The sequence below is a fragment of the Malus domestica genome, chromosome 16, assembly GCF_042453785.1.
Source record: "Malus domestica chromosome 16, GDT2T_hap1".
NCBI classification, from domain to species: Eukaryota; Viridiplantae; Streptophyta; class Magnoliopsida; order Rosales; family Rosaceae; genus Malus; species Malus domestica.
This window is the reverse complement of record NC_091676.1, coordinates 37,396,765-37,468,243: the sequence shown is the minus strand read 5'-3', so window position 1 is coordinate 37,468,243 and position 71,479 is coordinate 37,396,765. Positions and strand designations below refer to the sequence as shown.

Below are 71,479 nucleotides of genomic sequence, written 5' to 3'. Positions count from 1 at the left end.
CCTTGCTATGGAGGGTGAAGGTGGACAATTATAGGAAGTTCTTTAATACCTGTAGAGGTATTATTCTTTCACTCGTGTCGACAACCATTGCGTGATTGATCAGTATGGCTTCACGTGCTTTGTTCTTTATCAGAAATCTTCGACAAATTGTCCGTAATTTCCGCCAAGCTGAGTGTGCATGTGACAGGTGTTGACGAGGCTGAAAAAGACTTGCGCCTCTTCGATATCTGGGATCGGCGCTTCGATAAATTGCCCGTGATTTTCGCAAAGCTGAGTTTGCGTGTGACGAATGCTGACGCGTCTAGAAAAGCAAGATGCCTCTTCGATTTCTGAGCTTGCCTCTTCTATTTTTGAATTGGCCTCTTCGATTTCTGAGCTCCGTCGAGTGCAGAGGTTGCATGTGACAAGTGCGGATAAATCTGGAAAATAAGATTAGCCCGTGGTTTCTTAGCAAGCCCAGCTTTTGAGAAAGCTAGTGCCTCTTCCATTTTCTGAGTTCGCCTTTTCGATCTCTGAAATCCCGTCGAGTGCTGATTTTTATAGAGGTACGCAGGACGTTTCAAAGCACACTTGAATTTCTGCCTGTAAAAACTCCCTTTTTGCACTTCTACGATCTTGACTTGTCCGACCTCTTCTTTCTTTCAACACCTTTGAAAATGTCTGGCCCCTCCGACCGTCGTTTTGACTTGAACCTTGGTGAAGAGGCAGTCCCGCCTTCTCCAGACAACATATGGCGCCCATCCTTCATATCCCCTACTGGTCCTTTTACCGTTGGGGATTCGGTGATGAAGAATGATATGATCGCTGCGGTGGTGGCCAGGAACCTTGTCACTCCTAAAGATAACAGACTACTTTCCAAACGGTCTGATGAGTTGGCTGTTAAGGATTATCTGGCTCTCAGTGTGTAGTGTGCAAGTTCTGTGTCTAATATGGCCCAACGTCTATTTGCTCGAACCCGTCAAGTTGAATCATTGGCGGCTAAAGTGATGAGTCTCAAATAGGAGATTAGAAGGCTCAAGCATGAGAATAAACAGTTGCACAGGCTCGCACATAACTATGCTACAAACATGAAGAGGAAGATTGACCAGTTGCAGGAATCTGATGGTCAGATTTTACTTTATCATCAGAGGTTTGTGGGTTTGTTCCAACAGCATTTGCCTTCGTCTTCTGGGGTTGTACTGCGTAATGAAGCTCCAAATGATCAACCTCCAACTCCTCTTCTTCCCAGAGTTCCACCGAGTGATGAAGCGCTATCTGATCAATGAAGGCTCCTTATATTTGCTGCTTGCACATTTGTAAAAAAAAATTTGTTTGCATGTAGAATGCAATTTTATGTAATCTTTCCAGAGAAATAAAAAAATTTACTTCTCTCAAAGCTTTTTTTTTTTTTTTTTTTTTTTTTTTTTAACCATCTTCTGCTTTTGTGTTAGACATCCCTATTTCCATTATTGTTGTGTGTTGCCTTCACCAACAGGCAAATCTTTGACAACTTGCACATACACACCACATCAAAAATTTATACTTTCTTATTTGCTTTCGGTGCCACTACCTTTCTTTACAATTTTTTTTTTAATCATGCCCATTATTTTTTTTTATATATTATTATTATTTTTTATTGTTTCTTTTGTATGGTGCCTGATGCACCGAAACCTTTATAACTTTTTTTTTTTTTTGCATGGTGCTGTCCACCAAGATTCCACCATTATATATATATATATATGGTGCTCTGCAAGGCTGGGTTTGTGGGTGAAAAACCCAGGCCGAGTCCGAGAGAAGACGAAGGAGAAGGGGCTACACGTGCTGCTGAAACTGATGGGCAGAAGGAATGCAAGGGGACAAAGGGAGAAGCTCCACCATTACCACCACTAAGCGTAACCACCTAGCGTAGAGCCACTGCACACCCGTTGCACTGTCACTGAGCACCACCACTAAGCACAACCATTGTACACCCGTTGCACTGCTTGCCGTCGCCGGAGAGAACTGTTGAGACTGTTGTCACTGTTTTCTACAAGGGACACCGCTTGCTGCTGCTTGTGATTATCTGAATAGCTTCTCAAATCTTTGTAGCTCTTGGAGGCTGCCGTTTGTGCATGGCTATAAGGAGGAGGCTATAGAGAGAGTCTGGCGGTTCTTCAAAAAGAGATCCAGGCCGCCTTCATCATATTCCTTCGGCGCCAAATTCAAGTTCTGACCTCTCCGATGCTGCGACCCCATTGGAAAATTCCTTCCTCTGGCCAGTTTCGCAGCAACCATTGCAGTCATCCCATCCATGGACCACAGTATCGCGATGTGGGTTGAATTCAATGACATCTCAGCGATGAAGGAGATGGTGGCTTGGTCTACTTCAAAAGCAAGGAGAAGATGCGGGAGAGCTGGGAATTTGAGGTGGCAACGTCGAGCGAGGAATGATCGGCCCCACCCAATGCAAGCAGGTCGAAGTAACTTTTACTACCATTTCTCTCTGCTTTTCAGATCAGAGAAGATGGTGAAGAATTTTGATAATTTTGCAGAAAGCTTTGTTTTTATAAAGCTTCAATCTGCAAAAAGTCTCTGTCTTCCTTGCTTCCAACTCACTCTTCAACTTGCTCAATTTTTCGACAAACTTCGGTGAATTTTTCGATCAAGGTTGAGGCTGAGCTCGACGATCAGGTGGTCGAGAAGCGTTAAGTTGAAGTCGCCAGGAACGAAAAAGACGGCATGGACTCCGATTTCAACGAGTAGTCGAGCCAGGTAACTGCCCAGCGTTTCGCTGCAGACGGCGTGTAGGACCGGCAGTGGAGATGGATCTTCTTGGGCAAGGATGTTGATGACGAGGGAGTGGTTGAAGATGGGCTCATTCTGTTTGAGAAGTAACTCACGGTTTTGGGCTTTAAGCCATTGAGTGCTTGCTGCTTCTTTGACGACCACTGTTGGCTGGGATGACGGCTATCCACTACTTGCTGGGATGATGGTTGCTCCCCGCTCGTTGCGACAATGGCTCTCTCCCATGCCAATGGGATCCTAATCTTGTGGAAACAACTTCGCTCAAAATTTGGCATAGGAATGAAATGTGGGCGGTGATGTAGGCGCGGGTGGAAGGAGAGGCAGTTACGCTTCCATATCCAGAACTTCAACATCATTTGTGGTGGTTGCAACTATGTGCTTTATGTCTATAGGAGATGGCGGGGAGCAACCACGGGTGCAGAGACAGGCGCTGGGTCAACTCGGGTGCTGAGAACTCGACCATGATGAATCTGTTCTTCTCCACCGCATCGCCGAAGTTTGCCGCATTCAAAACGATGTCGTTCTTCCTGTCCAGCTCCGGTTTTTTTTTGTTCGAGTTCTTATGATCACCAGCCTCATCGAAGTGGAAATAGAGATTGTCCTTGTCGTAGTGATCCAAATATGGACAGCGCGGCATATTGTCGTCGTGGTCAGTGGGCTCCTCTAAGAAGCTGAAATCCTCGTTTTCATCGTTGGTCAAGTGTGGGCCCTTGCAGGTAACCAAGTCGACTCGCCATTCTTTATGTACGAGAGAGACAATGGGGTCTCGAAGGGAAAGGAAAGCTGTGAAGTCGAATGAGTCGTTAGGCCTGGACGTTGCAGGAAATGAAGGATGTAGGTCCAAGAACTGGGCCTGGGCTTTTGGGAGTTTGTGGGCTGAAGAGGAAGCGAGCTGCTAGGGATGACGGATTGGGCTTGGAGGGAGAGGGACGTCAAGCTGGAGCTTGGGCCTGGATGGCCTCCTTTTGAGAGGCTTGCTGCTGATGGACATACATACATACATATATATATATATATGTGTGTGTATGTATATGTATGTGAAAGAAATCCTTTTTTTATTTTTTTATTTTTTTATTTTTTATTTTTTATTTTTGTAAACAAGGAATAACGTATGTATTCCCCTTTTTTTTTCTTTTTTTTTTAAATACATAAAACATATGTATTTTTTTTTAATAAAACATTTTTATTATTATTTTTTTTATTTGATGTGACTGAACTTGAAATTGAATATTCAAGCTGCCTACGTACCCTTCCAAAGAGATCAAGTCAAAACGTAGTTCAAATACATTTTTTTTTATGCCGTACGCAGTTTATGCTCTTGCGGGCCAAGAGCTTTTGGTGCCGTTTGCAGTTTCAACTCGTTCAGGCAAGGAGCGTTGTTTGTTCGTCAAGCAATCCAAGAGAGTCGTTCCTCGCAATCTTCATAGCAAGGAGCCTTGACTGAGTAGTTGAAGAAGTCTTCTGGGAAGATGTCACACATCGTGATGGGGATGGATGATCTTCGTGTCAAAGTTTCATTATCTCCAACACGTTCATATTGTTCTAGAGGTTGATAGGAGCTACTTTGCCCCCTTTCCCATTGGTGAACTTGTGGAATAGATGGTTGCTGTTTGGAGAGGCGTTCCTCGCAATCTTTATAGCAAGGAGCCTTGACCGAGTAGCTGAATAATTTTCTGATGAAGAAGAGATCGCTCATGGTCGATCTTTGTGTCGAAATTTCCTCATCTTCAACACTTTCACATCGCTTTGGAGGTTGGCGAAAGCTGCTTTGCCCCCTTTTTGATTGGTGCACTTGTGGAGAAGACATATGCTTCTTGTGCAGTTTCTTCAGAGTGACACGAGTCCATCCTTCAACTTCATTCGGCTTGACTGCCATGGTTTTGGAGCATGCCCCCAGCGATTGAGGTGAAGATTTTGAGTTGACAGAGCAGGAAGTGACGTCTTCTTCTGGGATTTTATCTTCTTTGTCTTCTTGGGCCTCCTCTTCAGTGCGGTCTTCTTGGGTTTGTTGGCGTGAAGATTGGCCGGTGTAGATGATGGTGCGCCTCCTTACCTTCAGTGGTCCTTTTGTGTCGACCTCCAAAGTTGCTTGGCGCTTCATCCTTGAAGGAATCAAGCTTTGAACATCGTCTTTTCCTGCTAGACTGTCGAGCTTTTCTTCCTTTGGCGTTGTCTTCCTGTTTCTAGAAGGCTTCTTAGTTTCTTCAAGTCTGTCCGAAGTCGATAGTTGTGGAGGAGATGTAGCTGTGTCGTTTTGTTTCTTGGGTTTTGATAACCTTTCAAAGACAAATCTTTGCGGTGTTGGCGTCCTAAGCCTTTTGAAGACAGAAGTTCGGTCTCAACCACTGATGCGATCAAGCACCGAAATTCTAGGTTTTGAATGATTCAGCCTGTCGAAGACTGAAGTTCGAGGGGCGGGTTTAGGCTCCTTTTTTGGCCTTATGGCTAGTGGTTTTGGCTTCCTCGTTTTTTTGTAGGTCGCCGATGTCCACCCTTTCTTATCACCAGTAGATGCATCTTGGTTACTTGCCCCCGGTGATGGTTGTGTAGAAGGTGCCGTGTGACTTGAACATTGATGGGAATGGTCATGCATGCTTCGGAGATGCACAGGATCGAGTGATCCAAACATGATAGTAGTAGTGTGTGCCGCAACTGCGTCTTCGAGGTCAAGCTCGATTTTCCCTTGTTGTGCTAGCTTCAGGATGAGATCTTTCAGTACGAAGTACTTTTCCGTTGGATGACTAATGAAACAGTGGAATTTACAGTACCTTGGACTATCAGTACGATTCATCTCTTCCGGCCGTCTACACTCAGGCAAACTGATCACCTTCTTTTCCAACAAGTCTTCTAACATGGCAGCCACATCAGAGTCGGGGAATGGATAAGTCTTCTCTTCAAGCTCCTTCAAAATGCGTCTACACATCTCTTGATCACGAAAAGCTTCAGTTTGAATCGCCTTGCCTCGTGTAGAGACTTTGACGGGAGCTGTGTTAACCGTTATTGTTTCCTTGGTGGATTTCCACGTAGCCTTCTCCACCTTTGTCCCAAGAACTTTGTCGTTTTTGTAGTCGACGATCGGTTCTTTCTTCCCATGATGGGCGATGCTCAACTCTATGTCATGGGCCCAGGTGGCTAACTCTTCAAAAGTCCGTGGTTTGATACCTTGAATGATGTATTGCAAACCCTATTGCATACCCTGGATGCACATCTCGATTGAAGAAATCTCGAAGAGCCTGTCCTTACATTCGAGGCTTAGATTACGCCATCGGTTGATGTAGTCCATGACTGGTTCTTCCTTCCATTGTTTCGTGCTTGTCAGCTCTAGCATGCTTACAGTACGGCGGGAACTGTAGAAGCGGTTGAGGAATTCCCTTTCCAACTGTTCCCAGCTGTTGATGGACTCGGGCTCCAGGTCCGTGTACCACTCAAAGGTGTTTCCTTTTAACGAGCACACAAACTGCTTGGCGAGGTAATCTCCCTCCGTCCCTGCATTGTTGCAGGTTTCGATGAAATGTGTGATATGTTGCTTCGGGTTTCCCTTTCCGTCAAATTGCATAAACTTCGGCGGTTGATAGCCCATCAGGATCCTTAAAGCGTTGATCTTCCTGGAGTAAAGCTTCGAGTACAACGTGGAGGCATGAGAGCTCCCTTCGTACTGTGCCTTGATGGTGTTGGTGATCATCACTTGCAGCTGCTGGATAGAAAGAGATCCTATGAGTGCCGTTACTTGGTCTGGCTCCGGCTTCACATCAATTTTCTTCACCGGAGGCTCCTCTTCTCCGCTAGCTCATCCCTTTAGTGGATCATCATCTGGGTCGGGTTTCTCGCCGTCCTGCGCCTCTAGTCGGTTGACTAGTGCTGCAATTTGCAAGTCTTTTTCTTCCACAGTTCGGGTTAGCCTTGCTACTGCTTCATTCATTTGAGCCAGCTGCTCATCGATTGAAGTTGCTCTAGTGGTCATGACTTGCATGGCTGAACTGCTGCTTGAATCGGCATTGGAGAGCATGGATTTGGAGTATTTCCTTGGGCTTTCCCCCGTTGGTGCCCTTAGTGAGGCTAAGGTGATCACAGGCTCGTGCCTTGGGTGCTCTTGTTCCCTTGGCAGAGTTGATGCAGAGGTGAAAGAGGCGACAGAAGTAGCTCTTGCCTTGCTTCGAGTCGTGATGCCCAAAGTGACACCACTTGCGACGATGACGCTCTTGTTCTTTGCGCCGGCTGCGGGAACAGTTCGAGCCTTCCTTGATGCCATTGATTTTGGAAGTGTGCTTGAATTCCTTGAACGGAGAAATAGATGAGAGGTAGAGATGGTCCCATTGGGCTTGCCAAATTTGTGAACACGAAAATTTCCTGAAAGGAAAGAGACAAGAACAACGTGCAGAAAATAATATTTGTATTTGATGATTTTGGGTTATAATCTCTCTCAAATTTGATCATCTGATTCGATCTTCATAAGGTGTTGATTTGTGGATGTGCGATTGATCCAAAGGGCCGTTGGGCTTGATCTAAGGATGAACGTTCTTCAAGGGCCGTAGGCTTGATCTTGAAGGTGGATTTGAGCGGATCTTCAAGGAGCCGTTGGGGCTTGATCTTGAGGATGAGCGTTTCTTCAAGGGCCGTTGAGGCTTGATCTTGAATAACGGTGATGAACGGATCTTCAAGGGGCTTTTGGGTTTGATCTTGAAGAATAGTGATGAACGGATCTTCAAGGGCTTTTGGGCTTGATCTTGAATAACGGTGATGAATGGACCTTCAAGGGCTTTTGGGCTTTGATCTTGAAGGACGATTGGATGTGTGGATTTGTCGACGTTGTTGATCCAAAGGGCCGTTGGGGCTTGATCTTAGGATGAATGGATGATGAACGATGAACAATTTCTTCAAGGGCTGTCGGGACTTGATCTTGAATTGGTGGAAGTTCTTCAAAGGGGCCGTCGGGGCATGATCTTGAAGGTGGATGATTGTTGATCCAAGGGCCGTAGGGGCTTGATCTTGGAAGAACGATGAACGAAGAACGAAGAAGGCTTTCTTGATTCTTCAGGATGAACGGATGATGAACGATGAACACTTTCTTCAAGGGCCGTCGGGGCTTGATCTTGAATTGGTGGAAGTTCTTAAAGGGTCTTTGGGGCTTGATCTTGAATTGGTGGAAGTTCTTCAAAAGGGTCGTCGAGGCTTGATCTTGAAGGTGGATGATTGTTGATCCAAGGGCCGTCGGGGCTTGATCTTGGAAGAACGATGAACGAAGAACGAAGAAGGCTTTCTTGATTCTTCGGGATGAACGGATGATGAACGATGAACACTTTCTTCAAGGGCCGTCGGGGCTTGATCTTGAATTGGTGGAAGTTCTTCAAGGGCCTTTGGGGCTTGATCTTGAATTGGTGGAAGTTCTTCAAAGGGGCCGTCGGGGCTTGATCTTGAAGGTGGATGATTGTTGATCCAAGGGCCGTCGGGGCTTGATCTTGGAAGAACGATGAACGAAGAACGAAGAAGGCTTTCTTGATTCTTCGGGAACCTTGATGCTTGAGAGCTTCGGAGTTTCAGAGCTTCAGAGCTTCAAGGTGTAATATGAATTCCTCCTCCTAAATGAATGAAATTGGTTTCTATTTATAGAATTTTCCAATGCCTAATTTTGAATATAATATTTCAGATGAAACAAGTCATTTCTGCCAGGTGTTGACACGTGTCCTGTTTGATGACTTTTCCGACTCATTTCAATTTTTTGTCGAGTCACACGCTACGTGTAAAATTTATGTAATACATGAGCGTTGAAACTTTGATTTATCGGTCAATATTTGTTTACCAAAATTTTGATGTCTACAGTATTAAAGAAGGGATTTGGGTAATTAATCCTTATCTTTAATGCTTTGACTTTTCATTGCCAAGGGCATGTGAGCTGTGGGCAATTGTATTCAGCTGCTGAGACCTTAGGGTGTGAGTTGCGCGTGGGAGTATCTGAGGAGCCTGCTCATTTATTAAGGGTAATCTTGTCTTTCTTGAACAAAAGTCCAAGTGTTGCCTCTAGAATTTTGGAATTATTTTAGGCTTCACAATCATTATACCATAATACTAAGTGGCTAATGAGACAATATGTTAGTTTAATAATATGGTCAAAGAATGGTACGGCAATAAAGTTCTCGACATTTACCTTGTTGACCTTCTTTTTAATTTATTTCTTATGCACAGGAGGATTATTCTATACGCAGCAAAGGGAAAGGGTCAGGTCCCAGCCAGCCAAACCAATCAACATAAAATAAAAAGGGAAAAATAAGACAAACACGTCGGTCATGTATTTTACATTTATTTGTTATAAGAAAAGAAAAATAGAATAAGCAGTTTAAAGTTTGAAACGCTTAGCACAATTAAAACCAACTAAAATAAAAAATGGAAAGACGAAATGGTGGTTAGGATTTTCTTTTTCGGCCCACTACATTTAGGTTTAAATTTTTTCTCTTCTTATAACATATATTAATTGTAGGAATATTTCTTGTACTAAAAATAAAATCAAAGACAAGTAATTCTAGTAAATGAGGAAAGTTTGCCTATTTGAGGATATGTCTTCACTACTTTTTCTATGTTTGGTGTTCTTGTTTTTAGCTGTGAGAAGAAAATTAAATAAAGGAAACGTAATCTACATTCTACATTTACAAATTACAGCTAATTAAACTCTCCGTATTGCTTTCCAAATCTTGAATTGCTTTCCAGCTGGAAGGTGGCATGTTGTACAATCAAACTTGAAATTTTTAATGTTTTGTAATTTACAATTATTTTTTGTTAGTTTTGTCTATGCAAATACATAAAAGTATTAATCATACAATATGCAGGGTAATTTTGGACTCGTGAGTATTTACATGCAAATTCTTATCCAGACTAGAATTACATATACACAGTGACACATAAATAATCGGAGCAATGATTTTTCAACTTTAGTTTAATTGGACATTTGGTATCTAAAATAAAATTTTGTGAGTAGTAGTCCTTGAACATGGTATACAATATGTGGTAATAATTTTTTTGGATAACTCTGTTAGAACTTACATTCCTTTTTTACCTCTTGAAACCCTTTATTTTCGATGGAAATTTTAACGACGCTTACTATTACTCTATATTGCATCAAGTTTATAAACCAATACACATGAATTTTTGGTTACCGGACTAAAGCTCAAGAACTCTCCAATTTTCTCATATATATAATAGGCGAAGCCAAGATTTTCAAATAATTGGGTTGATTTCGACCAAAAAAACTTCATTTGACCATTTGTCGAGCACTTGATAAGAACATATCAATTTTTGCCAACATCTGCCGACGGCTTACGCCAACAACTACTATGATATGCAAAGACTTGTCAAGAGTGGCTATAGAAAACTGTAGAGTAATTTTGAAGCCTGTCAAGGCTTGTCAACAAAAGCATTTCATTGAGCATTTGGTGCACACAATATAGTCGCACACAAGAAGAGAGAAAAGAAAGACATGGATAGTAAAAAGAAGTAGAAATAAGAGGATGAAGAGGTTGAAATTTGTTTTTAATGTCTGTTCATAGGGTCAAAAACAAACGTACAAATATACATGGAGTTATTTTAAGTTGTTGAAGTCATAGACAATTAATGAGTCAATATTGGCTCTGCCACTGAAAATGGGTTTGGATTAGTTTGATTAAAAAAACTTAATGTTAACTGAAATCTTATAGACCGTAGTTGTTCATCAATTAAAAGAAATCCTACCGCTAGATTAAGATTTTGTTTTATGAGGAACTTTGAGGAACTTTTCATTAAAACTTCCTAATAATAACAACCAGTAAAAAACTTTTTCGGTCAAGGGGAAATTTATTACACAACGAAATCGGGACATACATAGATATTCGCATGACCGAGTAGGGCTGCCTCAAAAAATCTTAACCACAGAATCACTTGAGACCAAATCTACTAACCATGGAGGACCAACATTTGTCCAGCAAAATAATGAAAGGTAACATTTAAATGTTGATGAATAATGATGGCACGCATACATATACATATATATATATATATGTATATGTATATGTATATGTATGTATATAATATAATGTAAGATTCAAAAATAAGCTTATTGAGGGCAGAGGCGGAGCCACAGTGGGGTCAATCGGGTCGCACGACCTCTTGGAAGCCATGGAAATAACCTTAGAGGTCCCTTGGAGTTGCTGGTGCGACCTCTTGGAGCTGCACACCACGTGGTCGACGAAATGTCTGAAAGAATAAGAAAGAGTTCGCTTGCAGGCAGTGGCGAAGCCACATGAGGGCGAGGAGTGGCGGCCGCCACTCCCCTCGCCGGGAAACACCATTGGATGGACCCAGCTCTTCGCCACTCCCCTCGCGCGTGCCTCGTTGGAAAACCTGGTTCAGTCCTCTGTTTTTTCTAGGCAATCTGCAATCTACAGATTGCTGTTCTATTTGTTTTTTTTAAACCAAGCCAAAACGACGTCGTTTTGAGCCTGGTAAAAAAAATTTTAAAATTATAAAACAAAACGGCGCGGTTTCATCTGTTTTGAAAAAACAAAAATATATGGTGCGGGGGGGGGGACTGCGTGTCCCCCATTCAACCTTCTTTACTCTCTCTCAGCCTTCACGACCAATTACAGACAGAGAGAGCAGCAACGGATGGAGCCAGCCAAGCCAGCCACTGAGCCGTTTCCTTTCACTCTCATTGTCTCACAATCTTACTCCAGTCCTCGAGCCACTAATGACACCCCGTCCCGAAGGAGGGTATGCTGGCCGTCACGTGAGAGTGACGTAACCATTTATACAGTTCGGAAGCTTTAAAGATACAATTACTAATATGTAACACCCGAGGGTGAGTCCTACTTTTTTTAATTCTGTCAGAACACCGTGGGAATCCTCGTGAGCCACCAACACTGCTAACTAGAACCTGGACGGGTGCAAAACAAGATTGAGTGGGTCAGTAAAACAAAGTTTTTAGAAAATATTTCATTTAATAACATTTCTAACCCCTCGCTGTAAAACCTGTATACTTTCCCAGAAAAATAGTATATAATATGCATATAAATCTTCAAATAGCTCAATTCACAAATCTTTATCAAAACCAGAAAGTATGCCATGCTATGCATCAAAACATAATAAGGATGCAACAATATAACATTTGAAATAAAGAATCAACCGGAGACCCTGCAGTTGTCCTGTATGGTTAATTCTATAGCTCCATATCCAACCCAACCGGAGTCACCAACTGTGACCTGTACGGCACTACTCTACACATAAATCGGAACTACCTGAAGTAGTTTGTACGACAAGGATGGTGTAAGAATACACTCTAGTGCTTCTCTCATCAACAGCTGTATAAATATCTAAAGTCACCTACAAGTCGGAATCACCTCTAATGGTTTGTACGACTTGTTAGAACCACCTCTCATGGTCTGTACAACATGCACCTACTTGGATCCAAGGTGAGCATGTGGTGCGGGGTGAATAATATAAGCACTAACACCAAGGGTGCAGGTTATGAGCTCTCAACACAATTCACATCATCAATAAATCATATGAACAATATAAACTCACCTGATACTCACCTGTGCGTCCACAGCACCATTTAACATATATACATCAAATACTAATTCACATATTTCATATAATATGCATGCATGGCATTTGAAAACATACTTTCATTTAAATTCAATTTCTGGGAAAAATCAATAGTATATAGGTATATACAGAAAATACTGCCCACTCACCTGGGGTCCGCGCTATAACTCCCTAACATTAGAACCAAGGCGTCCCGAACGCTCAATGCCTAAAACAGTTATCAAACCATATCTCAGAACTCTTATCCATAGAATATATAACTTATATAAAACATGTCACTACGTAGTTCAATCCGGATGATCTGCAACTCAGATTTCCAATCCATAACTTCCAGAGGTCCACAATATATCTCTAGAACAACATCCTAAAATTTCCTTACCGTCCAACGGTCGGATCTCCGTCAATTGTCAAAACCAAGTGACGGTTAACATTATATTTTATGAACTTACAACTCCAATTCCGGAAGATCCGTAAATCGGATTCCCAATCTGTAAGTTCCTATAATCCTCAAATATAACATATTACAATGTATCAAAGATTGGTGACGATCCAACGGTCGGATCGTCAATTCACATTTTCACCTAACCACGAATCGTAACGAACTTAGGTTCAATTACTCAATTTACGTCAATCAATTATTAAAACTGAACCTAGAACATTAAATACATGCTAAGAATGACATTGGCGGGCCACTGGCCATGCGCCGCCTCACGGGCGGCCGTGGGTGGCGGTCGGCCGCCCCGGCTCGTCGGAAAATCCAACTATCTCCAAAAATTACCAAAATTTACAAAAATGAAGATCTCAATGAGTAGAGTAAACTTTATAACTGAGGCCAAGACCAATTTGGCCCGGAAAGGCTCCAATTCCTTCAAACTTGCTCCAACGCCTCCACCACTGCCTGGGCTTTGTTCCTGGGTTCTAAGGGAGTATAATGGTGGTGGTAATTGGAAGGAATCATTTCAAAATTCACCGGAGAAAGGAAAAACCCGCTGGAACCACCGTGGGTGTACGACTTCAATTCGAATAAATTTGACAAGAAATTTGATAATCTACCACCACAGGGATGTTAGGCTCGTCGAGAACGTTCCATAGACACCGGAATCACCTCCAACGGACCTCGGACGAAGGAGATACGACCGGGTCAAGAACCGGGTCGTAATATGGAACCGGGTCGTAGGTCTGGTTAGCTAGTTCTTCTTCTTCCTCCTTTCCCTCATGCTCTCTTCTCTAGTTGGCCAGCCCTTCCTCTCTCCTCTCCTAATTCGCCAACTCTTTCTCTCTCACTCCCGGAGCTCTTCCTCCTCTGTTCGACGTCTCTCTCCCTGATTTTTCTTCTTCCCGATTCCCCTCTTTCTTTCCCATATTCTAATAATTCTAATAACAACTAATAAAATAATAATAATTATATATATATATTAACCAAAGTAAAAGTACTTCTCAGGTTAGAGTTCCGTAAAAACTTTAACCGTAACTCCAAATCCTCTTCTGCTCATATTGTTGAGTATTTCAGGAATATGCTTAAATAATTTCGTACTTCTCACTATACGTTGGTCAACGAAAGTAAAAAACCCTTCACCTCTAGTGCATTTTCGTAAAACCAAGGACGGGCTGTGACAACTGAGCCGAGCCTCAGCCCTCAGCCAACCTTCAAACTTCAAACTTCAAAGGTAAATTTAAAATCCCTACCTAAGCCTAAATAATTATTTAATACAAATTTTATTTAATTGCTATAGAAATAGAATCATATTCATATGGAAATGCACTAAGTTGATTATTGGTTGTTGATTATTGATATGAAATTAATTTTTAGAGTGAAAATTAAAATTTGAATTCTTACATAATTTGTATCATATTCATATGGTAATGCACTAAGTTGGTTATTGGTTGTTGATTATTCATATGATTAGTTGAATTGAATTTTTATTTATTGAATAATTTGTATGCTAATTGGTATTGATTAATTGAATTGTTGGCTTGGTTGGATTAGTTATTATGCATATTAGTATAGTTTACTTAATGGAACGATACTATAAAAAAAAATTCTTTCCATTTTACAGTTTAATTTAATTGAAATCCAATTCATATTTATTTTGATTATGTTGATGGTTTGTTTACATTGTGAGTATTTATTTTGAATATTTTGTATATGTAGAATTATTATGGAACGGTTTTTTAAGAGAAAGTCATCATCGGGTTCGGGTAGTTCGAATAATGTTGATAGTTCAAATACTGTTGGTAGTTTAAGAACTCCAAGTTCAAGACAAAGTCAGTTAGATGGTGTTTTGGGTAATCTTCAAGCGAATCCTGGATTAAGAACTCGAATGATAGATTATTATGCTAATATGAGAGAAGAGGTCCGAAGATCATATCTACAAAAAGGACCTTGTCAACCTAGAGGTCATAATTTCCCAATAACTAATATGTCGGGAATAATCGACACTTCATTCCCCAATGGTTTGATGAGTTTGATTGTTGGAGTATAGTATATCTAAAGATGCGGCATTTTGTCTCTATTGCTATCTCTTTAGAACCAATTTTGAACAAGTGGGTAGTGAAGCTTTCACTAAAGATGGATTTAAGACTTAGAAGAAAGGGAGAGAAAGATTTAAGATGCATGTTGGACCGGTTGGGAGTGTTCATAATAAGGCTAGAGAAGCTGCTACAAATTTGATGAATCAAGCTACATATATTGAAACGGCATTGAGCAAACACTCCGACCAAGCTTGTAAGGCTTATCACACATGCTTGAATGCATCAATCAAGTGCACTAAGTTTTTATTGCGACAATGTCTTGCTTTTCATGGCCATGATGAAAGTGCCACTTCAAGCAATAGTGGAAATTACTTGGAGCAATTACAATTCCTTGCAGATAATGATGATAAAGTTAGAGAAGTTGTGATGGAAAATGCTCCGGGGAATCTCATATTACTAGCTCCTTGCATTCAAAAAGAAATTGTGAATTCATGTGTCTTTGAAACACTTGATGCTATCATGGATGGTCTAAAAGATAGATTCTTTTCAATATTGGTGGATGAAGCACGTGATGTGTCGGTGAAATAGCAAATGGCTATGGTGTTGCATTATGTGGATGACAACGAGCATGTAATTGAAAGATTTGTGGGTATCCAACATGTTACCGACAGTACTTCAAGTTCACTAAAGGATGCTATTGACACATTCTTTTCTTGCAACGGTTTGAGCATTTCCAAGCTACGGGGACAAGGTTATGATGGTGCTAGCAATATGAAAGGTGAGTTGAATGGCCTTAAAACAAAGATATTGAGAGAACAACCTTGTGCATATTATGTTCATTGCTTTGCTCATCAACTTCAACTAGCTCTTGTTGCCATAGCAAAGAAGAATATAGACATTGCCTATTTTTTTGCAACGGCTAATAGTGTGGTTAATCATGTTGGAGCATCTTGTAAGCGGCGTGATTTACTTAGACAGCAACTTCAAGAAGAGCTTGTGATAGTTTTTGAAAATGATTGTCTTATAACGAGGCGAGGCTTAAATCAAGAAACAAGTCTCAAACGTGCCGGTGACACACGATGGAACTCACACTATGGTACCTTGATTAACATCATTTCCATGTTTTCATCCGTGGTTCATGTGCTTTAAATGGTTATTGATGATAATCCCAATGAAAGTGCGGGTGAAGCAAATAAGTTAATGAGAGAAATATGTACTTTTGAGTTTGTGTTTCACCTTTTCTTAATGAAAGTCATATTGGGACTCACAAATGATTTGTCACAAGCATTGCAAAGGAAAGATCAAGAAATTGTGAATGCAATGGCTTTAGTGAAATCATGCAAGGAGAAACTACATTGGATGAGGAATAATGGGTTCGATGCATTGGTTGATGAAGTATCTTCTTTTTGTGAAAAACATCATATTGATGTTCATAACATGGAAGATGCATTTATACTTCCAGGGAGCTCAAGGCGTAATGCTCCAATAATGACAAATCGTCATCATTATTGTGTGCAGCTCTCTTTATTTATGTCATTGATGAGCAAATTACGGAGTTAAGAGGATCGCTTTAATGAGGTAAATACCGAGTTGCTTATTTGTTTGGCATGTTTGAGTCCGAAAGATTCATTTGTAGCTTTTGATAAACCAAAGTTACTTCGTCTTGCTCAATTTTATCCTCAAGACTTTTCAGATGAGGATCGTTTGGTACTTGAAGATCAACTTGAGATTTATATTCATTATGTGCATTCCAGTAGTGATTTCTCTCAATTGGAAGGGATTGGTGATCTTGCAAAAAAAATGGTGGAGACAAGGATGCATCGAGTATTCAATTATGTATATTTGCTCATTACATTGTCTTTAGTTTTACCAGTTGCAACTGCTTCAGTGGAGAGCGCATTTTCTGTCATGAATATTGTTAAGGGTCCACTTAGGAACAAAATGGGAGATCAATGGTTGAGTGATAGCTTGCTTGTTTATATTGAGAGAGATATTTTTGCTTGTATTGAAAATGAAGCTATAATGCTCCGTTTTCAAAATATGAAACCTCGTCGTGGACAATTATAGCTTGTAATATTATTTCCGTTATGAATTATGAATGAAAGTACTATGATTTCATTTTCAATATGTTTTTCCATCCTAAATTTTTATTTGGACTTTTACACTAAGACCCCTTGTGGTAAGATTCCTGGCTCCGCCACTGATTGAGGGACACCTCATAGATTTACTCTGCATTTTATTTTAATAATTTAAACCTTTTATTTCTAAGTTATCATAATCATCCTTATGTGTATATATCACAAAATTTAATCATATAGTTTTACCATGATTAAGCTGTATTTTTTTTAAGAAACTGAGTTTTTCATTGCTGCATATACAAAGTTTGTGAGTAAGAGGGGCCCCTGTAAATAACCTCCAAAAATGAAGAAGAAAGAGTGTCTAACCATCTTGCTCACCAATTATAATCAATTATCATTCTCCAAATCACTTTCAAGGAAGGGATATCACCAAAGTGGTTCCTCTTCCATTTATATACTAAAACCTCCATCGCTAAGTCCATATTTTGCTAATTCATGCGCCACCATGTTGCCTTCGCGTTGCTACCACCAACAAAAAAAAAAGTTTAAATTAAGTTCCCATCCCTCATTTCTCCTTCTCATTAATTGAAATCTTATTCCTTTTTCATTTTTGATCAAGGTCCTTTCACTTTTCTTCATATCATTATTTGAATACTAAATTATTTACAAGTCATTATATGTCAATTTAAAAATGAAAAATTATTAATCATTTTCAAATATAATCTTTTTAGTGTTGCAGTCCTATTAGATTAGAAATGTGATTGTGTAAATCCTAACATATCTAGGATATCCTTATGCAATCCTACCATATCTCTTAGACTAGATATTATCCTATTAGAGTTGTAATCCTAATCGTGGTTCACCCCAATGTTTGGGCTACGTCCACATTGATTATTTTATTTCTCTGAGCAGATTGTGAGGGAGAGAGCCTCTGTAATGTGAGAATGAGGCTCTCTGAATGTGAGGGAGTTTGGGGATCTCAGGCCTAAGAATTTGCCTCTCCTAATGAGGAGAGTGAGGAGTCATTTTATAGAATAAGGGTTTCTCACTTATTACATATTTGCCCATTCCTTTATTACATAATTACATTTGAGTCCCCCGAGTATTTATATGAGATCTAAATGCGGAGGCCCTAAGTATGGTACAAACAGTAGTCCCCCAAGTCTTTAGTCAAGAGAGTCTTTTGGCTGGAGACTTGAAATTCAGTCCATGTGTGGGCCGAAGTAACTAGATGTTGTCTTGAACTGATACTTGATATGAGGCGATGCTTAAAGTGAAATGATGCTCAACTAGAAGTAGCACATGTGCGAGGCTGCTCGGCTTATGGTTTATGTTGCCTTGGTTAGCTCGGCTTGTGGCGTTGAAGGTGAGGGAGTCTCTTTTATAGAATAAGGGCACGCTTCTCAGTACATAAATGATGGGCTAGAGTTGATGCTCGTGGCGAGGCGGTTGCTCAGTAGGTGGCGATGCTCTTTAATGATGGTGAGGGAGTCCCTTTTATAGAATAAGGGCTCGCTCATTAATACATAAATGATGGGCTAGAGTTGATGCTCGCGGCGAGGCGGTTGCCCAGTAGACGGTGATGCTCTCTAATGATGGTGAGGGAGTCCCTTTTATAGAATAAGGGCTCGCTCCTCAATACATGAATAATGGGTTAGGAGTGATGCTCGCGGCGAGGCAGTTGCTCAGCTGGCGGCGATGCTCTCTAATGAGGGTGACGGAGTCCCTTTTATAAAATAAGGGTTCGCTCCTCAGTACATGAATAATAGGCTAAGTTCCCCAAGTATTTTTCATGAAGCCTAGTTGAGGCCCAATATATGGTACATAATGTAGTCTCCCAAGTCTTCGGTCAATGGAGTCTGTTGGCTGGAGACTTCAAATTGAATCCATGTATGGGCCAAAGTGGCGGTTGTTCGAAGGCGGTATTTGTATACCCTGCACTGAAGCTTTTTTAGGTGAAGCTTTGCAAGTGAAGATTTTGAAGCTGGAGCTTTGTAAATGAAGCTTTTGAAGCTGGAGCTTTGTAAATGAAGCTTTCGAAGCTGATTGACATAAGTGATGCTCATGAATGTTTATGTTGATTGACATGAGTGGTGCTCATGGATGTTGACATGAGTGATGCTCATGAATGTTGACATGAATGATGCTCATGAATGTTTATGTATGATTGTCATAAGTGATGCTCATGAATGTTTATGTATGATTGACATGAGTGATGCTCATGTATAATTTTGGAGTACTAGACGTACTTTTGATCTCCTAGTGGGTGATAATAGCGGCAGGCTACCGAATAATTTTGGAGTACTGGGCGTACTTTTGATCACCTGGTTGGTGATAATAGCGGCAGACTGGCGAATAATTTTTAGAGTACTGGGCGTACTTTTGATCACCGAATAATTTTTTGTAGTACTAGACGTACTTTTGATCACCTGGTTGGTGATAATAGAGGGCCTGACTTTTTTGGGCATATGGGCCTTCGCCCTCCACATAACATTCTAGCCCATTATTTTGGGCTTGCCCTTTTTTTTTTTTTAATTACCCTCTAATGGGGTTATACAGATGTCTCCGAAAGATAAAAAAAAAATTACATCATTCAAAACAAAGGTTTCAACACAAAAGCTTCGACAGTTGCAGATCGTTGGTGCATACTGCACTTACTGCGTACTGGGTTGTTGCAGATCTTTTTCCATGTGCGCCTACTGATCGTTTTACCTTTTCCTTTCTCTTTTATTTTTCTTTCTTTTGGTAGATGACAGACAAGGGAATAATGCCATTTCCTTTTTTTTTTTTTTTTTTTTTTTTTTTTTTTTTTTTTTTTTTTTTTTTGCTTTTGCTTTTGCTTTCATTTTCTCTTTTCTTTTCTGCTTTTGTTTCCCACTCCATTTCCTGCAACTTTCAAAACTACAGGGGTTGGATTCTTTCTGCTTGCTAGGATGAAAAAGTAGGGAAGCATGATAGGAAAGCCACAAATTTCCACTACTGTCGCCAGCCAATTGCCTTTTACTTTTCCTTTTCTCTTTTCCTGTTTCTGAAATATTCTCCCAATAACATCATGATCTTTTTCTTTTCTTTTTTATTCTGTTCCTTTATCCTGATCTCCTTCCTCCTCCTTTTTTTTTTTTTTTTTGCTTAGGCGTAGTGGTTGAGCTCACGGTGGAAAGATCCATTGTTGACCCCAGTATTTCACCAGACTGCTCCGAAAGATATTAGATCTTCATGAGAGTGTCCACCACATCTGCAAACCCCTTGCAGCTAGCTATGACAATAGCATGCACGGCAATATGGGGCCGAATCAAATTAGAGGCCATAAGCCGGTCAACAAGCCTAGCATGTCCATGACAACTTGCCTCCAATAGAGCTTCCTCACAGGCTGGTTGAGATGCTATAGCTTTCAGTAAGATCTCTAGAATATCAAGGTGGCCCTCTCTCATTGCTACTGTTGTCGCGAAGCCCCTGAAGAGTTTCTGATTTACATCAGCACCAATGCTCAGCAATTTCTTCACCAAAGCGACGTTTCCAGCATGAACAGCGAGGAATAGAGCCGTGACGTCGGTTTTGAACTCCTGGTAGTGGACGCGGACTTTGCTCGCCAACTCGTCGCCCAGCAACAACTCACACTTCCTCGTTTCGAGGAGCACAGCGCCGACGAAGTTAACATCCACGAACGGATTGGTGACGCACTCCAGCACCGATTTCAGATCGCTGGAGAGCGAGGCTTCGAGCAGTGGCTGCGAAACCTCGGCCTCGTAGTTCGCCAAAGCTTCAATTGCGGTTCTTCCGTCCGTACATCACCGCTTCGGCAAGCATTTCCTCATTCGACAACAGCTCCACAAACCCTAGCTCCAGCCCCAATGACGCAATCTTCAACAATGGTGGCAGTGCTTCTAGATCTTTCAAGAACTCACGATTCTCTATTGGGCTAATCGGGAGATTGTCTCCACTTTGGAATCGGCCATGGGCCATGTTTTAAGCTTTGAGCTTTCTGTCTCTCTATCTCTGTGTCTCTTTTTCTAGAGCTCTGCTAGCAGCAGTACCAGCAGGTTTGAAGTTTTGGAGGCTGTCTCTCCAAGTCAGACTGAGTCTGAGAGTCTCAGAGAACCCATTGACTTTATGTGTTGCTTGTTGAGTGACGGGAAGACGACGATGACTTATTGGGCTGTGCTGATATTCAATCTTTTGGCCAATTTATGTGGCTATACTGATGGGAGAGATCAGCTGCTGAAACATGGTGGAGGTATGCAGGAGCTTTCCATTTTGTTGTCGTCGTCGTCGACATTGAGAAGCATGAAGCTGAACCTGCAGAGGAGATGGTTTGGGCAGAGAAAGAATAACCGAAGCCATGCTTACTTTCTTAGTCGTCGGGTCCCGCAAATCACTCGTTGCCATAACTCTGTCTCCCTAGAATAAGCCATTTGTTTTGGAGGAGAATAATAACCACTGCTATGAGATCAAGATCTTGAACGTCATGAAGGTGGAGAATGGGAATATCGTGGAGAGCGTGAATAGTACGGAGGAGACTGTCTTCGATCACGATATCGACTAGTAGTCCTGGAGCTTGAACGGAGCCATTGCTTTTGATCGGCGGTTACGATGATTGAATGCTTTGATCAGACAGTGGAGAATAAACGATAGGGTGAGCAGTTTGGTGTGAGAGGGGAGTGTTTGGTGTGTCGGGGTCTCGCACCCGTCGCTAGTGGCTTTCTTACGTACATCACCAACATGCTTCAGTACGATCTCAGGTTGTGCAGATTCACGGCGGAGGTGAAAAATTGAGAGAGAATCGACATAGATTTTCTTGTTGATTCCCATAGACGGCGCCAAATGTTGATGCACAAAACCGGAGGGGTCTTGGAACAACGTAAATTCAACCGTGAATCTGCAAGAAAGTAAATAACACAAGATGTATCGTGGTTCACCCCAATGTTTGGGCTACGTCCATACTGATTATTGTATTTCTCTGAGAAGATTGTGAGGGAGAGAGCCTCTGTAATATGAGAATGAGGCTCTTTGAATGTGAGGGAGTTTGGGGATCTCAGGCCTAAGAATTAGCCTCTCCTAATGAAGAGAGTGAATGGTCATTTTATAGAATAAGGGCTCTCACTTATTACATATTTGCCCCTTCCTTTATTACACAATTACATTTGAGTCCCCCGAATATTTATACGAGATCTAAATACAGAGGCCCTAAGTATGGTACAAACAAATGCAATACTACGCAAACTAACTTTATACCTAAATTACATCTCTAGCAACGACTTCAGGTTTATCCAACCTGATTAAGAGCATTGGCACGCTCCTCATTGTATGAATGGTACTAAATTACCATTTCAGAGACCTTATATTCTCCCTATTCTAGAAGAACGTCGTTGAGTTTTAAGGGTATTCGAGAGAACAATGATCATGAATGAAACCACTGATGGAAAATAGAGTGGAATATCTTTGCACTACCTCCAAAAATGAGCCTGAAGTCTTGTTTTAGGCCAATGGGCTGCCTCCTAACTGGGAATATGCCACATGTGACTGGCCCCGAGTCGGGTGATTCGAGCAGTTTACTTGCTTTGGCATAACCTTTTGGGACACTTAGGTCAAACAATGATGCCACGATGCATCTCCTTACCCAAAGTAAGGATCTTGTGCCTACAAGCATACTTTGCCAAGCCTGCTCATTAGGGAATTGATTTTCTAAATCATCCCTTGCAAAAATTCCATATTCGAAGTTGCGATCATATATTCTCATTGAAAATAATTGATTCAATACATTTCTTATGTACCCATAGGTGCTATATTGGATTTGAATCTGATTTTGGATCAATCTATATTAATTAACTGCCTCCATTATGTGAAATCACCCTTTTTCAAAGTGGATTCAAAGGAATATATGTGGACTAATCCAACCAAAATGCGGACCATATAAATACTTATGGTTTTGGTCAATGAATCGACAAACTAATCACATGTTCGTCCACACACATTGCTGCTAAACCTCATGACCAATTTTAAAGGGTTCACCACCCTATTTATCCCATAAAGTTTGGAAGACTGGATAATGCTTGAGAGTTTATATTGACGGTTTTCGATAAGTATTGCATGTCTTTTAGGTTTATAATTGAACATCGAATTCCTATGTTCACCCCAAATAACCTCATATGGTGATCATATAGCACAATTTCAATGATCGCCCGGACCTTGGTGAACGCACCAAGCTTTCGGTTTCTGCCTAGGATTATGCAATCTTGTACACAGTTAAGTTGGTCTACCTTGAGGCCCATTGCCACCCAACCTATTTGATGTTACAGTTGATTACTAGGTACGAACATGACATTTCATAGTTACATATTTGGGTGTGCATTTCATGTGCCAAGTTACACCGCTGCAACGTACCAACATGGGTCCTCAAAGATGGACGTGAATCTTTGTCGATTACGATTCTCCTTCACACTAGCTCCCTTAGAGCCCTTGCAAGCGATCTCTTTACCATTCATTTACAGATTGTCACTTCAATAAGATAGCCTTCCATCCATAGGGGGAGATAAAAACGTCAACGTTCCTGTAGAACGACGTGAATTTGCATACACGTTGCCCACTATATCTCATCTCAATTCTAGTGCCGCACAAATGTGATAAGCAAGTGTGATGTATTCTAGCTTTATAATGTTGCTCCAGACGCATTCCTTTGATCTAGCTAAAGTAACGAGATCATATACTAGCTGCAAATATGCCTACAAGGATAGACGTACTTAACAGACTTCTAGTCAACATCCTCGAATGGTGTGCCGCCCCTATTGGATGGTTTGGATGGTCTGGTACACCGACGGATAGCCAATCAATCTATCTCAGCTTGAAGCATAACAGATCATTTGGTTCATAGGATTCACTTCCCTAGAAGAGGAAGATCACAGCACAACAATGAATCCATACTTAATCGTTGTCTCAAATCATTTCCATTTCATGAGATTAATCCAGATTACTCTCGAAACTTGAAGTTCTTGGTCCAATATACTAGTTTGGATGAGATAATAAAATTAGAATGAGATTATCATTGATGATGTTTTCACTTATATGGCAGTTACCGACTTAAATGAAAAGGACGACTTCAAACCGTGTTTCGTTTATTAGTGACAACGTAAAACTGATTGGACAACTGAAATTACAATCCAGGTTAAATTCCTTACCAAAGTGTATTTGGACCTGTCGTTCATACACTGCCAAAGGTAACCCTGTTGTGTTACAAGTGGGAAATGAAGCGTAATGAGATGAATGAAACAATGTGATATGATGCACGCCTTACGGCACAAGGTTTCTCTCAAACGCCCTATGATTGACTGCAGCATTATGAAATCTGGTTAGTGTTTCTCTATGGGGATATTGATACAAAGATTTACATGTAAGTTCCTGAAGAATTGCATGGACTGACTCAAATAGTTCTAAACCACGGAACACCCACTTACCTTGTTTGAGGCGTTCACTTACGGATTAAAGTAATCCAATGGATATGGTATACCTATCTAAGTGATTATTTGATCAGTTAGGGATATGAATTATGCCCTTGCGTGTTAAATTATGAAGTCTTATTCCGAATTGCTAGAGTTACAATTTATGTCAAATGATATAAATCTCAGTAAGACTTAGAAGAACTTGAGAAAACTAGTTCGCATCTAAAGACGGAATTTGAGATGATGGATCTTGGAAAAACTCATCTTGACTTGAAGTTCAACCGTTGTTTTGACGGTACTTTGGTCTACCAGTCAAACTACACCCCGATGGTGTTACCTTTGAGTGTACATATGATCTTCCAACGCTATATGCAAATGAGACCCTTGAAGAGGTTATGGAATCCGAAATTCCATATCTGAGTTCAACTTTGCACTTTGTTATACTTAGCTCATTGCAATTAGAAATGACATCTCCTTCGATGTTAATCTATTGGTAAAGATACATCATTGTGCCTACACACAACCACTGCATTGGTATTAAAGATGTTTTTCCGCTACCCTGAAAGGTACTACAAATTTGGGCTAATTCCAACGCCTCTCAAGTGGATCTGACCCCTCTGATCCTCGGAATGATGCTTGCCTTGTTTGTTATGTTGACGCAAGTTACTTATCAAACCCACAAAAGGCAAATCCCCAAATGGTTATGTCTTTACTGTTAAGGGATATTGCAATATCTTAGAGGTCCACAATATGACCTTAGTTGCGAAATCTTCGAAACGTTCCAAGACTCACCTCACTTCACTACGCCACATGTGAGATATGGTTAGGAGTTCTTGTTGAGCATATTCAAAGTACTTACTATTTTCATCCATCGTTGAGGCCCAATGACGATCCATGAAAACTATGCTGCATGTATCGATTCGACCAAGGCATGATATATCAACAAAGTCAACACCAAGACATATTGCGTCTACATCAGCAAAGCATTAGGAGATTGAAGTCATGCAAGCCAATCCTAGACAACCTTGCTGACTTCTACATGACATCACTGCTGAAATCAACCTTCCAGAAGCTTGTCCGAGGAATTGGTATGCCTAACTATTCATATGCAATGCTTGTAGTTCTCATTTGGAAGTTTTGTCAAACTCAGAGAGAGTATCCAGATGTATACTCACTTGATCTTAATGTACTATTTTTCCCTACGATTATGAGCATTTTGTCCACTGGGTTTTTGCTACCTAACTAGGTTTTGACGAGGCACCCATCCTGGGCTGATCATACCCCTATGAGCTCTTCTACTTGAGTCCAGAAAATGTATAGTTTTGACTTAATGCAACTTCTCACTTTTCTCCTTAGTCTATGAGTTTTTATCCTACCTTGGGTTTTACCATAGCGAGGTTTTGCGAGTTTTACTTTTTATGCATTCTTCTGTTGTTTTGAGACTCGCATTTGCTCATTGTGCCGACAACTTCATCAACTGTATTTACTTCATCATTGAGGACCTGATGCGCCATTTGTTTGAGTATTTACACACTCAAAAGGGAGTGTTGCAGTCCTATTAAATTAGAAATGTGAATGTGTAAATCCCAACATATCTAGGATATCCTTATGGGATTCTACCATATCTCTTAGACTAGATATTATCCTATTAGAGTTGTAATCCTATTAGGGTAAGGAATTAACATTCCCTACTACTATAAATAAATGCACAATGAGGTGGAATAGAACACACCTCACAATTAAACACATCTCTCTCTCTCTCTACTATTGTCGCACCTCTCTCTCTATGTCCTTTATATGGTTCAGTAAATTAGGCATATAACATTTAGTATTTTTTTCATGCATTTCTATTTATAATTTGTATCCTTTTTTTAATTTATACCAATATTCTTTTAGTTTTAATTTGTACCCATAATTTTGAATTTTAACATGTACCCATATTTTCAATTTAATTTGTACCATAGTTTTGAATTTTAGTATGTACTCATATTTTTAATTTAATTTGTACCAATATTTTTTTATGAACGTACCCATGCTAATTACATGTGTTTATTTTATGTTTTAAAATATATGAATAGTTATTTCTTGCACTACATTAATAATTACGTGGGTACATTTTTTTTTTTTTTTTTGCTAGAACTATGTGAAAAACAAATTACTCTATTATTGATTTTTAAGTAATTGTTATATTTGTAACAATATTATTTGGATTTGTTTAAATTTGATAGTTTGTGGGATATTGAATGCATAAATGCATCCCTTAAATGATGATAGGGAACTTGATCAAACTATTTAAACAAATATAATTTTATTCTAACAACTAGGTTGATTAGGGACCGGAACCTAATAACTAAAAAAAAAAGATTGGACTTACTCTTCAAGTCATCGATCTCCTCCAAAATATTGCCATCCTAATCAGGATGAACACCAACTCCTAGCTTAGTGTGAAAGTACTGTTCGATTTCATTCAATTTACTAGAAAATTGAGTTAAATAATTTTAAAGAAGGGCAATTTCCGGAGTAATTTGAAGGGGAGATCTAGGATCTTCGTCGAACGTAAATGTATATAACCACAGTGAGGGAAACCAGTGGCAAATGAAATTATGCCTAAATATTCACCCTAGTCAAATTTTGTTATTATTACTTCTCATTCATAGGTGTTACATCCCCTAATTCAATATGACTATAACTAGTACTTCAGAGTCAATAGTACATATAACGCCTTTTGCGACAAGCAAACTTACGTTATGCAATGAAAGAATTTGTCGCGTAATAAATTGAGTGACGAAGACATATAAGTTTGTTGTGCAAGAGCCTTTGTGCGATGAAAGAACACTTCGTTGCACAAAATGTTTAGGTACAAAGGCATTCGTGGCACAAGGTTTAAAACCACGATAACATGTCATCACTTTGATGTAATTGCGACAATAACTAATCATCACACATGACTTTGCACGACCAAAGCTTTCGTTGTGCAAAAATTGATGCAAGGAAATTTGGCCTATCATATTTTATTTTCAAGTAATTTTAATTTATTAAATTATAGGAAAACTAATGAAAAGGACTTGAAAACTTTGAGTTTTAACGATAAGGACAAAAAAAAAGGTAAAGTGAATAGTACTATGATTGACTTTTTAGTGTAAAAATGTGATTTTTTGTTAAAGTGAATAGTACTGGGAGCTTTTCGTTAAAGTTCCCTTAAATTATAAGTTATTTGTCGTTCATGGTTTTACAAGACGAAACTCTTTTTGGCTTTTAACCCTATGTGATGAAGGCATTTCATTGTGCAAATATTTATTTTTATTTTTTTAAATTAGTTTAATTAATTAAGAACAATAATTGATAAACAAATTGTGATGACACGTCCCTAATTTTCATATATAATTTCTTCCCGAATATGTAATTTGACGATTATGCCCATATTGGCAAGTGACGTGGACTTATTCTTATTGCTTTCATTTTATTTCTCGCTATCGCATTTAAATTGTACACACTAGTACGAGTAGGCATAGATTTTAAAGTGTAAAAATATCTACTTCAGATAGATTTCAGTTTCCTTTTACTGTAGGAAATCTGAAATCATATCCCTTGGATTCCTTTTTCATCCCATCCCATGCATCCCCCCTTCATTATTTCACTCCCTCAACTATCCCATCTCTCCCTCATTTTCTATCATCCTATCAGAAAAGCAAACTTCCCATCTCTCTCTCTTTCTTCTCCCTCTCCCACGCCGAACTCTCTCCTTCTTCCTCTTTGCCATCATCACAAAAACTCACCAAAAAACACAAAAGTGACAGACAAACTACACCACTGTGCTCATCTCAGTCCCATGAACTCAACCATGTCCTTGAAATCTAGTGTGGACAAGTTATGACTCACCAACTCGGAAGGTCGACTCGGCGAGTTCGACATATCGATTTTCAAGCTATTTATGGCTTAGGTAAGCCTTGAGAAACCCTTAGAACCATTATTTCACTTCTATGGGTTGTTATTGATCCCTTGTTTGTGTTTTGAACGTGTGGTTTCACCCAGAAAACTCGAGAAGAAGGAGGACCTGGGTTTTTCATTAAAAAATTATGACCATTTGGTCACTTTCAAGCCATTTTTCCGATCAACCTCGACCACATCTAGGCTCCTACTAGGTACAAACTTGTTCTCTACATTCCTAACTTTAAAATGGCTTTTGAATCACTGAGCTTGGTTAAGTAACGAGTTAGAAATCAACTCTGGAAGTTACGAAGAAAATTTCAATTTTCTAGAAAATTTCAGCCGTGGTCGTTTGGCCACATTCAGGCCAAATTTCTGATTAACACGGATTATATTCGAACTTTCTGTGAATTGGGATCGGTACATCACATTCCTAGCTTTAATTTGGCCTTTGTAGAAGTGATTTTGGTTGAGAATCGAGCTCGTTAGGAGCTTTGGAAGTTGGCCCAAAAATCTGCAAAACTGCAGATTTTCACGAGGAAGGCGAGTACAGTGTACTTGCGGGCACGTGGGGGTGCGCGTGGGTTTTCTGGCAGCCCCTTTGGGTGGCATGTGGTTGACACATGTGTGTTCGTGTCGTCGAGTAGATCGATTTCATATATTTAAACCCTAGGTTTGAGCAAACTATGGGGGTTTTATTTAGGTTTCCGTTATGTGCTTTAATTAATGTTATTTTAGTTATTCACATATAGGGGAAACTTATCCCGAGGATTTACAAGGCCAAGTGAGGCTCGGGGGCTACAACCTAGCGACGTACTTGTGAGTGGGCAGTTGTTTTATACCTATACATATTTATAGTTTCCATAAATGCGTATTTACTTCACTTTTACGCCTATATTGCCTAGTATCATTATTGTCATGGCATTCATACATATTTGTACATGCTCATCTTGCTGCACCCGGTGTTAGTACTAGCCCTAGGACCAAGGCCAGTCCTTCACGTGTATGTTCATATCCGCACCATTCGCTCGCCTTGGATCCAAGTTAGGTGCCAGTCTTGTCGGGTAGATTGCATTAGGCAATCCGACTTGTATGTGATGTGCTTTTGCACCAGTCTTCACGTGATCATAGTACGAGAGCATATTGATTACACCCAGTCCTATTCGTGTCAGAAACCATCTATTCGAACTTGTGTGTCAGCTTAGATGGATGAGCACTTAGTTATACTTGATTTATCACATGATTATTACTGTGGCATTTGACACATCATTACTTGGCATATTTCTGATTATTATATTGCTTTAATATTATCGAATTATTGTTTATATACCTGAGTAGTATGTTTTAAGGAAACTATACTTGTTTTATGGCGAGGGGTTAGTATTTTCAAAGTGAAAGGTTTTCTTATAAGCATTGTTTTGCTGACCCACTCAACTTTGTTTTTCGCCCCTCCAGGACCTAGATAACTGTACTCTTTGTGGCACTCGAGGAATCCCAGCAGTTCTGACATTTTCTTCTGTTTTAGACGTACGAACTTATCACTATTATGTAATAAGTGCACTTTGGTTGCTTTGACTACTCTTCTGTAGTCTTACTGTCTTTACGCTCTAAATAATTATAGTGGGTTCAACCCACGAATTGCGCACTTTATCACTGTTTAGTTCTAATTAGTTTTAATCTTATTCACTTTTTGCATCACTTACCCTTATGGTTACGTCACCTCAAGGTGATGGCCAGCATGCTTCGACCTTTCCAGGTCGGGGTGTGTCACAAATAAATATTATTTATTTATAACATATATGAAAATGTACGTACAAGCTGGAAAATTTATAATATCCGAATATAAAAGAAAAACTATCGAAAAGTTATTGTAAGGGCTCTCTAAAATTATCTTCAATAATGGTCTCTATTTTATAGTAAAATTTTAGCTAAAATTATCGGAAAGTTATTTTAGGAGCTAATAATTGGAAATATTTTTGCTTAACACGTTCAAGTGATGGTGATATTCACCACCCTATTTATCAACGTTTGATAAGTTTAAATTTCGACATCTGTGTACTAGATAAACACCACTTTCAAAATTTAAACTCATCCAAAGATTATAAGTAGGGTGGTGAATACAAATATATGCGTTAATAATTAGCCAATAAAAATGAATTATTTATTTGAGATAATATTAAAACAGTAAGCATTAATTATGGAGAGCCACTAGGAGCTCCTTTTCCCCTCTTTATATTTAGGAGCTCCTAAATGAATCCTTATCTAAGGATGTGGATAAGGAGCATGATTAATTGAAGTTGATTTTTTTGGAATCTTTAGGAGTTTATTTACAGAACCCATTCTAGGTGCTCTTATGAAGTTTACTAGTTTATATAATGAAGTATTGGGTCATTAAGGATTTTCAAAACTTCATCTAGTGATATTTTTAATACTTGCAAATGAGAGGTCTTAGGGTTTACAGTTAGCGAGTTCGATACTAAGTTTTCGTTGTTGGTTGATTGGGTGAGATAGCTCTATCTTTCATATTTAAGTGTAAATATATTGTGTAATTTTTTTTTTTTTTTGTGAAAGCGGATATTTTAAAGTGCACGCAAACAAGGTACGTAATAGTTTGGAAGCATGTTCGACAAGGGATGGCATGAAACCATCCGGCTTTGGAGTATTTTGGTCTCCTGACTCAAAACACCGAACTCTCTGCTACTAAAATACCAAACTTTAATAATTTCTTCAGAAGGAAAAAAACAAAGAAAATTAAGGTTGACGTACGGTGATTGCTGGTGTTGCCATAACGAAAGATTAACTGATCCAAGGAATAAATTAATATGAAAATTGTCAGAAACCTTGTGATTTTCTGACTGTGGCTTTTAGTGGAGGGGTGCTTCAACACTCCCACTGCACCACTTGTACTACCAACTCCTCTCCTCTCCACAAACACCAAGAAAATAAGTTCTAGTGTTGGAAAATTGATAATAATAAAATTAAACAAGTCTTTTTTATTTCAACATTTGACAATAACAGCAATTCACTATTAAGATTTGTGAATATTCTTGTTTAACTAACTAATTAGATGTATAATAAAATTTAAATATGGCACTTAATGTGTATTGAGTTGTTAACCTATAGATGATAGGTGATAGTTAGTAAATGAGCTAGTAGTGGTGGGAAGTGATGATGGTGCTGGTGGTGGCCATGACAACTGTAGGAGTGTGTTTAGGGCTATAAAAAATGTGGGTGGTAGTAAGGTGTTGGTGATTCTAAGGTGGTGGCGCCAATCCATGAGTGATGGTGGTGGAGGAATGGTGACTACGATGGTGGTGGTCATGTTCATGATGCTCAAAGTTAACTAAATAGGTTAAATCGTTGTGTTATGCATTTTACTAAAGTTTGATGGAAGGCTTATAAATTGAGGTTTGAGTTTAGTAAAGTTTGAGGGCGGGCTTATAAATTGATACAATCTTGTTAGAGATAAATGGTCGAAGTGAAGAATATGTTATTACTTGATGAGAAAAAGGGAAATAAAAAGCAACAAAGTCAAGTAAAATTGGATTACACTATATGGAGATTCTGACGCAGTGTATATGGACATGAATATTTCTTAGGTAAGCCATACTTTTTAACCACAAAATATAAAAGTCCCATTGCAAAATAAAATGTTAACCAAGGCTTGATTTAGATGTTCTTAATCTATGATAAAAATTCAAAACTTTTAAAATAAATACTTGAAGGAATGTATTTATAATATATATATATATATGGAAAGAAAAAAAATAACATCTAGAGAGAATCTTCGACCGATCTTATTTTCAAACTTATCAAAAAGTAACATAATTATTACACAATGAGCAGGTGATGTTTTACCACAGTAATAGAAAGTAATAATGCCTGCACATCCTAATGCAAATTCAATTCGCAACGATCCTCCTACCTCCTAACTTTCAACAATTTAACTTATCAACGCTATAGTATGTAAAAAAAAAAAACTATTACATGAGAAAAATTATCAAAACAATTACAAGTTTTGTATAACATCCCACATCGTTCAGGGGAGTGGATCCTGTAAGTTTTAGGCCATCTCCAATCGAGGGCTGGCTAGAGGGCTCGTTTTAGCCATTTGGCTCTCCAAGATATTAATATTTTAATGAATAGTATATGGCCATATTTGCCTCCATCTCCAATTGAGGGCCAAAGGGCCAGAGGGCTCGTTTTAGCCCTGTCACAAAAAATCGTCTCCAACTGAGGGCCAAAGGGCCCTTGGGCCAAACATAATTTATTATTTAAAAACTACAACTTAAATGTTGTTTAAGTTTCATGTTGTTAAATGTTTTTTTTTTTTGTATAATTTTTATGTTGGTTAATGTTATTTAATGTTGTTTCATATTGTTTAATGTTGTTTCATGTTATTTAATTTAATTTAATGTTGTTTCATGGCTAAGGAAGTTATAGAAAAAAATATAATTAAAAAAATATGAAACAAATTGTGTGAAATAGAAGTTATAGGAAAAAAATAGAATTTAAAATAAAATGAATCAAAATTTTGTGAAATAGAAGTTATAGGAAAAAATGGAATTTAAAAAAATATATGAAAGAAATTTTGTAAAATAAAAGTTACACGAAAAAAATAGAATTTAAAAAAATATGAAAAATAGAAGTTATAGAAAAAATTTTGTAAATAAAAAATAATAATAAAACTGTAAAAAAAATTCAAAGCATTCCTGTCGGTTATAACCAACAGGATTTCCATTTTTTCTAGCCAGCCTTTTCCGATTCCGTGGGGCCTTCTCAGATTCCACAGCCCTTTGGCCTAGCCTTCAGTTGGAGACGATTTTCAGGCTATTTTCAGCCCTTTGGCCCTTTGAACCCCTCGGTTGGAGATGACCTTATATGTATATTCTCATCTCTACCTAGCACGAGGCCTTTTGAAAGCTCATTGGCTTCGGGTTCCATCAGAACTCTGAAGTTAAGCGAGTTCGCACGAGAGATGGGTGACCCACTGAGAAGTTCTCAAGTGAGTTCCCAGAAACAAAATCGTGAGGGCGTAGTCGAGGCCCAAAGCGGACAATATCGTGCTACGGCGGAGTTGAGCTCGGGATGTGGTGAGGGTCCGGGCGGGGATGTGACAATTTGGTATCAAAGCCAATCTCTGCCCGGATGTGTGCCGACGAAGACGTTGAGCCTCTACGGGAGGTGAATTGTAACATCCCACATCGCCTAGGGGAGTAGATCTTGTAAGCCTTATATGTATATTCTCATCTTTACCTAGCACGAGGCCTTTTGAGAGCTCACTAGCTTTGGGTTCCATCGGAACTCCGAAGTTAAGCGAGTTCGCGCGAGAGCAATCCCAAGATGGGTGACCCACTGGGAAGTTCTCGTGTGAGTTTCCGGAAACAAAATTGTGAGGGCGTGGTCGGGGCCTAAAGCGGACGATATCGTGCTATGACGGAGTCGAGCCTGGAATGTGATGGGGCCAGGACAGGATGTGACAAGTTTGGTTATGGGATGCGTATAATTAGCAAAACCATTAGCAACCATATTTACTTGTTTGAAAACATGTGATTAATCGTGTATCAAGGAATCTGTTCCGATAAATATCATAAATGATTAAACGGTTCTAAATTCGAGGGACAATTGGTAAACTAAACGGTAATTCTAGATTGGTCATTTTATATAGTTCACATAGTAAATTGGAGGAAAAATATATTTTAAAAAGTAAATTAACAATTAGTTAAAAGTTCAAGGGATAAACCACATCATATTTGTCGACTTGCAATCTGAACTAGTATAAGTTTGTCAATTTTTCTCTGAACTTTAATTTTAACCGATTAATCCCCTGAATTTTTATAATTAGCCAATTTTCTCCTTGAACTTTAATTTTAGCCAATTATCCTCTTGAATTTTATAAATAGCCAATTTTCCCATTGACGTTAGATTTAAAAAAAAATTCATAAAATTTTCCATCTATTTTGATCACGTAGACAACACATGACAACTGTATAGAAGCAAAATGAATGAAAAATTAGATGGATGAAAATTGGATGAAAAATTTTAAAATCTAACATTACGGGGAAATTGGTTATTTATAAAATTTTAGATGAGTAATCGACTAAAGTAAAAATTGAGAGCTTTTTACAAATTTAGGAGAAAAACGGGGAAATATCTCAAATAATAATGAGAGGATGCAATGCATGTGAAAATGAAATGGAAGACAGAAAGAAGTTACCACTTCTACCTCATAGAAAAACAAAGAAAAAGCGAAAGAGCTGCGAAGCAGAGGAGCTTGTTTGTGTGCTTTTAGCTCAGAGAGAGAGAGAGAGAGAGAGAGAGAGATCCTTTCCACTGTGTTCTTCCCATATCCCTTTTATCCAAGCAAAGCCCACCTCAGTAATCTCTCTTCCTCTTCTCTCTGTTTCTTCTTTCTCCTGAACAGAGAGATTTTCACCCAGAAAATTAAAAACCCATTTAATTTTCAACCTCCATTTTTGGGGTTTGTGGGATTCAATTCATGAAACAACCATTGATTGCAGAGATATTGTAGAGAGAGATACTCACTGTACGCAGAGAGAGATACTCATTGTACGCAGAGAGAGAAAGAGATAAAGGTACTAGTTATCCATCTGCTGTGTTATTAGCTTCTTATTCTTCTCTTACTGTTAGTACCTTTGCTCCGTCAGATCTCATGTTTTTCTTCTTTGTGTAATTGCGTCGAACACATTACGATCATCTTGGTAATGGGTTTCTTTCTTCTGCACATTGGATCTGGTTTTTGACAGCACCCCATCTTTGTTTTCTGTTTTAATTTCCTATTATTGCACGGCGGTGATCGCACAGGATTTTTCACTTTTGCCAATTGCAAAATGCTTAATTTATCTCCTGGTTTTTCAAAAATTGGGGTTTTCTCGTTTTTTTTTAATTTTCTATTTTTTCTACAATGCTTGGTAAATCTTTTTGGCAAGATGGGTAATTTTGATCTGTCTTTCCTTTTCTTTTGTATGAATATGTAGCAGTCGGAGGCGTGCAATCAGCCTTCAACACTTAATCTTTCGGGTTTTTTTGGCTTCGTTTCGACGAAATTGAGGTGCATTTCTTGCCATGATTTTGTGCGTTTGTTTGTTTGTTTGATATGAGGTCATATAATGTAGCAATTTGATGATTGAGAATGGAAGCAGCAGCTGATTGGCAAGCAGTGGTTACGATAAATCATGCATAAAAAACATTTCTTAGGCTTCAAGAAATGATGAAATTATTGAATACTTTGCTTTTCTTGATTTCCATGGCTTGATTGATATTTGGTTGGCCATTCTGGCTCAGTGGGAAGTGAAAAGTAGAGGAAAGGTGGAGTTTGATGGAGTTAGGGCCCATTGCCATGTGAAAGACATAAAGGAGGTTTGACATGGAAAGTAGAAAGTGTCGGTAGTTGCCATCTTTCAAGTCGTTTATGTTTTCTGCGTTACTATCGATCCGAATTTGAGTCTCACCTTTTCTGTGTGTGATCCACGACATATTTTGTGCTTCCCCTGTTTAATATTTGAGTCATATGTTTCTTTTTTCATTTTTTTCGGTCAAGGTTTAAGATTGGTTGATAGGTTCTATTTAATTGAACATGTGTTTCTTTTAGTGGAGTTGGTTTGTAAATGTAGAAGAAGTCGCCTTTGAGGAACAAAATAAATCCCTTGTAGCTTGTGACGGGTCTGGTTTGAGTGCCTGATTACATGAATAAAATTGTGCGTGCTCTTTGCGGTGAATCGTGGTTGGTAGCAGATCAGTATTATTTTAAATCATATATCCCACAATCATGAAGATATCTAGCCTTGTATGTGTGCAGGTAGTTAATACTTTCTGAGATGATGAAACATAAAGATGGAAAACCGGGACCCCAAGGTACCAGGGTTTTCCCTACGACAATCTTGTTTGTTTTGCTATGCGGGCTTTCATTCTATCTTGGTGGAATCTTCTGCTCTGAGAAAAACAAAATTGAGCCTGTCAAGGTCGAAGATGTCACAAAGGCAGTTCAATCATCTCTCCATGTAAAACCTGTTACCTTTGCTGAATGCAGCAGTGACTATCAAGACTACACCCCGTGCACGGATCCAAGGGTAACTGCTTAATCATTTTTATGGTACTTTATCCTTTTTCGGAACTTACACACTGCTAGATGCTTATCAGATTGTGGCTACTTATTGTACAGAGGTGGAGAAAATATGGTGTTCATCGGCTTACTTTCATGGAACGGCACTGCCCTCCAGTATTTGAGAGGAAAGAATGCTTAGTTCCACCTCCAGATGGCTACAAGCTACCAATCAGATGGCCAAATAGCAGGGACGAATGTTGGTACAGGTAAATAGTTGACAGCTTGATGCCTAAGACCTATGTACAGTCAAAAGTTTCCAGTTAAGTCTCAATTATTTTTTTTCCCTAAAAAGAGTTAAAAGTTTCCCTGAATTTACCATGTGGATTTGGTTTCAGGAATGTGCCATATGATTGGATTAACAAACAGAAGTCCAATCAGAATTGGCTGAGAAAAGAAGGGGAGAAGTTTTTCTTTCCTGGTGGGGGAACTATGTTTCCTAGAGGCGTTTCTGCATATGTCGATTTGATGCAAGATCTTATTCCAGAAATGAAAGATGGGACTGTTCGAACTGCCATTGATACTGGGTGTGGAGTGAGTCCATCTTTCATCCTCTTTTACGTTTTCCCGATTTATCATGTTCAAATTTAGCTGAAAATTTCTGGTGAGTGAAAGCATGTTGCCTTTTTGATACTAGTAAAATGCTAGTTTAAATTTCATCTGCACCTTTCTTTCCTTATTTCATGATTGAAATTTATTTACTAATGTAATAATCTATTTCCTTATTGTGCTTGAAGCAGCACAAACTGCTAAGTAAAGTTGTGAGAATCTACAGAAGTTAACCTCCTTAATTGTTTAATTTCTAGGTTGCAAGTTGGGGAGGTGATTTGTTAGATCGTGGGATTTTAACTGTTTCTCTCGCCCCAAGAGATAATCATGAAGCTCAGGTTCAGTTTGCTCTGGAGCGTGGAATTCCTGCCATTCTTGGCATCATTTCTACACAGAGACTTCCTTTCCCTTCAAACTCATTTGATATGGCTCACTGCTCAAGATGCCTCATCCCATGGACGGAATTTGGTATTTCTTCTATGAAATTGTTTAAAAAATCTTTCAGTTCTAAAGAATATAATGCATTTTATAGAGCTTAATGTCCAGCTGCTGGAACCAGTTTTCAAATTAGCAATAGCATAGTACCAACTTTAGGAACTTGGAGATTTTTTTTTTCCATAAGTACGGTAGAAATGTTAAATAGCACCAACTTTAGACAATTTGCATCCACCAAATTCCTATTTTCCTGTTATCATTTTTAGGGAAAATTTCCACGGTTCAGCTGTGAACTGTAATTTATTGCATAAGATAGGAACTTCTTTTGTAGGATATCATATAATCAAAAATGCTTTCTTCTCCTTTCTTCTCCTTCTCTCATCTCGTTTATCACTTTTATTTATCTTTTAAAGTTTGGGGGTAGGTGGTGGTGTTACCAGTTGTGCTAATGGCTAGTGTCCTGCTGTCAGGTGGAATTTACCTTCTAGAAATTCATCGTATACTCCGTCCTGGAGGTTTTTGGGTCCTGTCTGGTCCACCTGTCAACTACGAAAACCACTGGCGTGGGTGGAACACAACCATAGAAGAGCAGAAATCAGATTATGAAAAGTTGCAAGAACTGCTAACTTCACTGTGCTTTAAATTGTACAACAAGAAGGATGATATTGCTGTTTGGCAGAAACAGTCAGACAGCAGTTGCTACAATAAACTTTCTGAGCCTGACACCTATCCTGCAAAATGTGATGATAGCCTCGAACCAGATTCAGGATGGTACACTCCATTACGCTCTTGTGTTGTAGTTCCAGACCCAAAGCTAAAAAAGTCAGCTTTGAAAGCCATCCCTCGATGGCCAGAGCGGTTGCATGTTGCACCAGAGCGTATATCTGATGTGCATGGTGGGAGTGCTAGTGCTTTCAAGCATGATGACAGAAATTGGAGGGTTCGAATGAAGCATTACAAAAAGTTGCTCCCGGCAATTGGAACAGATAAGATCAGAAATGTTATGGACATGAATACAGCATATGGTGGTTTTGCCGCAGCCACGATTGAATATCCCTTGTGGGTCATGAATGTCGTCTCTTCCTATGCTGCAAATACATTACCTGTGGTCTATGATCGAGGCCTTATCGGAACTTTCCATGATTGGTAATTTGAAATTCATTTATATGGGCATTAAAGCTTTGATCTGCATAAATAGCATACTTTGGGTGCACCTCTCATTTTGGTCATTGTTATAAAATCTTGTGGTTTTTGTGTTGATTTATTTGTTCTCTTTTGGCAGGTGTGAAGCTTTTTCTACTTATCCTCGAACTTATGATCTTCTACATCTTGATGGCTTCTTTACTGCCGAAAGCCACAGGTAAAAAATGGGCTTGTCTTTATTTGGGCACATGAAATATATTTTGAAAACTTTTGTTAATTCGGCATATTGAATTAACTACTTAATCTTGGATGTTAAGTTTTTATGCACTCTTGCCTAATTCAACATAGGAAGTACACACACACGCAGAGTTGGTAATCAACTTTGTAAATGGTTCTAATAATAGTAAACTTGGGCAGATGCGAAATGAAATATGTGCTCTTAGAGATGGACCGAATCCTGCGACCTAATGGCTATGCAATAGTTCGAGAATCCAGCTACTTAGTGGATGCTGTTGCGGCTATTGCCAAAGGGATGAGATGGGGATGCCGCAAAGAAAATACTGAGTATGGCATTGAGAAGGAGAAAATATTGATATGCCAGAAAAAACTCTGGTATTCATCGAATCAAACTTCCAGATGATGAACACAGAAACCCAAACGAAGCTGATTTCTTGGAAGGACGGAAATAGGAATAGAAGCAAAAGAAGCAAGTTCAATACCATTCACAGAGAATTAGTTCATTCTATAAGAAGCCGAGAATATTCAAATTTGTCATTGAAGACTCGGTTACCCAATAAGGTAGTCAATCAACCACAAGGGCTTTGCGTATAGATATATTCTTTATAAGGCGTCTACATGCACTTGGTACAATTCATCTTTCATCTTTTCCCTTTTCCCATTTTTCTTAATTTGTTGTCTTTTTTGCGTCAAGCTGTAATCGGATGATTTGAATACGTGCAAGGTGTGTGTGTACCAAAAAAACAAGGAAAAGAAAAAGAAACAAAGGATTCTTCGTTTCTTAAATGAAATCTGCTGCATCTGTTGAACTGTAGTTTGTTTGTTATTGGTGCTTACTGGTTCAAGTGAAGGAAACAAAGGATGCTTATGTTGGCTTTTGGGCTTAGTAAGAAGAAGCTCTCTCTCTCTCTCTATTGTTTGTAATTGACACTTGTAGATTTCATAGGGGGTTTGTAGACTGATTTCTACGTTTCCATGTTTTTGTTGTTTGGTTAATGAGCTTGTTGGTGAATGCGTTCTAGCTTGTGATTTCATGTTGTGAAACATATATATGGGCAGACCTTGACTAGTTACACCAACTTGTCAATCAAGTTTAATTCTTGAAAATGTGCTTTATATCTGACACAAAGTACTGGTTTGGTACCGAGGTGCTTTTATAAAAGAGAAACCTCAACTACAACAGAAGAGAGAGAATCAAGTTTTATTCTGGTGTCGACTAGTTTCTCTGTCTAGTTTTTCTTTTTTCCTGCTTGAAAATAAAAAGACCAATATCAACTTCCCGGAAGATATGCTTCCACTTAACACAGATGGAAGTTTCATCGAATATCATCAATATTTGGTCTCAATCTTCAGGAAATAGCGCAAGTGTATAGAACATCATCAATAACTAGCTTAGAATCTCCCTCTACGCAAATATTATAAAGCCCCTCTGCTGAGAAAATTTCAAAGCATCACTCAAAGTTAAAGCTTCCGCTATTGGGATAGTGTTATTTCCCAAGTTTCTAGTCTTCTGTGCAAACTTTTTTTGTTATTCTCAGGATATTATGTTTGATATCAGTTTTATGTTAAATAAGAAAAATCCAAAATACTAAAAAATATGACTCTCAAATATATAATGGGGAGGTTTTTTTTTTTTTTTTTTTTTTTCTCAAATGATATATTTGTTAGATTCAAACGTGATGCAAATAACATTCAATTCCACCACGGTAATACCTTTCAGTGGATAAAATGGGCACAGGAAAAAGTCAAAACTTAAAATAACAAAAAAGGAATTCTAAAGTAAACTCATTTGAAAAAAAAGGTACAACAAATAAAGGAAAAATCTAACCTAAAATATATCGATGTACTAAAAAAAAAAAAATTATTTGTTAAATTTGAACTTACAGCGTGATGCAAAAATAACACTCAATTCCACCACAATGATACCTTTCAGTGGATAAAATGGGCACAGGAAAAAAAAAGGTACAACAAATAAAGGAAAAATCTAACCCTTAATGTACAAATATATCGATGTATTTAAAAAAAAAAAAAAAAAAATCCAACCCACCAAACAATTAGCTAAAAAAAGAACGACGACCCAAAAAAGATCAAGCACTCGATAAAAGGACAAGAATATCCCTTGCCTCCGTGAGAACGTGTAGTTAGGTAAATTCCTTGGTTGGCACGAAGGCTTTCATTCTCTCTCATCGCGCTCTCTCTCTCTCTCTCTCATTTCTCTATGTGGCAGCATATCAGAATTCGGTGGGTTTAAACGAAGTCGGTTTGACATAAAAGAAACTCTGGATTCCACCCCCTCCCGTCCTAGGCGACGGTTGTTATGCCGCTTGGCTTTCAGGTTCGATTCCTTTTCTCCCGATCTGATCCCCTATAATTTTTTTGCCCTTCTTGTTGTTTAGATTTATTTCTGAATTTGATTTGTTTTGTAATTGATTTTATTCTGTTTGTTTTGGATATTTTGGTTTTGTTCCTTGTTGATTGTATCGCGATTTTATTCGATTTATGTTTTGGGATTTTGGGATTTTAGGATTATGGTTAGCTTTTTAACGCAATCGGCTGGATGTGATTCTTCGATTTCGGTTTGAAGTATGTTTGGTTGCTGAGAAATTCTGGGAAATGAAGGGGGTTCAGAGTTTGACTATTTTGGGGCTTTATTTTTGTAGGGTTTTCATCCTCTGGGTTATTAAGGTATGGTGATTTTTTTTCTGATTGGATTATGTAACAGAGATATATCGCGGCTTACATTGGTTTTTATTTTTGTTAATCTTAACTCCAATTGGTAATTTGAGGCTTTTATTTATTTGTTCGTAAATTTTCATTGGTTGTATTTTGTTTGTGTTCTCTTATATAAATTGCTAATGTTATTGATCACTCGTGTTATAGCATTAGCTAAAAGTGTATCGTGGCTAAAACTGTAATTTGCTGCACCTCAAAGTTAACCGCTACAATTTTTTCTGTAGACTTGTTTCTGGTTATGGTTTTTCTTCCTACCTTTCCTACATTCCAATTTTGTGCCAAAGGTCATTTGGTGGCTTAGAAGTTATACAAATTATTGTTGAAATTCATGACCGTGTCATGGGGGTCTATGTACTTTGTCCCTGATGTTCCTTTGTGACTTTAGGTTATCCTGTTACCAAATTTGTGATTTTGCAGCATGTGGCTTAGGATTGGAAATCATTGTTGGCCTGGGTATGCATATCAACAATGAAATAGGAAAGAATCTGTACATCACATTTAAGTTTTGTAGTAATTTATTTATATGATACATCATACAGCTTAAGTGCCTTAAAGTTTGTTGTATGTTGTCGTTGTGTGGTTTGTGGTATTTATTTGTCTGAACTTGGTTCTGAAATGTGCTGGAAGTTTTGTATTTTTATGTGAGAGCTATTAAGAAGCTGTGTTAATGATTAAATGTTATCTTGTGATAGTATTTGGATTTGCATCATTATTTGCCATATTATGTGAGATTTAGTTTAACCTGCCATTAAAATCAGTAAATTGTTACTTTGTATCTTTGTCTGCATGATTTTCTGATGTTCTTTCAATGCATTAATGTATTTTAATCTTAATTTCAGGTTGGGCTGGGCTTAGATTTAAAGGGATTTCATATATATTTCAAGACATGGAGCAAATGCGCTTCTGGTCAAATTGCCACCAGTACCGGGTCTTTTCTTTCCAGGAAGTGCTTGACTGGAGATTTCTTGTCCTTGGAGATTTTTTTCTGGTTTCTTTTGTTAATTGCACTTAGTGGTCAGTTTCTCTCAAATGATCAATACGGGAGACGTGATGCTTGTTACTTCTGAGTCAGGTGTTGGATCTTTAGTGCATAGCTCATTGCTGATACAACATCCAGTTGAAATTTCTGGGAAAACTTCATCAGGGGTACAACATATACAACTCAGTTTTATACTTATACCTTTTTATTCGATGCCTGCTAAGTATTCCTAAACTTTATTCTTTGATTATTATGACAGGGTTAAATTCTGGCAATCTGTGACTGAAGAGAAGATCTCTACATAGTTATTATTAGATAATCAGTTACGTCAAACCAAACCAGTGCAAACTGTTTATGTCAAAGTTATTATTTCATCGTTGCTCTTGGTGGGTGCTATGATAAGTGGCAAGATATTGGTTACCTGAAGATTCCACACTGATCTCTGCGTAATTTAGATGAGATAGCTATTAGTTAAGTTTATTAAGCCTTGGGTGACACTATCTTGAGCTAGAAGTCTTTCTTTTGGCGGGATAAATCAGTCTGGTTGGATTTTTAACATCGATATGTTCGGTGATCTTTGTCCTTTTTTGCCATTAATGTCATGCTGTAGTCCCGATGCCCTGGAGTTAGTAATGAATAAGGCCGTGCAGCCTATCCATCATAAGAATTGTGGTTTTGTGCTCGTGCATGTTGCCTCAGAAGATTGATGGTTTGATTCAGCTCGACCAGCAAGGCAGTTGTTGATATCATACAGTGTATTTTAAGGATCATCTTCAGAAGATAAATTCCATTTATCTTGAGTCTTTATGCTTTCACTGAATAAAGAACGAGCTGCTTTGTGTTCCACAGGAAGAATGGAGAGGTGAGTGTTTACTGGGGAGTTTAGGTTTATCTGTTTGTATTCATACTAATAAATAAGTATGTGGTTACTCTAGGTACAAGTTAATAAAGGAAGTTGGTGATGGCACATTTGGGACTGTCTGGCAAGCTATTAATAAGCAAACTGGTGAAGTCGTAAGTGTTTTTTTTTTCCGTTTCCCATTCCCTTTGGAATGTATTTTGTGCTTTAGATTTTGTTCTGTTCATAATCAGTTGGACAATTTACAGGTTGCAATTAAAAAAATGAAGAAAAGTTATTTTTCATGGGAGGAGTGCGTAAGTCTACGGGAAGTGAAGGTGGTTCAATGTACTACCTCCTCTTTATTAATATCCTGATATGATTTATACTTTTTAATTATGTCATTTTTTCTGCATGCAGTCATTGCGTAGAATGAATCATCCAAATATTGTGAAGCTCAAGGAAGTCATCAGAGAAAATGACATGTTGTACTTCGTGTTTGAATACATGGTAAGTGGTATGGTTGGCAAACTTGATATTATTTGCTATGATGCCATTGATAAGAGTCTTTGTTGATATTCTGTGTTGTCATATGTACATTGCAGGAGTTCAACCTGTATCAACTTATGAAAGATAAGGAAAAGCTTTTCCCTGAAGCTGAAGTCAGAAATTGGTGTTTTCAAGTTTTCCAAGGCCTTGCTTACATGCATCAGCGTGGATATTTTCATCGAGACCTTAAGCCAGGTAACTGTTACAATTATTATGGATAACCTCGGTTGAGTAGGTAAAATGTTCAAAGAGAAGTAGAAGGGCTGAATAAAAATTTGGAGAAGTGAAGGTATACATGATATTCAGAATGCCAATAGTGTTATATACTTTGATTTGTTTGTCTTTTTTTCGGTCTGTCTTCACTCATTGCTGCTTGCATGCCCTTGCTATACTTTCTTGCATTTGTGTATAGTTTTCTTTTTCTTTTTTTTTCCTCTCGTATTCTGAATCCCCATGTGGCAAACTCTTCTTAAATTTTATTTTTACTTTTTTCGTGTGGTTATTTTCTTTCCTCAATCAATTTCTTTGCATTCATGGTTTGTGATTAAGTCGTTCAGGCTGTCACCTGTTGTGTTTGATTTTTCTTCTGCTATCAGACTGACATAATTGTACCTATACGTTCACTCCTTTCCAGAGAACTTATTGGTTACCAAAGATGTCATCAAAATTGCTGATTTTGGACTTGCTCGGGAAATCAATTCACAACCACCATATACAGAATACGTGTCCACACGGTGGTGGGTGTTAATTTAATTTTTCTTACAGTTTTGGTAATAAGTTATCTCTGCTTGGGTGTTAATATGTTGCTGTAAGTTACTGACTCTAGAATGTGGGTGTGCTAGGTATCGAGCGCCCGAAGTGCTGCTTCAGTCGTACCTGTATAGCTCAAAAGTTGGTGAGTTTTTATGTTTAAAGTTTCGATTTTTTGTTTTTTGTGAAAACATGTGTTCACAGTGATTGGTTTCTTAAATTATTAGTTTTTATTCTGACTGTCAGATATGTGGGCAATGGGTGCTATAATGGCTGAGTTGTTTTCTCTCCGCCCTTTATTTCCGGGTGTTAGGTATGTATTCCACACTCCCTAACCATCAAGTGGTTTGCATCCCATAGGATATAATTTTGAATCTTTGCAGTAATTGTTTAATTAACTTGGATGTGTTTTGGAATATATTAGTGGCTTTTGCTAATAATTTAGCGACTAATATAAGTTGGTTTATTTTAAATGTTCTCACCTTCGCCTCCCTCTTCCACTGTTCTTGCAGTGAAGCAGATGAGGTATATAAAATTTGCAGTGTGATTGGAAGCCCAACCAAGGACTCATGGGCTGACGGGCTTCGCCTTGCAAGTGATATCAACTACCAATTTCCTCAGGTCAGTTGTTTCTGATTTGGCATCACTCATTTCCTCATATTTGTTTGTTCTGTTTTTTCTCGTGCATTTTTAGTGCGTTCTCTGAGGTGCATAGAATTGTACAGAAATCTCTTGGGGAATGGTTTACATTCTCACTTTTAGCAGACTGTTGTCATTGCTGCATTGTATTTTATGAGAGATTTATTAGGCAGTTTAAAGCTGCATGCAAATATGGGATGTAATTTTATCTGCGTTTTTATTTTTTATTTTTAGTAGAAATGTAAGATTATGTTGTTCCCCTGCTTGAAAAAACAACCATATATATTAAGTTGGTTTTGTATCTTTTAACATTGCAGTTTGCTGGTGTTGATCTTTCTACACGGATTCCATCAGCTAGTGAGGGTGCAATCAGCCTTATAACAGTAAGTCCTATATAGTATTTACTGTAGCTGTTTCTTATTCCATCCTCCCTACCCCTCAACTTAGCCCACATGGTGACTTTGTTTAAAGAATGTCTACTACTGTGTGATTTATGTTTTTCCTTCCCTTTTGATGTAGTCACTTTGTTCTTGGGACCCTTCCAGGAGGCCAACTGCTGCAGAGGCCCTCCACCATCCTTTCTTCCAGGTGGTGTATTGGAACAAAGTTTAGTAACTGCAACGTCCTATGATGAATAGGGGTCTGCAAATATTGTGTATTCTAACATGTACTTCCTTTCATGTGGCAGAGTTGCTATTCTGTTCCTCCATCCCTTCGTTCCAGATTAACTGTTGCTAGGACGCATCCAATAGGTTTGTCCATCTGATAATTTATGGAAATGTATCAGCTTTGAGATTGTTATTTAGGTATTCAACAATGTTTTAAAAGGCTTGCCTCAGGGCGCGCCCAGGCGCCCTGTGAGGCTGGGCTTGAGGGTTGCCACCTCTGTTTTGAGGGAGTGGGCGGAAGGTGCTGCCAAAGCCGCCTAGGCGAGCCTCAGGGGATTTTTTTTTTTTTATTTTACTCCCAAACCCAAATTTTGGGTAGGGTTTTAACTGCCTCATACCTCTTCCTTGTACTATCATCTCTCTGCCTTTTTTTCTGATTTTTATTTTTTTATATAATGGATGTGTGTGCTGTCTGCGTTGTTATATGTGTGCTCATTGTGCTTTTCATCGTCTATTTTATATATATAATATAATATATGTATATATATATATGTGTGTGTGTGTGTGTACGCTCTATGTATATATTAAAAAATATAGGTCCCGCCTAGGCTGGGCTATCCCTCGGATGCCTCGCCCACACCTCACGCTTTTAATACATGGTATTCAAGTAATGTAGGATATAAATTTATTTGTATTATTGCACAGCTGGAGCAAGGGGAGTGGAGCAGCAAAGTGCTAGAAGACTTTCTGGGACTGTATCTCATTCAAAGCTTGCTAGCAACTTCCCTTCCCCCAAGTTACATGCCTCTGTGGGCACAGGTTGGTTGGATATTGTTCTGCGGAGTTTATTTAGACTTTAAATGCTGCTCTCTCTCTTCCTTTTGTTTATTTTTTATTTTTTGTTTTTCTGTATTTATTAATATCTGCAGTTATTGTAAATTACTCCAATGAGTCTTTTCACCAGGTGGTGTTGTCGTAGGTTTTTCTTGTTGAGAGCTAACCCTTGTGGTCAGAAATTATTTCTCCTCAACAATATCCTTATAAAATTTAGCTTTTTGTCTATTGAAAGTTTCTAGTTCTATAGTTCTTAGTGGAGGAAGTATTGCCATCCTTTTGTCGAAAGAACTGGTAATTCTCTAAATGAGTTCTCATTATGTAAGAACTGACTTTGCAGGGGTGCAGCGGAAACTGGATATGGCCGACCAGGTGAGAGCACATGTTACTTGTGTCTGTTTAATTTGATTGTGTGCTTATGCCAAACGTGGACATACCTCATTTGCTTGTTCCTTTTAAATAATTTCCTCATCTTTATGATCTAAGGATGCGAAAAAGAATGATAAATATTTGAAAAGCTTTCCCAAGCAGCAGCAGAAATATCGACCACCGGGAAAGAGCAGTCCTAGTAAGTTCCATGACTAGAAGGAATTTGATTGTGTTGGTTTCTTGAATTGTTTTCGATTTAATATCCAAACTGATCACATTTATGAACCACAAGAATGCGTGATGTTGTCTGTTTTTCTTTGGATTTTAGTTAGTTTTATTTCTCAATCCCCTGGTCCTGGATTTTCTTTTTTGCTTTTGTTTAGTCAGAGTGCTTGTTATTTGACTTTCTATTTAACTGAGAATACAATGTTGGCTGGCACAGCTTCTGTGAACAAGGTAAGGGTTGCACGTGGAGTTTCAGATACATCTGAGAAGCTGGCAAATATGACAATTGGTCATCACAGGCAGACTGTCGGGCAGCAGATGCGGCCCCCTCCCATGAAGGCTGGAGTCGAGTGGATTGGTGAGTCTGGAAACTTGTATCTCAGGCCTGTTCAAGAGATTCAACCTGGTAGAACCTATTCAAGGAAAGTTGCGGGATGATTGAAGGCGATGAGCTTCTTTAACAGGTCTTATGTATAGACCGTTTTATGTGTGGTATCACAACCTGCAGCTGTGCGGATTTTTATGTCTCGTCTTGTTTAATACCGAACGACTATGTAGTTGCCCAGGTGTTTGGTTTGGTTTGTTTACTGGTGAAGAAGTGTGGTATGTATGACAAATGGCATGTACTGCCCAGTTTTCTATCATGAATGTACGCCGGGCTGGATGAGAGTTCGGCATTTCCTGTTGCTTTCTAAACAATGACCTGGATTTTCGGAGTGAATAAATGGTGGTCTTTCAGAGTGAATAAATGGAAGTTAATGCGCTGTTTGTATAAGGTTGTTTGTTTATTACTTTTTGGCCAAATTGGATAAATGATCTATGTGGTCATAAGTTATTCGGAAAAAGGTCCCTGTGCTAAAAAAAAACTCGGATTTAAACCCATGTGATGTATTCCGTTAACAAATTTAGCTCAAAAGTGATTTTTTCATTAGCTATCTGTTAATACATGGGTACAATTGTACTTTGACATGTGCACATTCTTCTTCCAGCATCTACTTTACGCAACCTCCAAACTCACTTCGTGCAAGAGAAAAAAGGAGAGACCATTTTCAAGAAAAAGAAGATCCGGTGAGACCTCACCTTTTATCTACAACCAAAAACCCAGAAATAGTTTACAATTAACAACACATCTGTCGCCTAATTACAACATAACAAATCAATAAAAAAAAATATTACAAAGGGCAAATAATAGAAAATGAAGGAAAATTAACAAGCAATCAAAGAGTAAAGTAGAGAGAGAAATGGGCTTGAAGGTAGAAAGCATTACTTTCTCTTCTTCCTCCTTGCCTTCTTCTTGCCTCCAATAGCACAACGCTTGTGCATCGAGTCACGTGAGATACCTGCATATTATCACATATACAAAACCAGTGACACACATACAGAGAGTGAGAGGAAGAGAGAGAGAGAGGGGGTCTGAGTGGTACCCATGGTTTCGGAGTGAGAGAGAGCTTAGTCAAGACCTCCTCCTCCTCCGCACTTCGCGCAAGAAAAAGGAGAGACACCGTGGCCGTCATGGTTGCGGTGGTAGCTATGTGGAAAACTAAAAATGGTCTCTCCTTTTTCTCTTGCACGAAGTGAGTTTGGGGGTTGCGTAGGGAAGATGCAGGAAGAAGAAGGTGCACGCGTCAAAGTACAATTTTACCCATGTAGTAATAGATAATTAACGGAAAAATCACTTTTGGATTGCAAACGGAGTACACCACAAGGGTTTAAATCTGAGTTTTTTTAGCACATGGGCTATCTTCTGAATACCTTATGACCACATGGATCATTTATTCGATTTGGCCATACTTTTTTGCCGCTTCCCTTGTGGTTTGTGGTAAGAGTGGTTTTTCCCTTGAGCTCGTGGATTGCCTATGCCTGATCGTGTCATGAGACTTTTATAATGGTCAAGTTTGCAAGTGTATAGTATCACATCCAAAACTGGAGAAGATGTACTGCCACGGTGACATCTTGTCTCAATGAAATAAAGGCATGTATAAGGAGTTTTGTCCACATGTCGTTATTTCATTAGCCTGAGACTTGGATTCGGAAAGAACAAAAGTTGGCCATAATGAAAGCCAAGGACAAATAGACCAACGCACGGTTGAGTGAGACTGTTGAAATTGTATCATGCAATTCCATTTGTGTAGTGTGCCGATCCAGTGCATTCCACACTCAGTGCATTGCAAAATATTTGGATTGGATTCTTCACTCGCTTAGTTTTGCTTAATATAATGGAACCTTCGGAACTTCTTCCAACGTTGAGCATTGAAGCATAGTTTGTCCATTGTCAATCATTTGAGATATCGTGAAAAACCTATGTTAATTATTTGTCCAATAAACCCATCCACTTGCTTTTTCATTTAACAGATTTTTTTAGCAAAAGGATCACAATGGACAAACTCAAAGAACACTTCACCGATTTTCAATGTCAGGAATCAAAGTGAAGAATTATGACAATCTCATAGATTATTTTAGCTAAAAAAACCTAGATATAGATGATAGGGTAAATTATATTTTGCACGCACCCGTTTGATTGCAATTGCAATTTCATACATCTTTAAATATTTACTTAATTTTCATTTCATTGTCATACATATGTTAAGTTTTCTTTCAATTTCACCGTTAAATGATGACATGGAAAATGTGGACCCCACAATTTTTGCCACGTGGCAAATGGAAAAAATTATTAAAAAGAGAAAAAAGGGGTTGCTTTCTTCCTCTTCCTGGCGGCTGTCATCAAGACTGCAATCTTCACATCGACGTTTGGCTATCAACGGGTAAAATCACGGAGGCGAGCTTGGAAAACTGTATCGAAGAGCTTCTTGGCGACAGACATGGATCCTCGCAGCAACTAATTCAACTTGGATGAGATGATTTGAGATGAACAAGCCGGAGCAAAATGACAGATTTTTTAACAGGTGGTGGGGTTGGATGAGATGATCTGAAATTTTCCACCACAATAGCTTAAATTCGTCGTTCTCGTGGCTGAGGAAGCAGCCGAGCGACTAATTTCATCGCCGTATTGGGTCAAGAGGGTCAGGCGATTGACGGATTTAATCTCTCCTTCCTATGTAGCATTCGTCAGATTCACTCTATCTCTGGTTTCTCTTGAAGGTACTCTCTCTCTCTCTAACTATACCAACCTCTCTGTCCCTCTCTAAAACCGAAACCGCTTTCACGTGATTAGAGATCTTCTAGTGTTTTTAATTGAAATTTGAATGCATGTGTGTGAAAACATTCTCCTGCATTCGATCCGGGTAGTTTTGTACAACTTGATCCTGGTATTGTAATTCTGCTGAATTAAAATTGGGGAAATTTTATTTAAACCTATACAACTTTTTTTTACACCCAACTTTAAATTTTGAATGTTAATTATCTATTTTATCCTATTACATAATTACTATTAAACTCAAATTTATCCATAAACCCAAATAATATAATTAAACCCTACATTAACTTAGCTTAGACTTACAGTTTGAGGCCAATGGGGTTTTCAAGCAAAAATAGTATCTCTTCCATATGCTCTCGATTCTTCCACATGTTTTCGTCGACTTTATGGGGAGGTTCACTATCCAATTCACTCACTAACAATCTCTCCTCGCCTAAAAATTAAACCCATTCGATTCATTCACTATGCAAGATATTGAATTTTTGAGATTGCAAGCAAAAAATTGGAAAAAGTTGATCACTTCAGCAAAAATATGTAAAATCTTCATAAGGGTTTTGAAATTACGATGACCTTGAGCCGCCGGAGAGTGGTGGAGCAAGTCGGCGGTGAAGGATCGAATCTCGGCTGAGAGGAGCGATGTCGTTTGAGAGAGGGGGGAATTGGTATGTGTCGTAGTAGGAAGCGAGAAAAGCCCTGGTTATTGGTACTATACCCTCCGTGGAAGCCATTTTTACTTGTGAGCAACACCAGTCCAACGCCATCTCCCTTTACCTATCTTTCTCTCTCCATCTTTCTCTCTCTAACTTTTCTATGTTCGTCGGCAACAGGAAAAGGGGAAGAGGAAGAAGGAAGTTACAGTGGAATAACGGATTCAATCTTACATCTGTTGAAGAATCAATGAGCTTATTTGGCGGTAACTATTCAGCAGTCAAGTGGCACAGCGGGCAGCTTTGAGTTAAAAATTTAATGGGTGTAAAAATAAATCAACATATTAAATTGGGTTTATGAGGGTATATTAGGTATTAAATTTAAGTTTAAAAAGATAATAATAGTTTAGTTAAAAATCAAATGGGTGAAAAGAGTAAATTGAGTGTATAAATAGGTTAGATGAGTTTAAATAAAATTTTCCTTAAAATTGTATGAGATCTGAGTTTTAGAAAATAATTTAATTTTGTATTATATACTTCTATTTCTTTTCTGGACAGGGGTGCCTCTTTTGCTCTCCCACACTAATTATGGGTATGTTCACTATCCTTCTAATGCTTGTCACGTGTAATTCACACTAACCCTAGTTATGCTTATTTTTTTTTTAATTTTTTCTGCTCTAACTAATAGGAAAGGGAATCTTACTTTTACTCAATTAATTTCTTATTTATCCTTTCTTCTACTTATATTTTATAAAAATGAAAACTAACAAAAAGTCCTCAAAAAATTTAGTTTTAATAAAAAAGATAAAATAATGTTGTAAGTGAATAGTATCAGGAGTGACTTTTTAGGAAAAAAAATGTCTTTAATGTTAAAAGTGAACAATATCATGAGTGTTTCATTAAGACTCTTTATTAAAACTCTTCTTTTTTAATACAAACAGACAATTCGCACGAAATTTGTGGGTTTTTCATTCTTCTTATTGAAACCTACTCCATCAAATTGGAAGAACCTGCTATTTTTCTCCAACTATCAAAAGTGATCTCAGGGAATTATCTCCAACTTTGCTTGGAAAATCTCATTTTTCATCATTTTGATCAAAGACTTCAAAGATTTCGAAATTTGAATCTAAGTGTATATAATCAACTGGTTCTTTGCATCACTGGAGGATGGGAGTATGAAACTCATCATCTTGGTGTTCTATCAGTATAAGCATCAAATTACTTAATATTGTATTAAATTGACACCTTATAATAATCCAAAAAAGCATATATATGGAAACTCTAATAATCCTAAAAAGCAAATAAAAGGGAGTTGCATACCCTTTCTAGTTGGAGAAAATAAGTCGGTTCATCCAATCTATTGGCGTAGGTTTCGACAAGAACAATGAAAAACTCAGAAGATGCGTACATACAAGTTTTACTAAAATATAAGAAGAAAGAATAAATATGGAAGTAATTGGGTAAAACTAGGATTCTCTCTCCTATTAATTAGAGCAGAAAAATTGAAAAAAAAAATTAAGCTTAACTAGGGTTAGTGTAGATTACACGTGACAAGCATTAGAAGAGGTGGTGAACATACCCTATAGTTAGTGTGGGTGAGCAAAAATACACCCTAAACAATTAGATAAATAAAAGGGTGTTGAATTGTTTGTTCAGAAGTAAAGCTTGATTGTTTGCAATTTTGTACGAACCAAATCGATTTAGAATTAAATTCAATTGATTGTTGAATTGGATTTTTTTTTTTGGAAAATACTTGATGTGTTGCATTATATTTAGAATAGGAATGTGATTGTGTAAACCCTAGTAGATCTAGAAATATCTCTTATATTCCTATTTGGAATAGATTACCTATTAAGAGTTGTAATCCAAAAAGGGTAAGGTTTTTGCCTATTCTACTACTATAAATAAAGGCACAATAGGGGTGATACAAGCACACCTCACAATTAAATCACTCTCTCTTCCCTCATGCTACTACCGGCCCCCTTTCTCTCTAATCTCTTAGATTAGTTCAATCAAATGGGCCTACAACATGTTATTAACACGCTCTTGCCAGAAGCTGAGGAATTGACTGATCGTAGGAGGAGGTTATCTTCCACAAAATTCAAGGGCTCTTCTTTGTGTTCTGCCAATTAGGTACGCTTAAAATAAAAGAAGATATTTGAAACATCCACGAATTATGAAAACATTCTCCATGATACATGAACCCCTTTATGTTTATATTTTCCTTACGATATATAATTGTATATGTTCATATATTTGTTTTATGCATTACGCAATTAAAAATTGCTATGTGGAATTGTGAGTCAAAGCATATAAATAAATTAGAAGCAATTCTAGGGTTTTTCAAACCCTAACCATGTCAAAAAAAAAAAATTGGCGTTGGGCACCGTGCAGCACCACCACGGCAGCAGCCTTTTAGGCCTTGCTACAACCATACGGACACCCCCAGGCATTTGGCTTGGTTAACCTGTATGGGCCTAAAGTCCCAACCTGCTCCCTAAGAAAGCCGCAACCTTCCTAGGGTTGTCCTTGTGAACTACGCCCGCATTGCCAGCAACATTAGGCTGCTGGCCCTTACCTTACGCCCGGGCCAACTTCTCGTAGCCTTGTCTGCTGGGTTGTGCCCGACCCGAATCCCAGCTCCGGCTGGGCTTCTCAGACCAAACCCTAGGCCAGCGTTTCGCTGGGCTTGACCGGTGCCCCCCATTCGGCCCTCATAAGCCAGTAGCTTGCTACTGGGCTTCAAATCTGACACACCCCGTCCCGGAGGAGGGCATGCTGGCCGTCACGTGAGAGTGACGTAACCATTTACACAGTTCGGAAGCTTAAAGATACAATTACTAAGATGAAACACCCGAGAGTGAGTCATACTTTTGTGAATTCTGTCAGAACACCGTTGGATTCCTCGTGGCCACCAAAGCTCTGCAATCTAGAACCTGGAGGGGCGCAAAACAAAATTGAGTGGGTCAGTAAAACAAAGTCTTTCGAAAACCTTTTATTTAAAACATTTCTAACCCCTCACCGTAAAAACCTGTATACTTTCCCAGAAAATAGTATATATACATATATATATACGCAACATCAAACTCAACTCAATTTCATCAACATAATATCTCAATAATAACATGCCATGCCCAAAATATAATCAGAATGCATCAATATCAATCAGGTGAAATAATATATCAACCGGAGACCCTACAATGGTCCTGTACAGCTGGTTCTAAAGCTCAACATCCCACTCAGCCGGAGTCACTACAGTGACCTATACGGCCCTACCGGAGTCACCAACTATGACCTGTACGGCACTACACTGCACATCACTCGGAACTACGTATAGTAGTCTGTACGATGATAGGTGTAATAATACGCTCTAGTGCTTCTCTCATCAATCATCAGCGCGCATAACTAAGGTCACCCACTAGTCGGAATCACATCTAGTGATCTGTACGACTAGCATGTCGAAACTCTCACATGGTCTGTACGACATCCACCTACTTGGATCCAAGGCGAGCGTGCGGTGTGGTGAATAACAATATAAGCACTAACACCTAGGTGCAGCTTAAGAGCTTTCGATGCAATTAATATAAAATAACTCAGCTGAATAATAATAAAACTCACACGTGTGTCCACCGCGTCAATTCATATATATAAGCATTAATTATTAATCTAGGTATCTCAACAATTGCATGCATGGCAAATTAATTCATAACTTTCATATAAACGCATTTTCTGGGAAAAATAGTTGTATATAGGTAATACGAAAACAAAACTGCCCACTCACCTGGAGTTCGCCCTACAACTCCCTAGCACAATACGCCAAGGCGTCATGACGATCGGCGCCTAAAACAATAATCAAATCCAACCTCAGAATTCATATCGATAGAATATATAACTTATGTAAAATACGTCACTACGTAGTTCGATCCGGAAGATCTGCAACTCAGATTTCAAATCCGTAACTTCCAGAGGTCCACAATATACCTCTAGGACAACCTCCTAAAATTTCATCACCATCCAACGGTCGGATCTCCGTCAATTTCCAAAACTAAGTGACGGTTAACATTTTATTTTATGAACTTACAATTCTAATTCCAGAAGATCCGTAACTCGGATTCCCAATCCGTAAGTTCCTATAATCCTCAAATATTACGTATTACAACGTATCAAACTTTGGTGACGATCCAACGGTCGGATCGTCAATTCACATTTTCACCTATATGCAAAATAACCATAAAACGTTATTTAAAGCACCTAACCAACAATTCGTAATAACTTTCTCATACGGTGCTCAATTTGGGTATATAAATATACCACAGTGATCTACTCGACGTCACGGACGTCGACATATTTTTAGAAAAAATTTTGAAGCCAGCACGCGCCCCCACGTGCCAGGACAAGCACGGGGACACGCGCCCCCACGCGCATCATCCCCAACCTTGGTTCGCCAGACTGGTTTTTCCGGCGGCCATTTTCCTGCGAGTTTTAAAACTCTTTGTTCTCCTTCGTTTTTCACCCATTTTCTTCGTATTTTATATCAAATTGAAGCCCCAAACATGAAGAATCACGATAGACTAGTTTAAGGCTCTAAAAATCAAGAAATCTCACCGGAAAATTCCCAAGAATTTCGGCCAAAATGGAACCACGTGATCCCGACGTCCAAATCCTTCAAACGAAGCACTCCGAGCCTCCTTAGGACTTCACTAAGCTCACTACAAGCTTAGAATTCCCTGAAACACGACATTTTACGTGTGCATGAACAGTAACTCAAAAATGGAGGTTCGGGTTCCACATGATTTCGAGGGTTTCACTTCCTAAAACTAGCACCAATGAACTCAGAACGTCGAAAGGATGAAGATGCATACCTTGGTTGCCTCGATCCGTCGAGTTTTTGGAGGATTTGGGTGTGTGCCGTACGTTTTGGGTGTGTGTGTGTGAGAGATCGTGAGGGAGAGAGACAGAGAAGACACGGGGAAGGAGAAGGAGAGAGAGGTCCTTTTTGTGGTCCAAACTAATCCACACCATCCATTTTCATCCTAACCATACATAACAAAAATCAAACTTTCAATATTATCCAATTTACTAATATATTTCTTTTACCCTTGCATAATATTTGAACCAATAAAATCTCACACACACGTACCTTAGAACGTCAAGGGCATTTCCGCCATTTCACATTCCCGTCAAAAGTACTTCCGGGACGGGCTGTGACAAAATCCCTCGGCCCGTGGCATGCAGCCACCCGTGGGCTGCCTTTTGTAGCCAACCTGAGCCCAAATCCTTTTGGGCTATGCTTTTTCGACCCCATGCTATTATTTAGCATTTTAAATAATTTTAATCTGAATGTTATTATTATTTTCGCTTCCACGATCGACCCTATTTGGTCCCGATCTATTGAATTAATTAAAAGTGATCTCCAGTCCATTAATCTGATAATGAATCCAAAATTATTGACCTGAAGATCACTTTTGGACATTAACGATTCAATAATTTATTTTAATACTTTGAACCGTTGACATCCTTTCGTAGTCTCGAAGCTCTCACACTTGAGTTCTCAAAGAAACTTAAATCCACTACACTTAAATTAGCATATTGCATTCTGTGTTTCTTGCAGGAACTTCTCATTTTTAAACTAATTGTTCATAAAAACTAAATTGAACCTGTAGTTTCATATTTAGTGTCTTTGAAATCTGAAGTTTTCATTCAAAACTTACCACATGAAACCTGTAGTTTTCATGCATAAATTAAACCAATATATGTCTATAGAACTCGATTGTTCTATGATGTATGTGTATGGATCACTATATGACTAATCATGTTTTTTTTGTACCCTACATTTTAGGGACATGTCGAACTTGAACAGGCTCGATTTCATCGCTCTGGAAGTTTTCAGAAGAAACTACCTAAAGTGGGTTCAAGACGTGAAGCTCCATTTAACTGCAAAAGGTATTATAGCCACCATCGAGGCACTTACCGACGACAAACCTGTTGACGAAGTTCAGAAAACTACTGTAATGATTTTCATTCGAAGACACATCCATGATGCATTGCAAACTGAGTACCTCGTGGAGGAGGACCCACGCATCATCTGGCTTGCTCTGGCCAACCGTTTCGATCACCAGATAGCCTGAAGCAAGACACGACTGACAACATCTTTGCTTCCACAACTTTAGGTCTGTGAATGAATACAACTCTGAAGTTTGTAGAATCCGATCACTGCTGAAGTTTTGTAAAGTGGAATTAATTGAATCGGATCTCCTGGAGAAGACCTATTCGACATTCCATGCCACCAATATTGTCCTGCAACAACAATATATGGCACATAAGTTCACCAAATTTTTGGATTTGATCTATGTACTACTTCTCTCTGAAAAGTAGAACCAGCTTTTGATGAAGAATCATCAAGCTCGACCGATTAGCTTGAACGCCGAGCCTGAAGTGTATGCGACCAATTCTAACAGCCACAAACGACGTAAGAATCATCATGACCGTGGAAATGGGTGGCAAGCCCAACCACGGGCCCAAGGTCAACAAAGAGCCGGCCCCAAGGAAGGAAATCTGATCTAGCACACTTGTCCCAAATGCCTCATACTTCAAAAATAAGGGAAAAGCTCTTGTTCAGTCAGCTTCCACTAAAATGGACATGTGTTACCGTTGTGGATCAAAGGATCATTGGTCATGCGTATGCCAAGCCACCCTTGAGGCTATTGCCAAGTATCATTCCCATTGTGAGTCTAACTTTTGCACATGTGGAACATCAGGAAGATGCTACTACATCAATGGAGATATCGAATTTTTAGAAGGCGTCAGCTCTAATGGATGAATAAATTAGACATGTTTTTAGGGTGTTTACCCCTAGTGGCCGACCCCACTAGGAGTGGCCGGCCCCTCTCTCTTATTTTTCTAGGTTTATGGTTTAATTTTGAACAATTTTTCTAAGTCTTTGGAATAATTTGTTTGGTTTTGGTTTGTTTTGAGTTATGGATTGTTATTTGATGGATATTATTTCTTGAATTGCTTAATTGAATGAATGGAATTATATTTATGCATATAACTAATTCAATCAATTTATTTCTAGGTATGTCTTGTGGGGAAGTTAGTTGTCTGGCTGATAGTGCTACCACGCACACCATCGTGCGTGATCGACACTATTTTACTAACTTAATACCCAGGAAAGCACATCTGACAACTCTCTCAGGCCCATCCAACTTGATTGAAGGATATGGAAAGACCCGTATCATGTTGTCCAATGGTACAGTTTTAACCATTAAAGAGGTACTCTATTCTCCATGTTTCGGAGGAAAGTTGTTGAGTTTTAGAGATATTCGAGATAATCAATATCATATTGTAACCACTGAAGATAATGGTTCTGAATTTCTTTGTATCACTTTGTACGAATATGGCCAGAAGCGTATTCACGAAAAGTTGGAACGTCTCTCGAGTGGGTTGTACATCACAACCATTTGCGGCATAGAAGCCCGTCATGTGGCCGACCCTATTTTTGAGTTCTAGAGCACTTTCCTGCTTTGGCATGACCGTTTGCGACATCCCAGATGTGACATGATGCGCCGTATCCTAAAATCATCACATGGGCATCAGTTACCTCCCTATGTTGGATTCCCGCCATGCAAAGCGTGTTCTTTAGGGAAGTTGAATACTCAACCCTCACATACAAAGATCATTCACGACCCCCCTAAGTTTCTTCAGATGATTCAAAGGGATATTTGTGGACCTATCCAACCAACATGCGGACCATTTAGATATTTTATGGTATTGGTTGATGCATCGACACAATGGTCACATGTTTGGCTGTTGTCCACACACAACGCTGCATTTGCTAAACTCCTAGCACAAATTATTAAGCTAAGGGCTCATCACCCTGATTATTTTATCAAGTCGATTCAACTGGATAACCTCGAGAGTTTACGTCACAGACTTTTGACAATTATTGCATGTTAGTAGGGATTGATGTGGAACTTCATGTACCCTATATTCACACCCAAAACGGCTTGGCAGAAGCTTTCATAAAGTGCCTTCAATTGATGGATCGGACTTTGGTTATGAGAACCAAATTGTCGGTATCTGCCTTGGGCTATGCAATATTGCATGCAGCTATGTTGGTCATCCTGAGGTCTGTCGTTACCCAACCACATTCACCATTACTGTTAGTTACTAGATACGAGCTTGACGTATCACATTTACGGGTGTTTGGGTGCGCAGTTTATGTGCCAATAGCGCTGCCACTACGTACCAAAATGGATCCTCAGAGAAAAATGGGAATCTATGTCAATTAAGATTTGCCATCAATTGTTCACTATTTAGAACCCTTGACAAGAGATCTCTTTACCGCACGTTTTGCGGATTGTCACTTTGATGAGACAATATTCCTATCGTTAGGGGGAGATAAGCATGCTAACATTCCTGAAGAATGCCGCGAATTGTCGTGGTATGCTCCTATTATGTCTTATTTAGATCCCCACACTACCTAGTCTGAAACTAAGGTGCGCCGAATTATAGATCTTTAGAGCATTGCTCAGAGCATGCCAGATGCTTTTAATTAAGGGTGGGTTCAAAAAACTGAAAACTGAACTGAATCGAAGCCAAAAAAATCGAATCGAAACTGCCAAAATGAACCGAACCGAATCTGGCTGGTTCGGTTTCAGTTTTTTTGGTCCAAAAATCAAACTGGATCGAGCCGAATACAAAAAAAATCATATATAAATACTCAAAAACATGTTGGCGTGAGGGTTTAAGCCCCTTCCCTCAAGCTTGAGGATAGTTGCATCAAGCCAACTTGACTGTAGGCTTTGTGTTGTTATAGTTGTACCAGTAAATTATTTATAGGTTTCTAATATTTAATGCTTTATAAAATTTCTTAAGTTTACAAACCCTAGCTGTCATTCACTCCCATTTCAGTTTTTATGTTTTCTCAAACACTTTTTCCCCCTCTACTGCTTTCTTCCTCTCTATCTACTTCATCTCTTCCTCCAAGTCACTCTCTTTAGTCTTCTCCTGTCCTCCTCACGGATTCCTTCTTCCAAACCATAATTTTCCCTAGCCCTTTTCAAATTAGAAGCAGAGGAGGATGGCAAAGGGAGTTCGATTAGTTCAACTTAGCCCTGCAATGGCCTAACACTAGCACAGAGGGAGTTCGATCTCTTCCTTATTTTAACTATTAATTTTAAAAAAGATTGATATTTTTTTTTGTTTTGGTTGATTTTAATTTGGTAAATTAGGTTGAGTTTTCTATTTTCGGTTTCTAAATTAGTTTTTTCTACTATTGGATTTTTTTTGTTTCAGCTCAAATGCTCCAACCGTGTTTACTACTGGTTGATTTTAATTTGATAAGTATTAAGCTTTTGTATAATATTGTGTAATGCAGAGATGAAAACTGAAAAGCATGAGTTAAGTTGACTTCTTAGTTAAAGTTCAAATATGTTGATTAAGGCATGTTGCAGGTTGATTTCTCACTAAGGAATGAGGATGCTCAAGGCAAGGAAGCATGTGCTTCAAGCTCCAGATATTAAAAAAAAAAATTCATGAAAAAAACTAAACCGAAAAAACCAAAACTGAAAAAAAATCGAAAAAATTTTAAACCGAATCGAACCAAACAAAAATTTTGATTCAGTTGTGGCAAAAAACCAAACTATTTTGAATCGAACCCATCCCTACTTTTAATGATCTAGCAAAGTTGACAAGATCATATGTACTTGCAGAAAACGCACCTGCAAGGATAGATGTACCCCGCGTCAACAACCTGCTTGGGAAAGTCGTACCTTCCACGCAGCTCGGTACATTATGGCAAACCCCTTGGTTTAAAGGATTCACAACCTTGGAAGAGGAAAATGGCACCAACTAGTGACCCTAGTTTGAATTCGACTATCGCTCACTAATCTGTCCCAACACATGAGGTTATTCTAGATTACGACGATGTCTTAAACGAGACAACCCGGCCTTCTAAGCATCGTGAGATTTCGGTCCACTACGCAGTATTGGAATCAAAATGAGATGATTGTCGACGATGCATGTCTGACCCACATATGGCACGTTCTCACCTTGTTGGTTACATAGATGCTGAATATATGTCTGACCCACATATGGCACGCTCTCAAACGAGCTATGTCTTTACCGTTGGAGGCATCGCTATACCTTGGAGGTCTACCAAGCAAACACTAGTTGTGACTTCATTGAACCATGTTGAGATTCTCGCCTTGCATGAAGCATCGTGTGAGTGCTTTTGGTTGAGAGCAGTTATAGAACATATTCTAAGCACTAGTGACCTTACTTTTGTCATTGACCTTCCTACGATGATATTTGAAGACAATGCAACATGTATTAAGCAAGGGATACATCAAGGGAGACAACACCAAGCACATAGCGCCGAAGTTCTTTTACTCACACCAGGAACAACAACATTAGGGCATTGAAGTCAAGCATATCCGTTCCCAGAACAACCTGGTCGATCTTTTCGCTAAGTCATTAACCAAGTATACTTTTCAGAAGCTCGTCCAAGGAGACGTACACACATTTGAATGTCATATGCACAACCATTTACCCTAGTATAGCTCACTTGATACCAAAGCCAAAATTGAGGTAACCAAATTATAAGTCCACAAAGAACACGACCATGTTTTGCTGCTACCACGAGTATAATGGCTATGATAGCGAGAAGTGTATCACCCTCCATGACCATATTGAAGCTTTGGCATGTGAAGGGAAAATTGATCAATTCCTTTTTCACCCTCCAAGGGATAACCGTAACCAACGCCAAGTGAACATGATATATTCTATCAGCAGTGGCACAACCCTATCTAAATCTTCCAACAGGGCCATGAAAAACAGTGAACGAACTTTGAGGTCTGGCTACCAAGTGTTTCATGTGGAAGACATTAGGGGAGGCAAGTATCAAAAGCCTAACTGGGATCTGATATGTTTCTACCCTGAAGAGGAACGAGGCATCATCTACCTTCACAACGACCCAATGATCATGGAGGCTCACATAGCCAACTTTGATGTGCGACAGATCATTGCAGACACTGGTGTTTCCATCAATATCATGTTCACCGAAGCTTTCAGGGCACCTAATGTAGTTGAACACTTGCTTGATCCTTTACTTACTCCCCTGATAAGCTTTTCTGGTGATATCGTGCAACCTTTGAGGAGCATACACTTACCATTCACCATTGGTACAGGCTCTTACACAGCTACTATTACCACTAATTTCCTTGTGGTCGACTGCCTGACGGCGTACAATGTCATCTTTGGGTGCACAGGCATCAATCATCTTAAGGTCATGGTATCTACACATATGTTGTTAATGAAGTTTCCCACACCTTCTGGCAATGGTTACATCAGAGGAGATCAACTTAGTGCACGATTATGCTACAACACTTCAGTCAAGCAACAACGCTTGCCTGTGCCTAATGAAACCTTCTTTATACATGGCCAAGTCATAAAGACCAATCCGGATTGAGTCAACTGGGTTCTTCATGATGGCAACGGTCAACCTGATGATCCACGAGATGACTATTTCACCCAGCAAGCACAACCTGCTGAAGAATTGGAGAAATTCTCTATCTCAAAAGACTATCTGGATCACATGGTGAAGATTGGCACCACCTTGCCACCACCCATTTGATTGGCATTGATCTCTTTTTTGCAAGAGAACGCCGAGGTCTTTGCTTGGTCATATGAGGACATGCCAAACATCTCTTCTGATTTCATTTGTCATCACTTGAGCATTTATCCTAAGACCAAGCCAGTGAGACAGAAGTGAAGATCTTATGATGTTAAACGATACGAGGCAATGAAGGCAAAAGTTGAAAAACTCAAAGACATAGGCTTCATCCGTGAAATCAATTATCCAACGTGGGTAGCAAATGTTGTCCCTGTTATGAAAAATCCCACCGAGGAAAACCTCTTGCTTCAAAAGATCTTGTGGAGAATGTGTGCCAGCTACACCGACCTCAAGAAAGGATGCCTAAATGATAGCTTTCCCCTCCCTCTCATTGATAAACTTATTGACTTAACGGTAAGGTGTGAACTCCTAAATTTCATAGATGCTTTCTCAGGGTACAACCAAATCCTCATGCATCATCCGAACCAAAAGCACACAACCTTTACTACTAACATGGGATTTTATTGCTATAAAGTCATGCCCTTCGGCCTCAAGAATGCAGGCGCGACTTATCATAGATTAGTCAATTCAATATTCACCATATAGATTGGCAAGAACATGGAATTTTATGTTGATGATATGCTAGACAAGAGCAAGCATGTTGACCAACACATCACCAACCTGTCTGAAACCTTCACCATTCTGAGGAGGTACCAAATGAGATTGAACCCCAACAAATGTGCCTTCTGCGTGGACTCTGGCAAATTCTTGGGTTTCATGATTAGCCAACAAGGCATTGAAGCTAATCCCGAGAATATCAAAGCAATCCTTGACATGAAAGAACTAGTAACTTAAAAAGACATTTAAAGCCTTATTGGCAAGGAAGCAGCCTTGACCGGGTTCATCTTTAAAGCCACAAATAAATGTGCTCATTTCTTCAAAGCACTTAAGGGAAGTAAGAAGTGCATTACGTGGACTGATGAATGTGTCGAGCCATTCAAGAACCTTAAGAAGTACATGAGTAAAGCCCCCTACTCTCTAAACCTAAAGTTGGTGACACTGTCATTATCTATTTATCTGTTTCAGCTTCAGCAGTCAACTCTGTTCTCATTCGAAAGGATGGTAATGATGAATGACCCATCTACTACGCTAGCAAGGCCTTACAAGATACCGAGACACAATACTCTAACATTGAGAAATTAGCTTTAGCATGATCATGTCTGCTCGAAAACATCGCCTTTACTTCCAAGCACACTCCATCATCATGCTTACCAATCACCCCATTTGACAGATACTCTAAAGTCCAGACACTTCGGGATGAATGATCAAATAGGCGATAGCATTGGGTGAGTTTGACATATCTTACCAACCAAAGCCAATTGAGGTAATTGCATACTTCATCTCTGAATTCACATAACCAGTTGACATTTCTTCTGCGCCTGAGGCATTGGCTTCGTTACCCTCGGAAGCTCGGAAAGTAGAACCAACCTTCCCCATTATGGGTCTTTGTTTGTTGATGGCTCATCCAACCAACAAGGATGTGGAGCAGGACTGGTCCTTACTACGCCCAACAAAATTCCAATAGAGTATGCAATTCGCTTTAAATTCAAGGCATCAAACAATAAGGCTGAGTATGAAGCCTTTTTAGCAGGCTTATGTTTGGCCAAATACCTTGGAGTTAAACAATTTGATATCTTCAGCGACTCTCAGTTGGTGGTTAACCAAGTCACAAACAACTTTGATGCTAAGGATAGCTCCATGGCAGCATATCTTGTGCAAGCACAACTTTTGCTCAGGCACTTCCACTACCAGATCACCCAAGTCCCTTGAGCGGCAAACAGCCATGCAGACTCCTTGGCTCGCCTCGCCTCAACAGTGGAAAACGAGATTGGAAGAAATATTCATGTCGAGTTGTTGGCAGCACCAAGCACCATGGCCATGGAAGTGTGCAACTTACAACATGGGGATAGTTGGATCACCCTGATTTATAAATTCCTTGCTCATGGCACTCTTCCACATGATAAAGTCCAAGCTAAGCAAATTCAATACAAGTTTACCCACTACTTGGTCATTAATGACCAACTCTACAAGCGAGGTTTTACCATGCCATACTTGAGGTGTCTTACACCTGTTAAGGGGGAAATTGTCCTTCGAGAGATACATGAGGGAGTCTGCAAAGATCATGCTGGATCTCAGTCCCTAGCACACAAGGTTTTTCGCTAGGGATATTATTGGCCAACACTTCACCAGGATGCCATCAAAATATCTCGTTCCTGTGACAAGTGCCAACGTTACACAACTATTCTTCACTCCCCTCCTGAGCCTTTCACCCTTATGATCAGCCCTTGGCCCTTGGCCCAGTGGGGACTTGATTTGATCGACCCAATGCCTGCGGGGAAAGGCAAGGTTCGTTATGCTATCGTTGCAGTTGACTACTTCACAAAGTGGGTCGAAGTAGAACCCTTGGCAACCATTAATGAGGCAAAGATAGAAGACTTTGTATGGAAGAACATCCTTTGCCGATTCCGCATTCCCAATGTAATTGTCACAAACAACGGGCGACAGTTTGACAACAAGAAGTTCATGATTTTCTACTCTAAGTTCAGCATCAACTTATGTTTCGCCTCCCCAACTCATCCTCAGGCTAATGGACAAGTTGAGGCCATTAACAAGATAATTAAGCACATCTTGAAGACTAGCTTAGACAAGGCTAAAGGTTGTTGGCCAGAGCTTGTACCCTATGTTCTTTGGTCATACTGAACTTCGTATCGAACTTCAATAGGAGAAACTCCATTCTTACTTGCCTTTGGTACAAAGGCAGTTGTCCCAGTTGAGCTCGAGAAAGCAACATACCGAGTTAAGAATTACAGGCAAAGTGAAAATGACAAACAACTTGCCCTCAACTTAGAGCTAGTCGTGGAACATAGGGACCAGGTTCACTTGAGAAACATCACTTACAAGCAGTGCGTCTCTAACTATTATGACTCTATGGTCAAACCTCGCTCTTTCAAAGTAGGGGGTGGGTATTGAAGGAAAGATTACTCTGTGACATAGTCCTGAGCGAAGGCACACTCAGTCCAAACTAGGATGGACCATTTGAAGTTGTTGACATCAGTCGCCCCGACTCCTATAAACTCAGAAGTTCCGATGGCAAGACCCTTGGCCATTCATGGAATGTTGATCACCTAAAGTACTATCACAAGGGGACTAACATTGTACAAGTGTTGAGCTATAGCCATTCGACATCTTTTGTAAGGAAGGCCATCTGGCACAAACTTAATAAAGAGGTGATTCAGATAACTTCATCTTAACTCCTTTACATTCCTAGCACCAAAACACTTGGTCTCACCCTGACCTAATAAAATTCTAACTTAAAACTTCAACTTAAATGACATTACATACTCGAGTTCGAAGCTTCAATATGAAATAAAGTCTAAGTATCTGTCAACAAGACTAAGCAAATAAACAAACATCTTCAAGGTGTATCCATTCAATTATACCCAAGTTATGGGTTGTATCCAAACAGGGGATTTATTCGAACATAGTTAAGCATTCATAAATTATAATGCAAACACTTGGCACTTAACATCAAAATAAACAGTGCAATGTTGTAAACATCCGTAAACAAAAAAAACCTTAAGCTCCTAACTTAACGCATGGCATACATACAACAAACTAGTGCATGAAGGAAATGAAGGCATTACGAATCATCCTCTTCCGAGGTTGAACTCTCAACATTGTCATGTTGCGTCTCACCTACATCGTTATCGCCTCCATCCTCGGCATCTTCGAGACCATCTTCACCCTGTTGAGTCTGCTCATTAGCACTAGTGTCATCCTCAGACTCATCACCACTACTGGGATTGAGTTCGAGGACAAAGGGTTCACCCTTTTGGCGATGCTCCTTCATCTCTGCACGATACTTTTTGATAATGCCTCCGCCGTCGTATCGCTCAAGGATGGTCATCCATTTTTTTTTCTTAAGCTGAATCTCTTGGGCACAATAGGGCCTGATGACATGGTGGAAGGCCTGGGTGCCTAAGAACTCCTACACAGCAGTATCCCTCTCAATTGGGAAACTATTCTTCTACTATTTAACCTCCCATTTGGCCTTAGAAGCCTTGAGGATAGTTGCCTCCAACTGCTTCTTAAGTCGTAAGTTCTCACCATTCCGCCTCTTCAACATCTCTAAGGTTTGGTCCCTGAGCTGGACTGCCTCAGTCAAAGCTTTACTTGTCTTCCTAGCGTTATCCACAAGCTGCTTGCTCTCTTGAAGCTTCATTTTGTATCGTTCGACCTCCCGCAATCTATCGTCATACTCAGTCATGACCTACACGGCAAGATGATCGTTAGTGCCAAAGGAAAATGAAAACAAAGGAAAAAGAGGAAAAGGTAAGGAAAGGACAAAGTAACACTTACATAAGCAATAGCCTCATCATCCGGTCATGATCCAATTCATACTCAACTAGTGGCTCACCGAACTCGTCAACAGTGGCTCTGCGCCCTGCAAGGCAATTATTGATGAACGTAAAGCTATTTGGCTGCATGGAAACCTTTAAGTCCTTCCAGGGGATACTACCAAACTCTTCCTTGTACTTCCTCTTGCGACTGGAGCTAGGATCACCTTCTTGGCCAGCGTGCTCCATGATTGGAGGAAAGACAGGATCAATATTAGGGGAAGGAGGTAACAGTCACCTTTCCTCCTCTGCAACTATGGCAGTAGCACATCCGATGGCCTTAGCTTTGGCCTTCTTGGAGGTGGCAATCTTGAGGACCTCCTCTTAAGACTTAGGCTTAGGGACTGGCTTTACCCTATGCTTGCGAGCTCCCTTGTGAAACAAAATGTCATTTATGGGAACTAACATGGTTTTTTTTTCTCCCTTTCTTGGTGCTAGCCTCCCCGTTCTTGCTCACCTTCTCCACTAAACAAAGAAAATCAAAGTAAATAATACAATTTTGTTTGAAGAAATACAACGTTATAAAAAAAATTATAAAAAAAAGGCAAACGTAGGCAAACAATGGATGCATTATAACAAATAATAGAGTATGCAAACAATGCAATATGCAAAGTGTTAGACACTACATAAGGCAAAGTGTTAGAAGCAAGTAAAGATCACAACAAATAATAGAGTATTCAAACAATGGATGCATTACAACCTATGGTCTAGAAGTGGGTAAGAATGCGCCGCTCAGGTGTGGTACTTCTATCATGCTCCCAACCCTTGTAAAGGAAGCACCCACGATTTTTCCAAGTAGAATATGATTTTCTCTTACCAAAGACTATACGTTTTTTCTCACTCCAACATGCACACTCAACATAGCCCGTGGACAACTTGGTCAAACGCATCTTATAACAATACCACCATTAAGGGAAGGAAGGTTCACCTAGACCACACTTCATCCAAATGATGTAAGTCCCAATCAAAGTCTCCCATAGACTAGGATTGAGTTACCCAGGCACGTATCCCATAAAGGCAATCATCTTTTGCAACCACGGATGCAACGAAAACCTTACCACCAACTTCTCTAATATTTAGGTATAGAACATGACATGACCCTTAGGCGGATCAGTAGGCAATTCTTTGTTGTGCACCAAGCGCATTCCTACGCTATTGGGTATACAGCAGGACTCCCTTAAAGCATCAAGCTGATGTATACTATCGAGCAAGTTCTTATCTAAGTGGTCCATCGTAAACTCGGAATGAAATATGGGTATAGCATTAAGGACACCCTCCTCAACTACTGACACATGGGAAGTGGATGCATCAATATCTAAGGCTCTATCCCTGGACCTATGCTCCTCACCCGCCTCTTCATCAGATGGAAGGCATGTTTGGTGGTCATGAGGGTCACCAAACACTTCTTCTTCATAAGACACTAAGGAAGACCTTGACAGCTTGAACCTAGAGCCAGAGCTAGAGAAGCCTTCATCACTAGAACCTTCAGACCCTGACATTTACAACAAATAGAAACACACACCTCTATTACTACATGAAGGATTGAAGTCTAAAATGCTCCTAAGTCATGATGAAAATTCAACTGGTTCATCATGTTCTTAGCCGAATGCATAGAAACTCAAACAGTTCAACAAGAATGGATGCATTTGATCTAAAGAAAGGGCTACTAACCGGAGAATGGTGTCAAGCACCATCGAAACCACTCTCAACCAGATATCACTCTATCTTTAAAAATCACTACACAATGAGCAAATAAAAGCAATGTAAGAAGTGAAAATTCATCCTTCTTATATAGTCCAACATGGGCAAAGAAATTCAAACTCAACCCATGAGAAAGCCCCACATGTCAAGCCTTGGGACTTCCACACAAGTTAGGAAAATTCAAATTCAAAATTCAAAAAAAAAAATGAAATTAATTAATTATTAATTACCAATTAATTAACTAATTAGTAAATATTTTGATAATAATTAATCAATTAATTAATTGTTAATTACTGATTTATTAATTATTAATCAACTAATTAACCGCTTAACAATCATTAATTAATTTTAAGCATAAGGAGGTTTCACATAGAAGATAACTATAGCATGTAGATTGTCTTCTGTGAAGCAAAAAATAATCGAGAAAAATATGGAGGCGACACATGGATTCAAGGGTTAAAAAGACAAAATTACCCACGGGGCATACCAAAACTTCTACGCACGAGTAGGAGTAGCGGACAATCACAATTCAATCAAGATCAAAGGTGATCAAAATAGATAATTGTTCAAAACCTATTTCATCCATCCTCATCAAATCCTCCCCACAAGGTAACTTCCAAATTATTTCTTTCAAATTATATTAATTGGCAAATTAATTGATTTATTACTCAATTAATTTATTAATTAGCTAATTAATTGTAAATTACACCCAAAAAAACAACTAAAGTGGCCGATTCCCATCTCTCCAAAAGGGGCCACACCCCTATAAATACTACCCCATTTTCTCTAAAAACCTATGTTGAATCCTCTTGCAAAATCCTCTAAATTCTCCAAACACTTTTCCCTCAAAATTTTAACTTTCGCATCAGAAGTTCTTTGGCTAAAAAACCCCCCATTCATCATGGGCACGTGAGGCTCTTGGAATTTTTTGCAGGTGCATTTTCGTCCAAGAACAAGAAGAAAGAAATTTGCATCCACAAATTGGTGTTTTCATTGAGAGTCTTGATCAAACGCTCGTAGAAGACTCTCGTATTCAAGGTTTTTTGTTTTTTTTTGTTCATTTGTAGATTTTTCATACATTCTAATTCTTGGAATTTTTATTTCTAAAAATTCTTCGATAAAACGTAAAAGAAAAGTACAATGGCAAGAGATTCGGAAACCTCAACAAATGGAAATTCCAACGTTCAAGGATTAGGACCGCGGTAATCTACAAGGCTCAACATAATAATGAGTAGAGCGGCATCACCCGCACGGGACACCACCGTGGCAACCACCACGATAACCACCCTTGGTAAGGCCCATGACCCCACAACCACGACCCAAGCCATGCCATTCAAGCCCACACGGGCCCATGCCCAAGGCGAGACGGCCCAAGCCACTCAAACTCGAGTAGAGCCCAATACGTTGCCAAGCCGAGCCCTAGCCTTGCACCCACGTGCGCCACACACCGTGCAGCCCACTCCCGTGGTTCAACCTGCTTTCGTGGCCTTCCAAGCAGCCTAAATCGATCCAAGATTGGTTCAATTATCCTTGCTTCAAATTTCTGGGCCTACTATCGAACCGGGGGCATTTTCACTGCATTTCTTCCCGAATTTGACATTTCCCAACATAAATCTCGCGCTCGGAGTCTACCACACTTTCACCATTCAAGGAGACACATTCTTTCCAATCCGAATGGTGAACAACACTTGTCTCGACAAGTCATAGAGTTGACAAGCGCCTTTGCACAACAGACGACCTTGGTGAATCAGCTCTTGCAGTGCACCGAGATCCAACGTGCCCTAGACGAGGAGCGTGCACTCCCGACTAAGCTCGCGGACAAGCATACACTCATGGTTGGGGCCACACTCTGATAATTAACATGAGTAGCCTTCCAGGCAAAGCTTTTATTCATGGCTAGGCCTGCAATAAAGCATCATTCACATTACATCAGAGTAGGTAGCACGGCCGACGGAAAGAAGCAGTCACTCAATCCGGCTCAAGTCAACCAGCAGCCTGCAAAGAATTCTCTCACTTGCCAGGAACGAACCACATGCACAGCTGTCACAGCATAGTCGAGCCGAGCACGTAAAAGAGCAGCCTAAACCAGCAGATCAAGAGCTGGGGCAGCTGAAAGCTCCGCTACCCCAACAAAGGCAAATTCAGGAAAAGGTAGAGAGGCTCTTAAATGAGGTGTGATTTCCAATGAAATGAAGTGGCCGATGAAGCACTACAACAGGACATGACTAACATGAGCAAGTCACCCTTCACGGACGAGATTGAGCAGGCAGAGCCTTCACGCAAGTTTAACATGCCACATTTCACATCTTTCAAAGAAGATGGAGATCCAGAGAGGCACTTGAAGCATTATCGAAGCACAATGGTACTTTACCGTAACAAAGATGCTCTTATGTGCAAGATATTCACCAGCACTTTGCAAGGCGAGGCACAAGATTGGTTTCACACTCTACCGCCATGATCCATCCGGAGTTTTGACGATCTTTCTTTAGTTTTTACCAAAGAATACTCATTTTACCGCTTGATCAAGAAAAAGTCTGACCACTTGTTCAATGTGAAGAATAACCCAAAGGAGTCGCTTCGCGACTACGTGAAGAGGTTCAAAGAAGAAAAGGCAAGGATAGTCAGATGCAATGACTCGATAACAAGTGCAGCATTC

The 71,479-nt window shown here is 39.2% G+C and overlaps 4 protein-coding genes and 3 long non-coding RNA genes across 12 annotated transcripts; 5 read left to right on the top strand and 2 right to left on the bottom strand.

Annotated features, from left to right (window-relative positions):
- Positions 1–15,393: 15,393 nt before the first annotated feature.
- On the top strand, positions 15,394–15,951 carry LOC139193142 (uncharacterized). The gene has a single exon (XM_070816117.1). The coding sequence runs from the start codon at positions 15,394–15,396 to the stop codon at positions 15,949–15,951; it is 558 nt and encodes a 185-aa protein (XP_070672218.1).
- An 18,481-nt stretch (positions 15,952–34,432) lies between these two features.
- Positions 34,433–39,540, top strand: LOC114822860 (probable methyltransferase PMT21). 4 transcript variants are annotated; one of them, XM_029097988.2, is made up of 9 exons: positions 34,433–34,836; positions 35,242–35,312; positions 36,060–36,330; positions 36,423–36,571; positions 36,701–36,896; positions 37,169–37,379; positions 37,817–38,492; positions 38,629–38,706; positions 38,907–39,540. In XM_029097988.2, the coding sequence occupies exons 3-9, from the start codon at positions 36,079–36,081 to the stop codon at positions 39,127–39,129; spliced, it is 1,785 nt and encodes a 594-aa protein (XP_028953821.1). In that variant the 5' UTR covers positions 34,433–34,836; positions 35,242–35,312; positions 36,060–36,078; the 3' UTR covers positions 39,130–39,540. The 4 variants fall into 4 exon arrangements, with proteins under 4 accessions (XP_028953821.1, XP_028953820.1, XP_028953819.1 ...); XM_029097987.2 differs by having other exon boundaries at positions 35,239–35,312; XM_029097986.2 differs by lacking the exon at positions 35,242–35,312.
- Positions 39,541–40,823: 1,283 nt separating this feature from the next.
- LOC103428160 (cyclin-dependent kinase F-4-like) lies at positions 40,824–48,025 on the top strand. Of its 3 annotated transcripts, none has more exons than XM_029097985.2 (19): positions 40,895–41,061; positions 41,387–41,411; positions 42,299–42,605; positions 42,698–43,300; positions 43,374–43,452; positions 43,546–43,614; positions 43,697–43,786; positions 43,882–44,020; positions 44,460–44,562; positions 44,668–44,720; positions 44,822–44,888; positions 45,088–45,196; positions 45,532–45,597; positions 45,734–45,802; positions 45,903–45,966; positions 46,528–46,641; positions 46,997–47,028; positions 47,143–47,224; positions 47,468–48,025. In XM_029097985.2, exons 4-19 carry the CDS (start codon positions 43,245–43,247, stop codon positions 47,686–47,688), a joined length of 1,413 nt encoding a protein of 470 aa, XP_028953818.1. In that variant the 5' UTR covers positions 40,895–41,061; positions 41,387–41,411; positions 42,299–42,605; positions 42,698–43,244; the 3' UTR covers positions 47,689–48,025. The 3 variants fall into 3 exon arrangements, with proteins under 3 accessions (XP_028953817.1, XP_028953818.1, XP_070671078.1); XM_070814977.1 differs by having other exon boundaries at positions 40,951–41,061; positions 41,251–41,411; XM_029097984.2 differs by lacking the exon at positions 41,387–41,411 and having other exon boundaries at positions 40,824–41,061.
- A 1,924-nt stretch (positions 48,026–49,949) lies between these two features.
- Positions 49,950–51,583, top strand: LOC114822870 (uncharacterized). Its single transcript, XR_003771048.2, has 2 exons — positions 49,950–50,349; positions 51,232–51,583. It is a non-coding gene; the product is annotated as an uncharacterized lncRNA (long non-coding RNA).
- Positions 49,974–51,233, bottom strand: LOC139192864 (uncharacterized). Its single transcript, XR_011577355.1, has 2 exons — positions 50,975–51,233; positions 49,974–50,837 (listed from the first exon to the last, which is right to left on the bottom strand). It is a non-coding gene; the product is annotated as an uncharacterized lncRNA (long non-coding RNA).
- A 2,109-nt stretch (positions 51,584–53,692) lies between the features above and the next one.
- On the bottom strand, positions 53,693–56,043 carry LOC114822869 (uncharacterized). The gene is made up of 4 exons (XR_003771047.2): positions 55,914–56,043; positions 55,657–55,778; positions 54,833–54,891; positions 53,693–53,987 (listed from the first exon to the last, which is right to left on the bottom strand). It is a non-coding gene; the product is annotated as an uncharacterized lncRNA (long non-coding RNA).
- Positions 56,044–61,675: 5,632 nt separating this feature from the next.
- On the top strand, positions 61,676–62,521 carry LOC139193141 (uncharacterized). The gene has a single exon (XM_070816116.1). The coding sequence runs from the start codon at positions 61,676–61,678 to the stop codon at positions 62,519–62,521; it is 846 nt and encodes a 281-aa protein (XP_070672217.1).
- The last annotated feature ends 8,958 nt before the right edge of the window (positions 62,522–71,479 follow it).

Coding starts and splice junctions, on each gene's coding strand:
- LOC139193142 (XM_070816117.1), top strand. CDS start 15,394: ATGGCTATGGTGTTGCATTATGTGGATGACAACGAGCATGTAATTGAA.
- LOC114822860 (XM_029097986.2), top strand. CDS start 36,079: ATGATGAAACATAAAGATGGAAAACCGGGACCCCAAGGTACCAGGGTT. Junction 36,572..36,700: donor AGGGACGAATGTTGGTACAG/GTAAATAGTTGA, acceptor ATTTGGTTTCAG/GAATGTGCCATATGATTGGA. Junction 36,897..37,168: donor CCATTGATACTGGGTGTGGA/GTGAGTCCATCT, acceptor TTTAATTTCTAG/GTTGCAAGTTGGGGAGGTGA.
- LOC103428160 (XM_029097984.2), top strand. CDS start 43,245: ATGCTTTCACTGAATAAAGAACGAGCTGCTTTGTGTTCCACAGGAAGA. Junction 45,598..45,733: donor GTGCAATCAGCCTTATAACA/GTAAGTCCTATA, acceptor CTTTTGATGTAG/TCACTTTGTTCTTGGGACCC. Junction 46,642..46,996: donor ACATGCCTCTGTGGGCACAG/GTTGGTTGGATA, acceptor CTGACTTTGCAG/GGGTGCAGCGGAAACTGGAT.
- LOC139193141 (XM_070816116.1), top strand. CDS start 61,676: ATGTTTTGCTGCTACCACGAGTATAATGGCTATGATAGCGAGAAGTGT.